Source organism: Triticum urartu, chromosome 5A (genome assembly GCF_056163025.1).
Source record: "Triticum urartu cultivar PI428250 chromosome 5A, HENAU_Tu73, whole genome shotgun sequence".
Taxonomy (NCBI): domain Eukaryota; kingdom Viridiplantae; phylum Streptophyta; class Magnoliopsida; order Poales; family Poaceae; genus Triticum; species Triticum urartu.
Genome location: NC_141877.1, coordinates 4,880,448 through 4,952,536, shown reverse-complemented (window position 1 = coordinate 4,952,536; position 72,089 = coordinate 4,880,448). Strand labels below are relative to the sequence as shown.

Genomic DNA, 72,089 nt, shown 5'->3' with positions numbered 1-72,089 from the left:
TTGGAATGGAACGAAACTTTTTGAGGATTTTTTTATATCAATAAAGAGAATTTCTGGAGCCAAGACCCACCGGAGAGGGGCCCCTAGGTGGGCACAACCCACCAGGGCACGCCCCCTCTCCCGGCGCGCCTAGGTGGGTTGTACCCACCTGGTGGCCCCGCTGACGACCCCCCTGATACTATAAATTCACATTATTCTAGAAAAAAATTAGGGCGAAAGAATTATCGCGATCCATGAGACGGAGCCGCCGCCAAGCCATGTTCTTCCTCGTGAGGGCAGATCTGGAGTCCTTTTTGGGCTCCGGAGAGGGGATCTTTGATCTTCGTCATCACCAACCTATCTCCATCGCCAATTCCGCTCCCCACTGGGAGTGAGTAATTCCTTCGTAGGCTCACTGGTCGGTGAGGAGTTGGATGACATTCATCATGTAATTGAGTTAGTTTTGTTAGGGCCTGATCCCTAGTATCCACTATGTTCTTAGATTGATGTTGCTATGACTTTGCCATGCTTAATGCTTGTCACTTTGGGCCCGGGTGCCATGATTTCAGATCTGAACCATTTATGAATTCATCATTATATCCATGTTTTAGATCCAATGTAGCAAGTTATAGTCACCTACTACGGTTATGATCCGGCAACCCCGGAGTGACAACAACCGGGCCCACTCCCGATGATTATCGTAGTTTGAGGAGTTCATTTATTCACTATGTGTTAATGCTTTGTTCCGGTTCTCTATTAAAAGGAGGCCTTAGTATCCCTTAGTTTCCAATATGGACCCCGCTGCCACGGGAGGGTAGGACAAAAGATGGCATGCAAGTTCTTTTAATAAAGCACGTATGACTATTTATGGAATACATGCCTACATTATATCGATGAACTAGAGCTAGTGCCATATCGCCCTAGGTTATAACTGTCTCATGATGAATATCATCCAACAAGTCATTGATCCAATGCCTACGAATTTATCCTTATTTTCTGCTAAGTTACTACTGCTATCATCACTGTTACACTTGCTACAAATTACTGCTATCACTGTTACTGTTACTATTGCTGCTGCTACTACTATCAAAACTATCAAACTACTTTGCTACTGATCACTTTGTTGTAGATAATTAATCTCCAGGTGTGGTTGAATTGACAACTCAGCTGCTAATACCTTCAAATATTCTTTGGCTCCCCTTGTGTCGAGTCTATAAATTTGGGTTGAATACTCTACCCTTGAAAACTGTTGCGATCCCCTATACTTGTGGGTCATCAAGTTCAAGTCTCCATACAACTTTTGGGACGAAGCCATCAACACCACTTGTCATGCATCCAATCGGCTCTATCTCCGCAAAGGCTTGAACAAGACTTCATATGAAATACTCACCGGTAACAAGCCTAACCTCAAGTACTTTTGGGTGTAAGTGTTTCATCCTCAAGAAAGGTGTTCGTTTGTCTAAATTTGAGGCTAGAGCTCACGTGGGCATATTTTTTGGTTATGCTACAAACTCTCATGCTTACCGTGTCCTCAATAAGTCCACGAGACTTATTGAGGAGACGTGTAACGTGGAGTTTGATGAGAATAACGGCTCCCAAGTGGAGCAAAGTGGTACTTGTGATGTCGGTGATGAAATTCCTCCCCAAGCCATAAGAAGAATGGGTGTTGGTCATATCCTACCCATTGAGGAACCCCTTGTGGCCGAAGGAGAATGACAATGTTCAACTCAAGTGGAATCATCACCAACCCAAGACCCACACGCTTCCAAAGAACAAAATGAAGTCCCTTAAACAAATGAACACAATCAAGGGCAAGATCAACCTCAAGATGGTGGTGTACCGCCAAGTGATGCCCAAGGTCAAGTTCTCACCACTGAGCAAGTTCAAGATCAAGAACAAGATCAAGATGACGCTCAAGATGATCAAGTTACCGCTCCTCAACTCTCTCTTGAGGAGGAATTGGCGCGTCGTGCCGCCAAGATTGCGTCCAAGCTCACTACCAAAGATCATCTCATGAAGAATGTGCTTGGAAGCTTAAGAAAGGGGGTAAGCACTCGTAGACAATCAACAAACTATTGTGAACATCACGTGTTTGTCTCTTGTGTTGAACCCCAAAAGGTCTATGAGGCGCTCGAGTATCCGGATTGGCTCAATTCCATGCATGAAGAATTCAACAACTTCGAGCACAACAAGGTGTGGAGATTGGTGCCAAGGCCAAAGGGGAACCATAAGGTCATTGGAACCAATTGGATATTCAAGAACAAGCAAGATACTCATGGAATTATTGTTCACAACAAGGCTCGTTTGGTAGCACAAGGCTACTCCCAAGTCGAGGGTATCAACTAAGGTGAAACCTTTGCTCCCGTTGATCGCCTTGAATCTATTTGTTTGTTGATTGCTTATGCTTCTCATCATAACTTCATGTTGCAACAAATGGATATGAAGTGTGCTTTTCTCAATGGTCCTATCAATGAGTTGGTATATGTCAAACAACCCCCAGGGTTTGAGGATCCGAGTTCCCCAATCATGTGTACCAACTCAATAAGGCACTCTATTGCCTTAAACAAGCCCCACGTGTGTGGTATGAGCACCTTACCGAGTTGTTGCAAGATCGTGGGTTTGAAATTGGGAAAATCGACCCCACTCTTTTTACTAAGAAGGTCAAAGGGGAGTTTTTTGTATGCCAACTATATGTTGATGATATTATCTTTGGTTCTCCTAACAAAGCTTTCAATGAGGAGTTTGCCGCTCTCATGACCTCAAAGTTGAAGATTTTCATGATGGGAGAGTTGAAGTTCTTTCTCGGGTTTGTAATCAAACAAAGAAGAGAAGGAATCTTCATCAACCAAGCCAAATACACTCAAGACAGGCTCAAGAGATTCAAGCTAAGTGATGTCAAGCCAGCTTCCACTCCAATGCCCGTCAAATGCCAACTTGACATAGATCCCAATGGTAAATCTATGGATCAAAAGGTATATCACTCCATGATTGGCTCCTTGCTACCTTTGAGCATCTAGACCGGATATCATGTTGAGTGTGGGAATTTGTGCACGGTTTCAAGCCGCACCTAAGGAAATCCATTATGTGGCGGTCAAGCGAATCTTTTGATATTTGGCTCATACCCCAAACTTTGGCTTATGGTACCCAAGAGGAGCTAACTTCAACCTTGTGGGCTTTTCGGACTCGGATTGGGCGGGAGACAAAGTGGATAGGAAGTCAACTTCCGGAGGGTGCCAATTTCTTGGTTGCTCTTTGGTGAGTTGGGTCTTCTAAGAACCAAAGTTGTGTGTCTCTCTCGTCCACCGAAGCAGAGTATGTGGCCGCCGGTAGTTGTTGTTATCAACTTCTATGGATGAGGCAAACTTTAAAGGATTACAGTGTCATTTGTGACAATGAAAGTACCATCAAGTTTTATCTTAATCCGGTGCAGCACTTCAAAACAAAGCATATTGAGATTCAGTATCACTTCATCCGGGATCACATTAGGCGAGGCGAGATCAAGCTCAACTATGTCAACACTCATGATAACCTTGCAGATATCTTCACGAATCCCTTGGATGAAGCAATATTTCGCGAATTAAGGCAAGAGCTAGATATCATTGATTTGGGCAATGTGGCTTGAAACTTTGCACACCCCACCATACTTATCTTGATGTCTTGTTTAGGTCTAGGCATGGACATAGGGGGAGTATTGTTCTCTCAATGAACTTTCCCTCCCCCATTATGCATAAATTGATCAACTCTTTCACATTTACCATTGTAGATGGTACTTGTGCTTCAAAGACGAGTTTTGGTCATGGGCCCAAGGATAATTCTTCGCAGTGCCATACCAATTGACTCAAACATAGGTGGCTCCGGCCACCGCCCTCTCTCTTTGAGAGGTTTTGTTTCATGTTTGGTCCACGTTGCCTTTTTGCCTTCTTGTGAGTCATGGTTGTGTTTGTTTTGCTTCGTTTGTGATCTTTTGCGTGTCCGGTTGCTCAAAGTGTGCATTGCAAAGGCAGTGTTTTTTAGTCTTTCCGAAACTTGCACTTTCTTGGGTGTACGGTACTACCGTGGCTAGCCACAGTACTACCGCAGGAGGTGGGTGGCATCTGTGCTCACACAACTACAACTCTGGCATGGTACTACCGCTTCCAGCACGATAGTAATTTTTTACTGCCGCTGGAAGAGCGGTACTACCGCCCAGTGTGTGGTACTTCCGCCCGGGCGGTACTACCATGACGACCCGCGGTACTACTGCGCTGCCGAGAACGCGTGGGCGTCAAGAGCGGGTAGGGGGAGTTCCGACGCCCCATACCCATTCATCTCTTCCCCTCACCTTGTCTCTCTCTCTCTCTATCTCTCTCTCTCTCTCCTTCCCAAGAACGGCATCGGAGGACCTCGCCGGATCTCCGTCTCCGGCCGCTCTCCTCGCATTCCGACCGATGGGATCGATCCCCACCTCGCCCTCTTGCCATGGAACCCGAGATCTCCCTTAGTCCCTCTCTCTTTGCCCCGTTGTTGTGCTTCTAGGTTTTGGGAGATGCATGTGTAGTTCTTGTGATTTTTGGACAAATCTTTGCAAGAGGAGATTGTTGGAGAGTGCTAGTGCAGTAGATATGCTATTTGGTGTGATGCAACAGTGTAGATTTGATCAACGGTAGTACCAATCTAAATTTAAGGATGTTTCTAGATCCATAGATGTTGTTTTTGCGAGATGTTGATCTGTGGGGTACTGATAACCCACAAGTATAGGGGATAAATTGTGGCCACTTTCGATAAGTAAGAGTGTCAAACCCAACGAGGAGCTAAAGGTAGAACAAATATTCCCTCAAGTTCTATCGACCACCGATACAACTCTACGCACGCCTAACGTTCGCTTTACCTAGAACAAGTATGAAACTAGAAGTATTTTGTAGGAGTTGTTGGATAGGTTTGCAAGGTAACAAAGAGCATGTAAATAGAAAGTAGGTGCATCTTAGATAAGGACACAACTAAGTTAGTTTTAGTAAAGAGCTTTTTGTTATGAGAAAGTTATTTGTCCCTAGGCAATCGATGACTAGACCGGTAATCATTATTGCAATTTTATATGAGGGAGAGGCATAAGCTAACATACTTTCTCTACTTGGATCATATGCACTTATGATTGGAACTCTAACAAGCATCCGCAACTACTAAAGATCATTAAGGTAAAACCCAACCATAGCATTAAAGTTTCAAGTCCTCTTTATCCCATACGCAAACAACCTACTTACTCGGGTCTGTGCTTCTGTCACTCACGCCACCCACCATAAGAAAATCATGAACATATTGCAAACCCTACAACAGGAATCCCTCATGCTTGCGCGACACGGAGAGCACCATAGGACAACACCAATAATAAAACATGCAACTCAAACCAATCACGATCATCAAATAACACATAGGACAAAACGGATCTACTCAAACATCATAGGATAGCCATACATCATTGGGAAATAATATATAGCGTTGAGAACCATGTTTAAGTAGAGATTACAGCGGGTAAAAGAGGGGTTACACCGCTGCATAGACGGGGGAAGAGTTGGTGATGATGGCGGTGAAGTTGTTGGTGAAGATTGCGGTGATGATGATGCCCCCCGGTGGCACTCCGGCGCCATCAGAAGCGAGGGAGAGAGAGCCCCCTCCTTCTTATTCTTCCTTGACCTCCTCCCTAGATGGGAGAAGGGTTTCCCCTCTGGTCCTTGGTCTCCATGGCATGGGAGGGGCGAGAGCCCCTCCGAGATTGGATCTGTCTCTCTGTCTCTCTCTGTTTCTGGATTCCCAGATTCTACCCTTTCACCGTTTCTTATATTCCCGGAGATCCCTAACTCCGATTGGGCTAGAATTTTAAAACGATCTCTATCCAGATATTAGCTTTCTTGCAGCGAAAGAAGGGCATCAACCGCCTTACGGGGTGGCCATGAGGGTCAGGGGAGCGCACCCTGCCTCATGCCTCCCTCGGGCACCGTCTCACGTGGATTTTTCTTCCCAAAAATCATATATATTCCAAAAAAATCTTCGTCAGTTTTTATCCCATTTGGACTCCGTTTGATATGGATATTCTGTGAAACAAAAAACATGCAACAAACAGGAACTGGCACTGGGCACTGGATCATATGTTAGTCCCAAAAATAGTATAAAAAGTTGCCAAAAGTATATGAAAGTTGTAGAATATTGGCATGGAACAATCAAAAATTATAGATACGACGGAGACGTATCAGCATCCCCAAGCTTAATGCCTGCTCGTCCTCGAGTAGGTAAATGATAAAAAAAGATAATTTTTGATGTGGAATGCTACCTAGCATAATCTTGATCATGTAATCTAATCATGGCATGAATATTAAGATACGAGTGATTCAAAGCAATAGTCTATCATTTGACATAAAAATAATGATACTTCAAGCCTAGTAATAAAGCAATCATGTCTTTTCAAAATAACATGGCCAAAGAAAGTTATCCCTACAAAATCATATAGTCTGGCTATGCTCCATCTTCACCACACAAAAATATCACATCATGCACAACCCCGATGACAAGCCAAGCAATTGTTTCATACTTTTGACGTTCTCAAACCTTTTCAACTTTCACGCAATACATGAGCGTGAGCCATGGATATAGCACTATAGGTGGAATAGAATGGTGGTTGTGGAGAAGACAAAAAGGAGAAGATAGTCTCACATCAACTAGGTGTATCAACGGGCTATGGAGATGCCCATCAATAGATATCAATGTGAGTGAGTAGGGATTGCCATGCAACGGATGCACTATAGCTATAAGTGTATGAAAGCTCAAACTGAAACTAAGTGGGTGTGCATCCAACTTGCTTGCTCATGAAGACCTCGGGCATTTGAGGAAGCCCATCATCGGAATATACAAGCCAAGTTCTATAATGAAAATTCCCACTAGTATATGAAAGTGATAACTCAAGAGACTCTCTATATGAAGAACATGGTGCTACTTTGAAGCACAAGTGTGGTAAAAGGATAGTAACATTGCCCCTTCTCTCTTTTTCTCTCATTATTTGGGCCTTCTCTCTTTTTTTGGCCTTTCTCTCTTTTTTTATCTTTTTTTCGTCTGGAGTCTCATCCCGACTTGTGGGGGAATCATAGTCTCCATCATCCTTTCCTCACTGGGACAATGCTCTAATAATGATGATCATCACACTTTTATTTACTTACAACTCGATATCTAGAACAAAGATATGACTCTATATGAATGCCTCTGGCGGTGTACCGGGATGTGCAATGATCTAGCGTAGCAATGACATCAAAAAACGGACAAGCCATGAAAACATCATGTTAGCTATCTTACGATCATGTAAAGCAATATGACAATGAATGCTCAAGTCATGTATATGATGATGATAAAAGTTGCATGGCAATATATCTTGGAATGGCTATGGAAATGCCATGATAGGTAGGTATGGTGGCTGTTTTGAGGAAGGTATATGGTGGGTTATGGTACCGGCGAAAGTTGCACGATACTAGAGAGCCTAGCAATGATGGAAGGGTGAGAGTGCGTATAATCCATGGACTCAACATTAGTCATAAAGAACTCACATACTTATTGCAAAAATATATTAGTCATCGAAATAAAGTACTATGTGCCTGCTCCTAGGGGGATAGATTGGTAGGAAAAGACCATCGCTTGTCCCCGACCGCCACTCATAAGGAAGACAATCAATAAATAAATTATGCTCCGACTTCGTTACATAAAGGTTCACCATACGTGCATGCTATGGGAATCACAAACCTCAACACAAGTATTTCTAATAATCCACAACTACCCACTAGCATGACTCTAATATCACCATCTTTATATCGCAAAACTATTGCAAGGAATCAAACATATCATATTCAGTGATCTATAAGTTTTATGTAGGATTTTATGACTAACCATGTGAATGACCAATTCCTGTCATCTCTCTAAATAGATATAAGTGAAGCGAGAGAGTTTAATTCTTTCTAAAAAAGATATGCCCGTGCTCTAACAAATATAAGTGAAGCAAAAGAACATTCTACAAATGGCGGTTTTCTATGTAAAGAGAAACAGGCAATCCAAACTTCAAATGATATAAGTGAAGCACATGAAGCATTCTATAAAGCCATACTCAAAGAATATAAGTGAAGTGCAATGAGCATTCTATAAATCAACCAAGGACTATCTCATACCAGCATCATGCATAAAATAAAAAAATGAAAACTAAATGCAAAAGATGCTCCAAGATTTACACATATCACATGAATGAAACGAATCCGAAAACATACCGATATTTGTTGAAGAAAGAGGGGATTCCTTCCGGGGCATCCCCAAGCTTAGACGCTTGAGTCTCCTTGAATATTTACTTGGGGTGCCTCGGACATCCCCAAGCATGAGCTCTTTCCTCTCTTCCTTCTTCTCACATCGAGACCTTCTTGATCATCGAACACTTCATCCACACAAAACTTCAACAGAAAACTCGGTAAGATCCGTTAGTATAATAAAGCAAATCACTACTCTAAGTACCGTTGAAAACCAATTCATATTTTTTTTGCATTGTGTCTACTGTAATATAACTTCTCCATGGCTTAATCCACTGATATAAATTGATAGTTTCATCAAAACAAGCAAACTATGCATCAAAAACAGAATCTGTCTAAAACAGAACAGTCTGTAATAATCTGAACATTCACCATACCTCTGGTACTCCAAAAATTTTACCAAAATTAGGACAAATAAAAAATTTATATAGAAATATAGTGAAAAAAGTTTCAGAACCATTTGACGTTCCAGTAAAAAATGTAAAATCGCGCACTACAGCCAAAGTTTCTGTCCTGCACCATACAAACCAACAAGCATCTAAAACATCCTAAAGGCAAATCTTGGCACATTATTTTTATTTTTCAAACTTTATAAAAGAACACAACAGAAATAAACGACTCTCTTAAACTTCTGGGTTGTCTCCCTGGCATCGCTTTCTTTAAAGCCATTAAGCTAGGCATATAGTGCTCAAGTAATGAATCCACCCAGATCCCAAGGTATATCAAAGCCAATTTTAATTAACAATGATTTGTAATTTAGTAGTGAGCACAAAGTAACATATATCAAGTAATGACGAAGTATAACTCTCTTCCTATGCATCGGCATGTCATAAAAGAACAATTCATGCACACACAGTAAAGGGCAATGCATAGTATAAACAGTTTCTTGCAATTTTATCGTATTGGAAACATAGAGAGGTGGAGATATAGTTCCTCTCTCATAATAATTGCAAGTAGGAGCAGCAAGCACATGCATATTATATTCATCAAAATCATCATGTGTAATAGTAAAACGCAATCCATCAATATAATCCTTAATAAGTGCAAACTTCTCCGATATAGTGTAGTTGGGAGAATTCAAAAAGATAATAGGACTATCATGCGTGGGTGCAATAGCAACAATTTCATGTTTAACTTAAGGAACTATAGCAAGTTCATCTCCATAAGCATAATTCATATTGGCATCTTGGCCACAAGCATAGCAAGCATCATCAAAAAGGGATATGTCAAGAGAATCAACGGGATCATAACAATCATCATAGCAATCATCCTTCGGTAAGCACGAAGGGAAATTAAACAATGTATGAGTTGAATAGTTAATCTCATTAGAAGGTGGGGACGGGTAGCTAATCCGCTCTTCCTCCTCTTGTTCTTCGCTCTCCTCATCATCTTTTTCATCCAATGAGCTCACAGCTTTATCAATTTCTTCTTCCATAGACTTCTGCAAGATATTAGTCTCTTCTTGGACAGCGGAGTAGTCCTCAATATATGGTTCAACATAGGCATTAGAAGCATAATTATCATAGCAATATTTAAGTACGGCAAAATTTTCAGATTTGTAAAGAGTAGCATCATACTTTTCAATGAAAGAAGCAATTTCGTAAGCACCCTTAAAAGCAACAAATTCTTCAATTGTTGAACATCATAGTAATTATAAACACCCTTAGCATACGAAGATATGATTCCATTATCACTAAACTCACATTGATAGGGAAGGTGTTTCTTAGGATTTTCAGAACAACAAGTAAAATCATATATTTCACATAAATTCCAAGCATAGCATTGCAAATGATGAATTTGACCCAGTAAAAGTTTCCCTTTTTCAGATATACGGTGTCGCACATAACAAGCATGCTCATCTAAAGATTTGCCCTCAACTAAGCTAGTTGAGGTTTCGGCACGAGCACATAGGGATCGAAGATGATCCAAGTAATAAGCTTCAGGAGTGTGATAGATTTTGAGTGGTTCTTCAACCATTGGTTCAGTAGGTACAACTAATTTTTTTGGTATTTTGCGTTTCCTACCCATAACTAAAGATAGAAAACAACTAAGAACAACAAATAAAAATTACTTAGTGATAAAGCAAACAAGCACACACGAGAATATTCACCCCACGCTATTGCTCCCCGGCAACGGCGCCAGAAAAAGATCTTGATAACCCACAAGTATAGGGGATCAATTGTAGCCTCTTTCGATAAGTAAGATTGTCGAACCCAACGAGGAGATAAAGGTAGAACAAATATTCCCTCAAGTTCTATCGACCACCGATACAACTCTACACACGCCTAACGTTCGCTTTACCTAGAACAAGTATGAAACTAGAAGTATTTTGTAGAAGTTGTTGGATAGGTTTGCAAGGTAATAAAGAGCATGCAAATAAAAAGTAGGGGCTGCTTAGATAAGGACACAACTAAGTTAGTTTTAGTAAAGAGCTTTTTGTTACGAGAAAGTTATTTGTCCCTAGGCAATCGATAACTAGACCGGTAATCATTATTGCAATTTTATATGAGGGAGAGGCATAAGCTAACATAGTTTCTCTACTTGGATCATATGCACTTATGATTGGAACTCTAGAAAGCATCCACAACTACTAAAGATCATTAAGGTAAAACCCAACCATAGCATTAAAGTATCAAGTCCTCTTTATCCCATACGCAAACAACCTACTTACTCGGGTCTGTGCTTCTGTCACTCACGCCACCCACCATAAGAAAATCATGAACATATTGCAAACCCTACAGCAGGAATCCCTCACGCTTGCGCGACAAGGAGAGCACCATAGGACAACACCAATAATAAAACATGCAACTCAAACTAATCACGATCATCAAATAACCCATAGGACAAAACGGATCTACTCAAACATCATAGGATAGCCATACATCATTGGGAAATAATATATAGCATTGAGCACCATGTTTAAGTAGAGATTACAGTGGGTAAAAGAGGGGTTACACCGCTGCATAGAAGAGGGAATAGTTGGTGATGATGGCGGTGAAGTTGTTGGTGAAGATTGTGGTGATGATGATGGCCCCCGGTGGCACTCTGGCGCCACCGGAAGCGAGGGAGAGAGCCCCCCTCCTTCTTATTCTTCCTCGACCTCCTCCCTAGATGGGAGAAGGGTTTCCCCTCTGGTCCTTGGTATCCATGGCATGGGAGGGGCGAGAGCCCCTCCGAGATTGGATCTGTCTCTCTGTCTCTCTCTGTTTTTGCGTTCCCAGATTCTACCCTTTCACCGTTTCTTATATTTCCGGAGATCCGTAACTCCGATTGGGCTGAAACTTTAACACGATATCTATCCGAGTATTAGCTTTCTTGTGGCGAAAGAAGGGCATCAACCGCCTTACGGGGTGGCCACGAGGGTCAGGGGCACGCCTAGGGGGGGTGGGGCGCGCCCCTGCGTCATGCCTCCCTCGGGCACCGTCTCGCTGGATTTTTCTTCCCAAAAATCATATATATATATATTCTAGAAAAATCTCTGTCAGTTTTTATCCCATTTGGACTCCGTTTGATATGGATATTCTGCGAAACAAAAAACATGCAACAAACAGGAACTGGCACTCGGCACTGGATCAATATGTTAGTCCCAAAAATAGTATAAAAAGTTGCCAAAAGTATATGAAAGTTGTAGAATATTGGCATGGAACAATAAAAAATTATAGATACGACGGAGACGTATCAGGTACTACCGCTCCTCCTCGAGCGGTATTACCACCCACTCGTACGAGAACAGCCCCATGCGGTAGTACCGCTCCGCTGGAGCGGTACTACCGCCTGACTCGCGGAAGTAAAATTTTACTTCTGCTCCAGGTGCGGTAGTACCGTGCTAACCTGGCGCAGTACTACCGCGACTAGAGCGGACATAAAGTTTTACGTTCGCATCCTGTCCCGGTACTATCGTTGAGTTAAAAACTACTCTGTTTTGTCCACCCAATCTCATTTCTACTTGTTTCGTTTGGTTTTGGCCTTGGTTTTTGCAATAATCCTTCTCGTTTTTCTCGTGTGTTTGTGTTTTGTGTCATAGGTGGTGGCTCCAGTTCCAATGCCAGGCGTTCGAATCCCAGCCGTGACACGAGCTCCAAGCGTCTTCGCAACCAAGAAGCTCCCGAGGGCTCCAGTGCCCCACAACGCAATGTCAAGTCCACATTTAAAAAGGTCAAGGAGCCAAATGTTGGCATGGATGAGATGCCTCAAGTGGAGTTTCTCATTCGAAGGAAGCTCAACCCCTACGTCAATGCTAGGGAGCTCACAAGGGGAAATGACCTGTTCTGGACAAAGCAACAAAATCTTATCTTCTTAGATGTGATCAAAGCCAAGCAAAACACCTATGTGCCAGTTCAATGGATTGACATGGAACATCTGAAGAAGAACCGGGCATATTTTGGCGAGACTCTGGATTTGGTGGAGCAGTTTGGCATTAAGGAGTTTCTCACATTTCACATGGACTTTGACCCAGAGATTGTGGCTCGGTTCTTTGCCTTTGTCCATTTCCACACGGATGACAAGCGGACCATGACTTGGATGACCAACGGAAAGAGGATGACTGCTGATTGGAAGGAGTTCATGGACATGTTGCACATTCGTGATGAGGGCCTAGAGGTGCCCATTGGTGTCCGCCCACATGCCAACGCCGAGTCTGCCAACAAGAACAAGCTTCAACCCTTCCTTGTTGAGAAGAAGTTACCCAATGACAAGAAGACGTATGTGCTGAACCCGTTCCTTGACATCATGCACCGGATCTTCCGCAACACTCTTTTCCCTCGCATAGGCGACAAGGACAAGGTGCATTCCTACCTCGTGGATATGATGCTCATTTGTGAAGAAGATCATCGCAAACTACCTGGACCACTTGATGTCTCTCATATCATGTGGTGCAAGCTTCAGTTTGCTGTGTTTCATCGTAAGGTGCCCATCTATGGACCTTACCCGCACCTCTTGATCTCAAAAACTTGGGAGAAGCTCTTTCCGGGTGAAGAGTTTCTTGCTCCCAACTGGATTCGCCATGAGGCTATCAAGCTACGCATCAAGAGCAAGTGGTCTAACACCACTACCCGGGCTGAGGCCGAAGCTACTCGCATGGAAGTTGATGAGGATGAGTTTGAGGAGGAGGAGGCCGAGGACAGTTCTGTAGGGTATTCACCTCCATCTACTGAGCCATCTTGGGATAAGAAGCTCAAGGCCAAGATGAAGGCTCTGTTCTACATGCAGGCCAAGGGACAGTACAAGGCCCATGTTGCTCAGAAGGAGAGTCGCCAACGCAACAAGAGGATCTTAAGTAAGCTTGGCGAGGACGTCGTGAGTGGTTCAGAGCAGAACATCACTCCTGAGTCTGCCTGGATGGCGAAACAGGGCTATCAGTGGGCTGAGTCAGATGAGGAGTCCATTCCTGCTGCTGAGACTGATGAGGAGCTTGATGGGTGATCGCGTCAGTGGGAGCTACCACCTGTGTCGTAGGTTTCCTCTCTGCCTTTTTGGTGTCTTGATACCGAAGGGGGAGAGTGTAGGATTTGCGTGTCTATTCACACACGAACACGTCACTGTGTACCCTCGATGCCGGGGGTGATGCACCGCAGCTCGCGTCGAAGGAGGTCCGACCGGCAGCGCGATACGCAGGACAGCCGGCAGATGCTTTTGTAGATCCGAAGCCCCGCTTACCCAGGAGGGACCCCGTCAGGGCTCGCGGCGGCTATGGGCTGCTCCAGGTCGATTCGCTCGCCCCTAGAGCCTCGTGATTCCGCAGCCCTCCGGCATGAAGAACTAGCGAAAAGATACAAGGGAGAGATAAAAAGTAGATGAACACGAAAAAGTAGTAGATTGATTTGTTTGATTGGTGTTGTTTCAATCGGCCGTCACCCCCAACATATATAAGAGGCGGCTGGACATCCCGTACAAGAAAAGGATTTATCTAGGCTTTCCTTACAAGAAAATTACATCAATTCACGTCCAAAACCCTAGTCAAATTCGGACTGGTTTCATCCGAACTTTCCAAAACTGTTCGGTTTAAACTGGCTGTACTTTGAGGGTCCTTTTTGTGATGACAAATGACCTCGGATGGAAACGAGCCCAAAAGCAATCTTGACCGTTTTGACGAGACGAAAATCTTTCATATTGAACGTTTTTTCATCAGAGGTCATCTCAAGGGTCAAATCGCTCGTGCAAAACAGCTAATTACTTACGCAGCTCATCAGACATACCCACATATGTGTCTGGTTCCGGGCGTCATATTTTGCTCGCTGGAGGGTCTCGCTGTACGGGCTCTAACTTTTTCATACGACCATGGATTGAGACGATCTTTATATCAAAATCAATCATTTCAATGAAATGCACAACTTTCTTGTTGAAACTTTCTCCATTTGAAGCCATATTAATTGGGTTAATGGACATTCTTTAATCTGGTGTCGACATGAGGATCTCTGAACTTGTCATAACTTTTACATCCAAGCTCCGTTTTAGACCATCTTCATATTCATCTTCATCTTCTCGAAAAGAGCCATTTCATGATGACTTTCAATAGTAAGTTTGAATTAATCTTGACATAGCTTCAAGCCACTCTTTATAAACGTGCCACTTTTGAGCGTCAACACATGCCCCCGTGTTTTTCGGCAAAACTTGTATGCCGAAAAATAACTTGCACGAAATTTGTTCTAAGCGCGATGTCAACACTCCATCGGCCATTTTGTACATGCTTAGGATGATAAGTATATATCGGCCATTTAGATTAGCAACAAAAGTGCAGCTAATCGAATGTATGGTGATGAAGTAAAACCCTTGCATGATGTAAGAAGTTATATTGTGTCCATGGATGAAAATAAGTCCACAAAGGGTAACCAGTCATACCTGAGGATGAATTCCATGGTATAGGCATTAATGACATAGTTGAAGAATATGGTTGTTGTTTGAACCGAAGATTCCGATGCGCAAACCTTCGGGTTGGTTGTTCGAAGCTTGCACTCTTCTCTTTCTTCAGCTTTGTCGCACTTATTGCAATGGAAGCTTGCACACCATTCTTCTTTTGAGTACTTCCTTTGGGAACCCATGCCATGTTTCTCTTTTCAAGCTCTTGTGCACTAATTTTTTGTAATTTCTTCTTTTGCCAATATGATAAGCCGAGTGGGCGCCCCGGCTGTGATTTTGCTTGAACTAATGACAACTCTTGTTTTACCTTGTGCACTTTCAACCTCTTTTCTTCAGATTTGGCACTTTGATTTTTAACAATTGATTTCTTTACTTCTTTGCCTTTTGTAGCCAATGTCAACACTTTAATTGGCTCTTTGTCATTTGAGATCGAATCTAAAATAGCACACTTACGACCATCCTTCTTGATCTTGTATACTTGCTTGACCACCTCTTTCTTCGTCCATGGGCTCCAGACCGATTCCTTTTTATTGAAACGGTCTTTAACATGTGATTGTTTAAATGTTGCTCTTCTCGGAGCTGCACAATATTGATGAGATGGTATAAAATAAGATGGAGAATGTGCCCTTGTATCATATCTGTCCCATGATGGATATGGATTTACGTGAGCATAGGGAGGCATCCACGACATTGGCATTGGCAGCCCAAAATAAGGATATGAACAAGTTGCATTCAAATTCTCTTGTTGCCAATATCGATCCTTGGATTTGCGCCTAGGGGGTGATCTTGATGCTTTTGCATTAGTTGGCCGGTAAGCACTGTTCTCCTCACTTATCTTCTGATATTTTTCCAATAGTTGCGCGAAAGTGACTTTCGGTTTTTTTACCTTTGTGCTTACGTCAGCCTTTGTTTCCTTTGGTTGTACTTGCACCGATCTTTGGATTTTCTTGTTGCCCCCCAGTCCTTGGCGTCTCTATTGTAGCTTTGATGGAATTCTCGCCCTCAAGATTATGTTCATTATGCTCTTCAACAACTTCTTTACTTGAAGGTTTGATCTCATCACCTGTAGTTTTTACCTTCTCTTTAAATGGATCAGTTTGAAGCAGCCGATGCATAAACCTTTTGCCATCAGCACCAATTGGAATAGACTGGTCATCTCTTGGTGTTTCAACAAATTTCAATCGTCCTTTTTCAATGGCCGATTTAACTATTTGACGAAACATGCTGCAATCCTCAAAATTATGCTTGAACGAATCATGCAACTTACAATACATTCGTCCTTGGATAGATGGCTTGACATGGTGATCAAGAATTCTAATGTAATTAATTTTCACCAACAACTCAAATATTTGATCACACATGCTTGAATTGAAGGTAACCTTTTTATTTTCTAGCCAATCTTGTTGTGAGAACGGCTTTATAGGTAAGCTAACGAATGGTTCAGATTTTGAATCTCCCCATTCGGCTATGCATTTTCTTTTGCATTCTTTTTCCGATGTTATTGGATAAGATATTATACTAGCATTGGTTTCTCAAAATAATTTACTCTTGGCTTTAAATTTCTGAAATGAAAATAGTTAGAACACATATGTCTCAATTGAGACCAAGTGTAAGCCAAGTAAGAAACAAGCAAAGCTACCCAATTATATATGAACTTTTGATAAAGCAATGGGGAAAACTTTGGCTGCAATAATAAGTCACAATCGGTCTTTATAAATGGCACAATGTGTTGACCGATATGCTTTGCAACGATTTTATTGCTAACAAATAAATTACCCTTCTTCATTGGTCTTTCAATATTGCTTATGAGAATTTTTCTAATAGAAGCATCAACAATAAAGTTGCGACCAAATCGGAAGATAGGTAAATCACTTGCTAGACATACCTCTTCGAATACGTTGGGAGAGCATGATGGTTGCGTTACTTGAACGATATCTTGTTCCCCTTTCGAATAGCTCCCCAACGCCTTGTCATCCTCTTTTTCTAGAATAGATTCGGCATACGTAATATTTGATTCAGTCTTTTCAATAACCGGATTAACTTTGTTTTTCGAATCACCACTCTTTTTGATAATTCTACCCACACTCAATGCTTTCTCTTTTTGACATAATTTATCTTGTATTGCAACAGAATTGATAGGCTTTCCCTCTTTTATTAATTCATGTAGAACAACATTGCATTCGTCCCAAAAAGATGTAAGGTTTTTCTTAATGACCCAATCTGGATAGAATTGCCTCCCGACACTTTTAGACTCTTTCGGTAACGATATGTCACCGAAATTTTGTAATTGTGTTGGGGGAACATGATATGCCACGGTAGTAGGTGAAGGCATTTGTGCTCCTGTAGAAGTTTCACTTATTCGGCCATGACCATGAAGGTGCGGAGCCGAATTCTGGACATCAACAGTTGCGTATGGTGCCAGAAAATTAGTAGCATGAGGTGTAGCATATGCTAGTTGAGGGTAATTGGCCGGATAACTAGTAGTAGCATGGCCAATTCCCCTATCCACTGGCATGTTTGGATTAACATATTGCAAGTTAGTTGCCGGTGAATAAAAAGGTGAAACACTTTGTTGCATACTATCGGAAGTTCCTATGTGAGGTGTTTCAACTTGATTAACCGAACTCATCATGTTGTTCATCAGCAGATGGATTTCTGGGGTTGCCGATGCATGGGAGTTGCAATACATATGTTGCATGTTGCTAAAATTATATGAGGTAGAAGCATGAAGATTTTGTTGCATCGGCTCTTGCACATAATTAGATGCATGATTGATAAAGCTAGGGCTAGCCAATACATTATGCTCATTAGATTATCTAGCAACAACATACGCATTGTTTGCATCTACTTATGTGAACTGGGTATTCATATTACCTTTGTAGATTGCAAACCCTAGATGACGATCTCTTCGTAGCAAGAACAGGCCGGAGACTGTTCAAAGCTTCGTCCCCAGCGGAGTCACCAAAAAGTGTGTTCGCACATGAACACGTCACCGTGTACCCTTGACGCCGGGGGTGATGCACCACAGCTCGCGTCGAAGGAGGTCCGACCGGCAGCGCGATACGCAGGACAGCCGGCAGACGCTTTTGTAGACCCGAAGCCCCGCTTACCCGGGAGGGACCCCGTCAGGGCTCGCGGCGGCTATGGGCTGCTCCAGGTAGATTCGCTGGCCCCTAGAGCCTCGTGATTCCGCAGCCCTCCGACATGAAGAACTAGCGAAAAGATACAAGGGAGAGATAAAAAGTAGATGAACACGAAAAAGTAGTAGATTGATTTGTTCGATTGGTATTGTTTCAATTGGCCGTCACCCCCAACATATATAAGAGGCGGCTGGACTTCCCGTACAAGCAAAGGATTTATCTAGGCTTTCCTTACAAGAAAATTACATCAATTCACGTCCAAAACCCTAGTCAAATTCGGACTGGTTTTATCCAAACTTTCCAAAACTATTCCGTTTAAACTGGCTGTACTTTGAGGGTCCTTTTTGTGGTGACATACGACCTCGGATGGAAACGAGCCAAAAAGTAATCTTGACCGTTTCGACGAGACGAACATCTTTCATGTTGAACGTTTTTTCATCAGAGGTCATCTCGAGGGTCAAATCGCTCGTGCAAAAGAGCTAATTACTCACGCAGCTCATCAGACATACCCACATATGTGTGTGGTTCTGGGCGTCATATTTTGCTCGCTGGCGGGTCTCGCTGTACAGGCTTTAAATTTTGCATACGACCTCGGATTGAGACGATCTTTATATCAAAATCGATCGTTTCGACGAGACGCACAACTTTCTTGTTGAAACTTTCTCCATTTGAAGCCATATTCATTGGGTTACTGGACATTCTTTAATCTGGTGTCGACATGAGGATCTCTGAACTTGTCATAACTTTTACATCCAAGCTCCATTTTAGACCATCTTCATATTCATCTTCATCTTCTCGAAAAGAGCCATTTCATGATGACTTTCAATAGTAAGTTTGAATTAATCTTGACATAGCTTCAAGCCACTCTTTATAAACGTGCCACTTTTGAGCATCAACATTGTCTTGTTCCTTGTTGCTTTCATTTCATTGAACCTTCGTTGCTTTGGTTTGTTGGTTTGGGTTGGTGTGCGTGTGAGAGAAGGATACCTATGCTATCATATGGTGTGAGACATATGCCCCCAAGCTTATCTTATTATCTAGTATGTTTAGTAGATTGTGAGCTTATGTTATCTTGTGCCCTTTACTTCATGCTCACTTACTTTACCTTGCCTAAATGCTTATTGTCACTTATATTGTTGCAAGTTTTGCCTTGACTATAAAATATAGGGGGAGTGTTGATCCTAGCATGTGTGCCGTGTAGTCCAAAGCATATCTATAGAGTGCACACATCTAGGGGAGCCTGTCTATATTTTATAGATGTTGGGTTTGCTTATGTTCAGTTTATATCCTTATGTGCAAATCCTGTATTGTCATCAATCCACCAAAACGGGGGGAGATTGTAAGGGCATATTTCTCCCTATGTGGTTTTGGTGATTGATGACAGTGCATTTGCGGACTAATCGTGTGCATTGAGCATTTCAGATATCTCATGTGTAGGCACAAGACGGTTCGGTGCCCCTCGGAGCATATCGAAGATGACGGTTTTTCTACGTTTCTTTTCGGTGGATTTTGAGTCGTAGGAAAGCCGTACTATCAATAGGGGGTCCGCTTCGGAAAGGTTAGGGTGGAATCAACACGTACACATCTATTCCTTTGCTCCACCTTTCCTTCGCTGCATTGGAGCACCATCCGTTTCTCCTTGTCGCTGCGAGATGAAGGCCTCCAAGTGCTATAGGTTTTGTGGCATGCGGTAGTACTGCTCAAGGGAGCAGTAGTACCGCAGGGGCTTGCGGTAGTATTGCCCTGGCTTGCGGTAGTACCGCTCCTCGCGAGCGGTAGTACCGCTTGATACATCTCCATCGTATCTACTTTTCCAAACACTTTTGCCCTCGTATTGGACTCTAACTTGCATGATTTGAATGGAACTAACCCGGACTGACGATGTTTTCAGCAGAATTGACATGGTGTTATTTTTGTGCAGAAATAAAAGTTCTTGGAATGACCTGAAAATCAACGGAGATTATTTTTGGAATATATAAAAAATACTGGCGAAATAATCAAGGCCAGGGGGCCCACACCCTGTCCACGAGGGTGGGGGTGCGCCTACCCCCTGGGCACGCCCCTACCTCGTGGGCCCCCTGGTGCTCCTCCGACCTCAACTCCAACTCTATATATTCGTGTTCGGGGAGAAAAAAAATAGGAGAGAAGGATTCATCGCGTTTTACGATACGGAGCCGCCGCCAAGCCATAATCTCTCCCGGGAGGGCCAATCTGGAGTCCGTTCGGGGCTCCGGAGAGGGGAATCCGTCGCCATCGTCATCATCAACCTTCCTCCATCACCAATTTCATGATGCTCATCACCGTGCGTGAGTAATTCCATCGTAGGCTTGCTGGACGATGATGGGCTGGATGAGATTTATCATGTAATCGAGTTAGTTTTGTTAGGGTTTGATCCTTAGTATCCACTATGTTCTGAGATTGATGTTGCTATGACTTTGCTATGCTTAATGCTTGTCACTAGGGCCCGAGTGCCATGATTTCAGATCTGAACCTATTATGTTTTCATGAATATATGTGAGTTCTTGATCCTATTTTGCAAGTCTATAGTCACCTATTATGTGTTATGGTCCGTTAACCCCGCAGTGACAATAATCGGGATACTTACCGGTGATGACCGTAGTTTGAGGAGTTCATGTATTCACTATGTGTTAATGCTTTGGTCCGGTACACTATTAAAAGTAGGCCTTAATATTCCTTAGTTTCCAAGAGGACCCCGCTGCCACGGGAGGGTAGGACAAAAGATGTCATGCAAGTTCTTTTCCATAAGCACGTATGACTATATTCGGAATACATGCCTACATTACATTGATGAACTGGAGCTAGTTCTGTGTCACCCTATGTTATAACTATTGCATGAGGAATCGCATCCAACATAATTATCCATCACCGATCCATTGCCTATGAGCTTTTCACATATTGTTCTTCGCTTATTTACTTTTCTGTTGCTACTGTTACGATCACTATAAAACAAAAACTATTACTTTTGCTACCGTTACCGCTATTATCATATTACTTTGCTACTAAATACTTTGCTGCAGATATTAAGTTTCCAGTTGTGGTTGAATTGACAACTCAGCTGCTAATACTTGAGAATATTCTTTGGCTCCTCTTGTGTCGAATCAATAAATTTGAGTTGAATACTCTACCCTCGAAAACTGTTGTGATCCCCTATACTTGTGGGTTATCAAGACTAATTTCTGGCGCCGTTGCCGGGGAGCATAGCTCTATTCTTTGAGTCACTTGGGATTTATATCTGTTGGTCACTATGAAGAACTTGAAAGATCAAAGAACCAAGATTTTTCCCTCAACTACGAGGGGAGGTAAGGAACTGCCATCTAGCTCTACAACTGATTCACCTTCTGTTATGAGTAAACTTGCGACACCTACACCTGCTATTCATTCTGATATGTCGCATGTTATTGATGATGCCACTTCTGCTTTGCATGATACTTATGATGAAACTACTTCTATGCTTGATAATACAGTGCCACTAGGTGAATTTCTTGATGAACAACTTGCTGGGGTTAGAGAGAATGAAATTATTGAAACTGATAATATTGATGAAAGTGATGATGAAGATTCTCCCCCTAGATATGAATTGCCGGTTGTCTCCGAGGGTTATGTTATGGATGAAGAAACTACTAGAGACTTCTTAGCTTGCAATGATAGATCTGATCTTAAGAAATTATTAGCTAAGCTTAAAGAAAAATCCTTGAATGCTAGAATGAAATATGACCCTACTTTTGCTACTTCACCTATCTTTATTACTGATAAGGATTATGATTTCTCTATCGATCCCGAGTTAATTACTTTGGTTGAATCTGATCCTTTTTATGGCTATGAATCTGAAACTGTTATGGCACATCTTACTAAATTAAATGATATAGCCACCCTGTTCACTAATGATGAGAAAGCTCGCTATTACTTTATCCTCAACTTGTTTCCGTTCTCACTAAAGGGTGATGGTAAAACATGGTTTAACTCTCTTGATCTTGGTTGTGTGTGTAGTCCATAGGATATGATTTATTACTTCTCTGCTAAATATTTCCCCGCTCATAAGAAACAAGCTGCCTTAAGGGAAATATATAATTTTGTGCAAATTCAAGAAGAGAGTCTCCCACAAGCTTGGGGGAGGCTTCTCCAATTACTTAATGCTTTGCCTGATCATCCTCTCAAGAAAAATGAAATACTTGATATATTTTATAATGGACTAACCGATGCTTCCAGAGACTACCTGGATAGTTGTGTTGGTTGTGTTTTCAGGGAAAGAACTGTTGATCAAGCTGAATTGCAATTGAATAATATGTTGAGTAATGAAAATGATTGGACACTTCCTGAACCAATTCCAAGCCAACTCCTAAGAAAAGGGGTATTCTATTTCTCAGTCCCGAAGATATGCAAGAGGCAAAGAAATCTATGAAAGAAAAATGTATTAAAGCTGAAGATGTTAGGAATTTACCACCTATTGAAGAGATACATGGTCTTGATAACCCGACACAGGTAGTAAAGATAAATTCTCTCTATAGATTTGATGAAGGTGATATTCGTTGTTATAAGTCTGCTAGCCAATGCTTGGATGAGTTTGATAATTTCATTATTAAACAAGAAAACTTCAATGCTTATGTCGGTATACAATTGAAACATAATGCCCATATGCTTGAACACTTGAGTGATTATATGTCTAGAGTTAAAGGTGAACTTAAACTTATTAGTAAACATGCTTCTATGGTTACCACTCAAGTAGAACAAGTACTTAAAGCTCAGAATGATTTGCTCAATGAATTAAATAATAAGAAAAATGATAATGTTGTTAGAGTTATGACTAGAGGGGGTAAAATGACTCAGGAACCTTTGTATCCCGAGGGCCATCCTAAGAGAATTGAGCAAGATTCTCAGAGAACTAATGTTGATGCACCCAGTTCTTCTAAAAGGAACAAGAAAAATGATAGGACTTTACATGCTTCTAGTGAACCTGTTATTGACACACCTGAGAATCCCAATGATATTTCTATTTCTGATGCTGAAACACAATCTGGTAATGAACATGAACCTAGTGACAATGTTAATAATGATGTTCATGTTGATGCTCAATCTAGCAATGATAATGATGTAGAGATTGAACCTGCTATTGATCTTGATAACCCACAATCGAAGAATCAACGTTATGATAAGAGAGACTTTGTTGCTAGGAAGCATAGTAAAGAAAGAGAACCATGGGTTCAAAAACCTGTGCCCTTTCCTCCTAAGCCATCCAAGAAAAAGGATGATGAGGATTTTGAGCGCTTTGCTGAAATGATTAGACCTATCTTTTTGCTTATGCGTTTGACTGATATGCTTAAAATGAACCCTTATGCTAAGTACATGAAGGATATTGTTACAAATAAGAGAAAGATACCGGAGGCTGAAATCTCCACCATGCTTGCTAATTATACTTTTAAGGGTGGAATACCAAAGAAACTTGGAGACCCCAGAGTACCAACTATACCATGCTCCATTAAAAGAAACTATGATAAAACTGCTTTATGTGATCTTGGAGCCGGTGTTAGTGTTATGCCTCTCTATTTATATCGTAGACTTGAATTGAATAAGTTGACACCTACTCAAATATCTTTGCAAACGGCCGATAAATCAACTGCTATACCTGTCGGTATTTGTGAGGATGTGCCTCTTGTGGTTGCAAACGTTACTATTTTAACGGAATTTGTTATTCTTGATATTCCCGAGGACGATAGTACGTCGATTATCCTTGGCAGACCCTTTTTGAATACTGCAGGGCTGTTATTGATTGCAACAAAGGCAATGTCACTTTTCATGTTAATGGTAATGAGCATATAGTGCACTTTCTGAGGAAACAACCTCAAGTCCACAATATCAATTCCTATTGGAAAAAATCCCAACAATCACTATTGGAGGTTTTGAATTTCCTCTTCCTACCGTCAAGAAGAAATATGATATTCTTATTGTTGTGGATGTGCATATCCCCGTTGAGGTAACCTAGTGTTATTCGAAATTTCTCCGGTTTCATGCGATTCAGAATGAGTTTGTTAACAAGACTTGATGAACCTTGTTAGTGGATTCCTTTTGATGAGCATGAGATGGATGAAGTTAGAAAGCACAACCTTCTGTACCCTCCTTTCACTTTATGTTATTTATATTAAATAAAGTGAAATAGTATTTTCTGTCTGTTTTTCTGAATTATCCTTGCATTAAAAAATAGCCCAAAAATAAAAGTTCTCCAAATGCCCTGAAAATGAAATATGATTTTTTCCAGAATATTTAAGAATTATTGGCACTGAGAACACATCAGGGGACCCACCGTGTGCCCACGAGGGTGCAGGGCGCGCCCCTGCCTCATGGACCCCATGTGGGTCCCGTCCACTTATTCTTACACCCACACACTTTCTCTTCCTCCAGAAAAAATCACCCACCAGCTCAAACCCGAGTTCTTGCTCATCTTGCTGCCATTTTCGATCTCCTTGCTCAAAGCTCCATTCACAAAAATGCTTTGGGGGATTGTTCTTCGGTATGTGACTCCTCCAATGGTCCAATTAGTTTTTGTTCTAGTGCTTTATTTATTGCAAATTTTTGCTACTTAGGTGACCCTGTTCTTGAGCTTGCATGTCAAATTTATGCGGTCAAAAGTAGTTCTAATGCATGATATAGCCTCTAGGCACTTGTAGGAGTAGTTGCTATCAATTTTGTTGAGTTTGGTTCACTTTTATTTTGAGTTACTAAATTTTTTAGAAATTTTTAGAAAAAAGATGAAGAGATTCTTGAGGGGCTCATCGAGCCGAAGCTCTAAGGATAAGCAAAGTGAAGAAATTAAGAAGCCCAAGTATAATCTCCCTCGTACTACGGAGGTTCGGCCGTGTGAATGGCCTTGTGATGAGTACTTGAAAGAGACCGGGATTTATGAAGATTTTTATTATTTGGCTGAGAATGCAGGCCTTACCGACTTTCTCCACGACCAGCGCGAACAGTATCTCTTACTCAACAATATTTTTGTGCAAAATTTTCATTTCCATGCTAGGAGATCACCACCGTCGGTGGAATTTTATTTATATGATGAGCATAAGGAGATGTTGCTTTATGATTTTTGCCGGGTTTGTAGGATACCCTTTGAGGGCAGCATAGAGGAACCACATCGTAATGATGTGGAGGGATTTATTGATACAATTGCTGTAGGGGAAACGAGGAAAGTTTTTGATGCAATAATCACTAGCATACATTTTTCTATTCTACGTTACTTTGCAATATTTGCTAGTAGATGCTTAATTGGTCGCGGGAACTGTGGAAATCTTAGTGCCCCTAATATTGTCATTTTGCGCCATGCTTTGTTTTGTGATACCACTTTCAGTCTAGGTGCTATTGTTGCTAAACGGTTAAATTTGAACCGTACAAAGGGTCCCGTCTTGGGAGGCATCTTTGCCTCGCGCCTTGCTGCACACTTTAACATACCTATTAGGCATTATGAGAAAGAGGAAAAGTTGCTGCCTCATATTTTTCTAGATTATAAGAGCATGGTAGCACATGATTTTATTGTTAAGCATAAGAAGAAGATGCTTAACTATAGACTGATATTTGATAAGAAACACTTTGAGACTATTACCTTGCCTGCTCCCTCTTTGTTCAACATATTTTCACGCACGTACCTTGTTTTACCGGAGGCCGTTCAGGCATACCAGAGCCTGACATCAGCTCCAGAGCCGGAGCCACAATCTGATCCTCACCGTCAGTCTGTTTATAAGTGGGATCCGGAGGAGATCGCCAACCAGTGGCACCCTGAAGACCCTCCTCAGTACACCGGAGAGGGCAGCTTTGATCCATGGGCATAGACCAACTTAGGCCAAAAGCCTAAGCTTGGGGGAGTACATATTTCTCACTGACATTACATTCATGTTCACACACTCATTCCAATTGTCGGTGCTCATACTTTTTCATTATATCATCCATGCTAGTTTATTTTCTTTTTAAGCTTTCTTCTTGTGTGTTTGAAAAACCTTAAGAAAAAACTAAAAAAATTAGTTGTAGCTTTTAGCTAGTTTACTTTCCATGCTTGTAGTAGTAGTAAATAAAAGAAAACCCAAAAAGATTTCTCGTTCTTCTTTTGCTTGTTGGGAGCTTTCCAGTGTAAATAGTTTTGTTTCTTTTCTTTTCTTTGGGGGTCGAGAGGAGAAGACCATAATGAAAATGTTGAAGTGGCTCTCATATGCATTATTGTTGATCTAACAAAGAGCCCATATTACCTTGTATTCTCCTATGTATTGAATGCTTGCAGATTCCAGCTTAGTCCAATGCACGTGCACTATTATTATTATCCACACTATTCGGCTGTGCAAGTGAAAGGCAATAATGACGATATATGATGGACTGATTGAGATGAGAGAAGCTGGTATGAACTCAACCTCTCTTGTTTTTGTAAATATGATTAGTTCATCGTTCCTGATTCAGCCTATTATGAATGAAACATGTTTGCAATGACAATTAGAGATTATAGTTGCTCATGCCATGCTTAATTTGCTAGGAGTTTATAATGGTTTACCTTGTGTGCCAACATGCTATTAAAATGGTTGTGATGTGGTACGATAGGGTGGTATCCTCCTTTGAACGATTCGAGTGGCTTGACTTGGCACATGTTCATGCATGTAGTTGAAACAAAATCAACATAGCCTCCACGATATTTATGTTCATGGTGATTTATATCCTACTCATGCTTGCATTCAATGTTGATTAGTTTTAATGCATGTTTATGACCGTTGTTGCTCTCTAGCTGGTCGCTTCCCTGTCTCTTTCTAGCCTTCACTTGTACTAAGCGGGAATACTGCTTGTGCATCCAACTCCATAAACCCCAAAGTTGTTCCATATGAGTCCACCATACCTTCCTATATACGGTATCTACCTGCCGTTCCAAGTAAATTTGTATGTGCCAAACTCTAAACCTTTAAATAAACATTCTGTTTTGTATGCTCGAATAGCTCATGTATCAACTAGGGTTGTCTGTATCTTCCATGCTAGGCGGGTTATTCTCAAGAGGAGTGGACTCCGCTCCTCACTCACGAGAAAATGGCTGGTCACCGGGATGCCCAGTCCCATGCTCAAATCAAATCAAAATAATTGCAAACAAAACTCCCCCAGGATTGTTGTTAGTTGGAGGCACCCGTTGTTTCGGGCAAGCCATGAATTGATGCTTGTTGGTGGTGGGGGAGTATAAACTTTACCATTCTGCTTGGGAACCGCCTATAATGTGTGTAGCATGGAAGATATCAAGATCTCTTGGTTGTTATGTTCACAATGAAAGTATACCTCTCAAAATATTATTCATCTCTATTTCAAAATCGATCTCTGGCACCTCTACAAATCCTTGCTTCCCTCTGCGAAGGGCTTATCCATTTACTTTTATGCTGAGTCATCATCCTCTTACTAAAAAGCACCAGTTGGAGAGCAACGCTGTCATTTGCATGTATTATTGTTAGTTTACATTGAGTATGACTTGACTGGATCTCTTTTACCATGAATTACAATTTCCAGTCAGCCCTTGATCTTCAGGGGTGCTCTGCATTTATGTTTTGCGGTCTTGGAAAGGGCTAGCGAGATACCATCTTGTTATATCATATTATGATTGTTTTGAGGAAGTGCTGTCATCCGAGATTTATATTATTGCTCGCTAGTTGATTATGCCATTGATATGAGTAAAAATGAGACCTAAATGTTATTGTGAATATGGTTAGTTCATAATCTTTGCTGAAAACTTGAATGCTGGCATTACATATTTACAACAACAAGAGCAAACATAGTTTGTAAAAGTTTTTCTTTATAACTTTCAGTTTATCAACTGAATTGCTTGAGGACAAGCAAAGGTTTATGCTTGGGGGAGTTGATACGTCTCCATCGTATCTACTTTTCCAAACAGTTTTGCCCTTGTTTTGGACTCTAACTTGCATGATTTGAATGGAACTAACCCGGATTGATGCTGTTTTCAGCAGAATTGCCATGGTGTTATTTTTGTGCAGAAATAAAAGTTCTTGGAATGACCTGAAAATCAACGGAGATTATTTTTGGAATATATAAAAAATACTGGCAAAAGAATCAAGGCCAGGGAGCCCACACCCTGTCCACGAGGGTGGGGCGCGCCTACCCCCCTAGGCGCGCCCCCTGCCTCGTGGGCCCCCTAGTGCTCCTCCGACCTCAACTCCAACTCTATATATTCGTGTTCGGGGAGAAAAAAATAGGAGAGAAGGATTCATCGTGTTTTACGATACGGAGCCGCCGCCAAGCCCTAATCTCTCTCGGGAGGACTGATTTGGAGTCCGTTCGAAGCTCTGGAGAGGGGAATCCGTCGCCATCATCATCATCAACCTTCCTCCATCCCCAATTTCATGATGCTCACCGCCATGCGTGAGTAATTCTATCGTAGGCTTGCTGGACGGTGATGGGCTGAGTGGTAGTACCGCAATGTCAAGCGATAGTACCGCAACCCCTTGCGGTAGTACCGCGAGCGTGTGCGGTAGTACTGCGTGTCGCGGGCTGAGTGAGTGGGTAACGGTTGGATCTTTCCCCCCACTATATAAAGGGGGTCTTCTTCCCCAAGAAGATCACCTCTTCCCTCCCTAAGCTCCATTGTTGCTCAAAGCTCCATTTTTGCCCGATCTCTCTCCCTAGCCAATCAAACTTGTTGATTTTCTAGGCATTGGTTGAGAAGGCCCCGATCTACACTTCCACCAACAGAAATTTGATTCCCCCCTCCCCACTAATCCCTTGCGGATCTTGTTACTCTTGGGTGTTTGAGCACCCTAGACGGTTGAGGTCACCGTAGAGCCATATTCCATTATGGTGAAGCTTCGTGGTGTCGTTGGGAGCCTCCGATTAAGTTGTGGAGATTGCCCCAACCTTGTTTGTAAAGGTTCGGTCGTCGCCTCCAAGGGCACCAATTGTGGAATCACGGCATCTCGCATTGTGTGAGGGTGTGAGGAGAATACGGTGGCCCTAGTGGCTTCTTGGGGAGCATTGTGCCTCCACACCGATCCAACGGAAACGTACTTCCTCTCAAAGGGAAGGAACTTCGGTAACATATTCTCGTCTCCACCGTCTCCACTCTTGGTTATCTCTTACCTTTACTTGCGCAAGCTTATGTTGTGTTGTATCCCTTGCTTGCTTGTGTGCTAGTTGTTGTTGCATCATATAGGTTGCTCACCTAGTTGCATATCTAGACAACCAATTTTGATGCTAAGTTTAATTTGGTAAAGAAAAGCTAAAAATTGTTAGTTGCCTATTCACCCCCCTCTAGTCAACCATTTCGATCCGTTCAGTTGGCATGCAGCAGATGCAGGGAATTCCATTCCAGTCTCAGGTTATCTGGATTCTTCTTTCCAATCAAAGAGGTGAAGTGATCAAGCAATATTTGCTCCTTTTCACTATGTTCTATAGGACCTCTCCCAATTGACCTTTCAACATTGGGATGTGGTTCTTTCTCCCGCGACCATTTACCTGGAGATGGAATAACTTAGTGTTGGCATCCCCCTCATGAATCCAAATCATCCTCGATCTCTGTCGCCATCTTATTCGTTCAACAACAGTGATACCCAAGAGTCTAGGCTTGAGAACTATCCAAGTTTAAACTCATTTTCTAAGAGGGTTCTCTCCTCCATCACGAGTTTTAGATTAAAGATCACCTCATTGCGAATGTTGAAAGCTAGGTTTTGCTTAGCTCGGATATGCTTATCGCTTTTCTTGGGCGTCGTGGCCATTCTGGAGATCTTGATGCGTAAGGTTCTAATCGCGTCATTACAGAACATGCTTAGTCCAGGCCGTCTCAATCACATTCTAAATCCCCTCCATCTTAAGCCAATATGCCTCGAACCTGAACCCCTTTGAACATGTGCAACTGTATCTTCTTTAAAATTAGGGGATTGTGGTTGGATATAGTTGTTGATGCCATAGAGAGATGAAACTGTGACCGTCATCGAGGCCACGAGCAATGTGACCACCACGATAAAATTGTCACGTAGCTCAGATTTGTACAAATCCTTATACCTCTTGATCTCATCTAGAGTGGGCCAGCTGTTCCTAGAGCAGAACCTCTGATTCCGCAGCACAACCAGACACACTTTGTCCATGCAGAGGAGGTTGTTGCCTGCTGGTTTGGGCGCAAGTCGGCCGCTGAATCTGGTAGGGCCGTCTGTCGTGGCCTTTTTCTTCCCTCGCAATGACCTCATTAGGCCAGGAGCAGGAGGTGGCTCTTGTGGTTAGAGCAGAGGAACATGGGCAATCGTCAGCTCGGAGAGGAAATCCTTGAGAGGATTCAAGTCTTCACCATCATCTCGGTGGTGGGCAATTCCTATTTGATGCATATAGCGTTAAGTAGTCGCCTATTCGCACAGGGTGTGAACGAGCAGACCAAACTGGGCCAGCCCATTTAACACTAGGAAGGCTCTAGTATGGGTTTTTGATGGTTTTGGGAACCTTCTAGAAAGTTCGTCGCCATTTTATATTCATTTTTTGGTTTTTCTATTTTTACTCAGAATTCTCAAAAAATATTTGTCTTTTCAAAAAATGCTCACTATTTAAAATGTTCATGTTTTTTGAAAAATGTTCAGAAAATTTAAAACTTGTATGCAGTTTCCAAAAATGCTCGTGTTTTGTTTAAAAGTTCAGAAATATAATTTTTTGTCCGCATTTTCAAAAAATGCTTTTATAAAAAATGAGTAATTTTTTTTAAAAAAATTGGGTACTACAGTAACCAGGTCGCTAGGTTGGGCCGCTGCAGTAGCTCGTTGCAGGAAAGTACCATCTCTACACACAACTGTTATTGCGCCGGGCCAGGTAGCGGCGCTCTGTGCTTCAAAACCATTACAGCCCTGATAGGAGCTCCCTCGGCAGTGTGTTCATGGCACTGTATGGTTGTTTAAGAGTTTGGAATTCATGGCACATGCGTGACAGTGACTATGATGACTATCAAGAGCTGATCTTGATCTATCAGCATCAATGTGCAGTGGGCGGCGGCGCCAGTGGTTCATTCAAACCTGCACAGTTTGGGCGATGGAATCCACCGAGAGAGAGAGAGAGAGAGAGAGAGAGAGAGAGAGAGAGGTGAGGCGATCCTGTGATGGGTTCCACGGCGCGGCCGGGCAACCGTGCCACCGCTGGCTTGGCTAATGGAAGCCGGCCGGTGGGCTGTAGCTATCGTCATTGCTGCCGTGCCGTCCCTCCCTCTTCTAACCTCCCAAGTCCGAGCCAACGCCGCCTCCAATACAAGCCCACCCAGCAGGAAATCTCAGCCCCACCAGCCACAATGGGAGAAGTGGTGGTGCCGGCGCCGAGGCCGCGCAAGGGGGTGGCGTCCTGGGCGCTGGACATGCTCGAGCGGCTCGTGGTCCGCCTCGGCCACGACAAGAAGGCCGAGCCGAACCCCTGGCTCTCCGGCAACTTCGCCCCGGTGCTCCACGAGACCCCTCCCACAGCCGGCCTCCCCGTCCGCGGACACCTCCCGGTCAGCGTTCCTCTCTCTTCATTCTTTCAAAAATATTTTCTTTTCTCTAGAGGAAGTTCCCGTTTTCTCCAGCATTTTGTAAGAATGGCCTCTATGCTAATTTGCTCAAAATTTTCTTCGAGCAACTGGTAGTTCAACTTCAAGAAGAAGTTCCCTTTTTCTCATGATGCCAAGCATGCAGCTCACCAGATCCTTTCTTTCCCTCATGATGTCCTTTTTTTTATTTGTCTGCAGGAGTGCTTGAATGGAGAGTTTCTTAGGGTCGGGGCTAATCCAAAGTTTGACCCGGTTGCAGGGTACCATTGGTACTGACTCTTACTTGTTGACAATTTTACATTCGTCTTAAAAGGCATTATTCCCTTCTTTGCTTCCAACAGTTGAGGGTCACATTTATAATTCATTTGTTGTTCTGTGTTTTTTTTCCCTACAGGTTTGATGGGGATGGGTAGGTGATACAGTCTCTTCTCTCTGGAGATCTAGCTGTACTGGTTGCGTGCACATTCAGTTTTTCCTGATTTTTTTTTTTGCGAATTCAGTTTTTCCTGTTTACAATACAGTTCCATGGCTCGCGATCTTTTGATAAAGAAAAGCTTTGGTCTTTGTCTCAAACTTTTGCTTGGTGGTTACATGGACTTCCACGTTCTTTCTTATAGAATGATCCATGCATTGCACATTAAAGATGGGAAGCCTACATATGTATCAAGATACGTGAAGACTTCTCGCTTCAAGCAAGAAGAGTATTTTGGTGGAGCAAAGTTTATGAAGGTAAGCTTATTTGGTTGACTAAAAACCAGAATATTCTTAACGGTTACTCAGTTATTTATGTAACACTTGATTGTCGCCATCTCCAACCATGCGCCGGTTTTCTTATTCATGCTTGCAACCCTTTTTGTACTCTCTTAAGTAAGACTAGCACAGATATGCCTGTGAGTTACGTGAGGTGTAAAATAGAGAGGTGGGACTAATTTAATATGCGAATCAGAGGTTGCTTGTACACACATGACGAGCCAGGCCGATGGAACAACTTTTTTTTTCTTTGGCCTCCTACAGCCAGGCTGCTAGAAACCTTAAATGGGCCAGAATATGCGGGCCAATAATTTGGCCAAAAATTAGTACCACCTCGGATAGTAAAAATCTTTAAAAAAAACTCGGATAGTACAAAATCTTAAAAAAAATGGATGAATGGATGAAAAAAATCGGAGAAAAGCACCTCGCTTTATTAGTAAGTGGGTATAGCTATAGATATCGGAAACTCACTTTGGCACATGGGAGAATTTGCTCCTGCCATTGAAAAATATATTTCAAAATGTCAAAAAATCCCAAACACAAATTTGACGCGTACATCTCATCATTGTATGTCCGCACGTCAAGCTTTGTGAAAATCCGACATTTTATACGTGTTGTGTAAAAAATACAAAAAAAATGTCTGATGAAAAGCCTATCTTAACACTAAAATTTGTCTTTTTTACATAGGACACAACAGTTGTCAGTTTTCCGCGAAACGAGTTTGTATGCATGTAGAATGTCGAGATGTACACGGGAATCATTTTGTCAGAATTTTGTGACATTTCAAAATATATTCAAAACACAATTTAAAAACCAGGAGCATATGCTCCCATGTGCCGAAAGGCCTCTCTCGATAGATGTAGATATAATACATAGCATACATAATTATAACTTAATCAACCATTTTTTGCTTGGTGAAGTATTAGTCTAACACCATGACTCTCCACACCCTAGTTGGATTTAGTAATGGCTATATATGAAGTCAGTTGTGCGCATGTGTGAGTTTTCCCCTCAATATTCATAGGTTGGAGATCTAAAGGGCCTTTTTGGATTGTTTATGGTCTTAACGCAAGAACTTAGGAAGAAACTTAAAGTCTTGGATGCTACTTATGGAATTGGACCAGGTACTTCTTTACTTTAAGTAGTCACTACATGATGTATATCTACATATTTTTCATGTCCATTTTTATTTTAATGGCAATTTATCGATACACTCCCTTCTTTTCCAGCTAATACTTCATTTATATATCATCATGGCAAACTCATGGCCCTCTCAGAATCAGATAAACCTTGTAAGTTATCATTCTGTTAGCACAATTTCTGTCTATACTAGATCACGTCCCACAAGTTGATGTGGGCATAATAATCCTATACACTCGGCATGATAAAGAGCACATAGCAAATGTGGAGCATGAGTTTCTACTTTTGTTTTCAGATGTTGTTAAGATCCTTGAAGATGGAGACCTGCAAACTCTTGGGTTGTTGGATTATGACCAAAGGTTGAAACATCCTTTCACCACTCATCCAAAGGTTGATCCATTTACAGGTACATTACAGTGAAAACCTATTATTTCTTACTTCCATTCAGGAATATTGGATTAAATGATCTAGTTTTTATCCTTCTTTCAGATGAAATGTTCACCTTTGGGTACTCGCATGAACCGCCTTATTGTACATATCGAGTCATCACCAAGGATGGAGTTATGCTTGATCCAGTGCCAATAACAATACCGGAATCTGTAATGATGCATGACTTTGCCATTACAGAAAACTATTCCATATTCGACCAAAGGTACATGATGATATATGTATATAATGGTAAATAACATCAATAAGAAATAGCTTCCATAGATTTTTGCCCTGTACCATTTCTTTTCATCATGTTGAAGGATGCCACAGTCAATACTTGCTTCACATTTGCATGGGATTAACATATGTTTGCAAGAAAAAAAATGATAATTGGTTAATACTCCTCTTCATATTCTGGTCTTATTGTACCCTCTTGTGTTCTTGTATAAAGGAAATGGTGAAGAATGATGAATTTATCTACAAGTTTGATCCTGCAAAGAAAGCTCGTTTTGGTATACTACAACGCTATGAGAAGGACGAGAAAAACATCAAATGGTTTGAACTCCCCAATTGCTTCATATTCCACAATGGTATGTTATCTCCAACATTTTTCTTGAACTCCGAATATGCAATCTTTCTATACAATTTTTCATTAATTAAACATAGCTAGGGAAAGGATGAATATAAAAATGTAAATGCAATTTCTTTAATGTCCCAACAATGTGGTTTGGTATCTTAGCATAAGTATGAACAAAATATGAAATGAGCATGTTCAAGAGGCTGAATTAAGTGCAACATCAGTTCCTTGAGCGATTTTTAGCACTGTGCATACAAAACCAAAAATATAAATACGATAATTTTGCGGATATCTAATTATGAAAAATCCACTTGACAACAATTATATGACAATATGAATAAGAGAGCCAAACCATCTTGCTTTTTTGCCAGAGTACATATTTCCAATTAATGCATTGCACTAATTATCACTAATTTCAATTCCATGTTAATCTTATTGTACTGAACACAAGAAGCATCTCTTCTTGCAGCCAATGCGTGGGAAGAAGGCAACGAAGTTATTCTGATTACCTGCCGTCACAACAACGTAGATTTGGACCAGGTCAATGGTAACCAAAGCGAAAAGCTTGAGGACCGCGGGAATAAGTTGTATGCATACTCACAATATCGACCTTTTATTTTAATCACATGCAACCGAATGCTTGCCCTAATTATATATCTTGCAGGTACGAGATGAGATTCAACATGAAAACTGGTGCTGCTTCGCAAAAGCAACTGTCTGTCTCTGCCATTGACTTTCCTCGAATCAATGAGAGTTATACTGGCAGGTACTTATACTGGAGGTATCACTTCAGAGTTTGTTTTCTTCTATGATGCATATACCTTTAAAAACTATTAACACGTGACAAAACTTAAATTTCAAAGTAACATTCCTTATGGGAACTACCAAACATGCTCTCATACGTTACTTTGTTGAACGCAGAAAGCAGCGGTACATCTACTGCATGATACTTGAGAGCACAGTCAAGGTGACTGGCATCTTAAAAATGACCGGCATCATAAAATTTGATCTACATGCCAAGCCAGAGAGAAGCAAGGAGCATCTAGAAGTTGGGGGAAATGTGACGGGCATATATGACCTAGCACCCGGTACATTTTGTTCAGAGGCAGTCTTTGTGCCCAAGGAGCACGGTGTTTCCGGTGAAGAAGACGATGGGTACTTGATATTCTTTGTTCACAATGAAAACACAGGGTACTCCTTTCATTTCCTACATCACTAACGGGAGATGATGTTGCTACATGGATGTAGGAAATCTAAAGTTAATTTGATTAATTTTTGTTGTTCTTTTGTGATTACTGTGGATGTAGGAAATCTGAAGTAAATGTTATTGAGGCCAAGACGATGTCTGCTGATCCAGTGGCAGTTGTTGAGCTGTCAAGCCGGGTACCTTACGGATTCCACGCCTTCTTTGTCAATGAGGTACTTTACATCATTAAATATGTTTCCTTATTTTATTTCATGATTATGTCATCATCAGGAGATATAAGGTATTTGCAATTGGCAGCTCCTTTTGGTTGATGAAAAAATAAATAATGTTTGTATTATTTTGACAGGAACAACTAGGACATCAAGTAGAGTGGTGAAGAGTGATAAAAAGGAAGCATTACACGAATATATATATATTTTTAATGGGGTGTGTGATGTAGTATCCTTTTGTGTGCCATACTGGTAGGTTGTGAAGGGTTTCTGTTAGTTTTTCGCAAGTTAAATTGGCAAATATCTTCTTCTTAATTATTGAGAATGGCAAGTATTTTGCCTTGTTTAAAAATATACAAAGGAAAGTAGCATGTTGAATAAGCTGTATAAATAAACGAAAGTAGCATTACTATACATATATGCATAGGAGTAATTAGTAGTCAAATCTTTGTATAGTGATTGAATAAACTGACACAAAAAACGAGCTAGTAAATTTGACATTAAATTCTGATAAACCTGGATGGATCATCCAGATGACTCTGCCCAACACTACATACTGTAGATGGGCCTTGCATGGGGACTCCCTTTGTCTTGGGGTCCCTTTCATATTTGAAAAAAAGAACCCAGTAGCCATGGCTGGAGATTTCATTAGTAGAGAGTAATATATGTACACACTCTTCAACTACACAGTACGCTGCATGGGTATAAGGTTTATTTAGATGTTTTCTTGTGTGGAATCATTCAGATTGCTCCGGTCCCAATCTACTCGCAAGGGTATTGCAAAAGATCTTGGCAACACTGTGCATTAGGCTAGTTGGCTTATAACTAGAGGTCGTCCGTGCAACTTCTTTGTTTGGAATTAAAATTGAGCCCCACTTCAATACAACCCCCCTCACTAAACGTATAAAGAGCAATATGGAGATTTAGCAAATCGTAGCCACTTTCGTATGTATGGCAGGTCACCTTTCGCAACGTATAAGCCGTACATTAGACCCACTTCCGTACTGGGCTCGTGTAGTAGATATGCCCTAGAGGCAATAATAAATGTTGTTGATTATCTCCTTGTTCATAATTATGTTTATGTTCCATGCTATAACTGCTATGGTTCTCGAGTCTACAATAACACGAGGCTCGAAGGAAGACTCATATGCACGTGTGGAATAATAAACGGTAAGAAGTATTCCTAGTCTGGCTTCTAAGACTAGCTCAAGTGTTGCATAATGGTTCTATTTTCCTGATCATGGGCATGACTATGCTGGCAACTTTGAGGGCACTATGTTAGGAGAGCACTTGTGTTGAATCGACCCGATTGATGTTATGCTATGCGATACATTCGTCACAAGTTAATGGTTTATAACACAGAAAAAGTTTACATTTGCATAATTCCTTAGACCATGAGAGTATCAAGTTTCTTCATGCTTGCTTCATGAACTTTGGGGTTTGTTAAACGTCATCCGTAATTGGGTGGCTGTTACGGAGGCTTACAGCTTCATGGAAAAGTATGTCAAGTAACTTGATAGCCATTTTCTCCTTCGACGATGGAGAGATATCTCTGGGCCCTCTCGGTGTTATGTTATCCATCATCGTCTGGCCAGGCATAGTGTGATTTGATCACAGAGATGCCAGAGCACAAAAATGAGAAAAGAGAACAAAACCGGTAACGAGGTAACTAGCATAGTGGACAAGTTGTTGATCCACGGGGATGCAAGTAAATCTCACCTCGGGTATTTGTAACATATCATGAAGCAACAGGAATAACACACAACGACTTGTGATTCACTCGAATATTCATTCGTGTGGGTATAGGGGTTAATATGGGTGTCCATGACTCCGATGTTGATCATTGATCGGAAAGAGTTCCGGCCATGTCTATACATCGCCGAACCTATAGGGTCACACGCTTAAGGGTCATCTATTTGCTGAATACTAGACACGAAGTCTGAGAGAAATTCACCGAAAAAGTTTCGGACACACCAGAAAGGTTTCGGAGAGAGAACACCGGAATAGTTTCAGTAAAACTGAAAACTTGTTTCGGGGTATTCCATTAAGTCAAATTGGTTTCGGGACATGCCTGATAATTCTTGGAGGGTGCCAGAATTATTCTGGAAACTTTTGGGAATTTTCCGGGATAAAAATAGGAAATGTTCCGAAGCTGCCGAAACCACTTCAGATGCTTTTCGCAGATAAAAATCACTAATCCGGAATTGTTCTGGAATGCGTTGAAAATTATTTTAGTGGGTACTGGAAATGGTCTAAGCCCACCTAATTATTTTTAGCTTGAACGGACGCTGAAAATTGTCGTCATGAATAGTGAAAGTGATTTTTGGAAATTTTTATGGAAAGCCACCTTTTAGGGATTTTCCCGAAAGGCTTATAGAAGGACTTGCGGATTAAGGAACCCCCTTTGGGGGCCCCCATGAAGGTGGGACATATAAAGGTGCAGCTCCTCCATGGAGCTCCACTTGTCATCCCTTTATGCCCTTTATGTGTGACATAAAGTGTGGGCATTTAGGGGTTTTCATGTTTCCCCTTACCCCATGGTTTTTCCTATAAATAGAGGTGGAGAGGCACTCTCCACACACACTCTTTTTCACATACAAGTGCCATACAATGATCTAGCTTCTCTCTTCCTCCCCGTGAAATAGTTTCGTAGAGCCGAAAGGCTGTCTGGGTTCCTGTGCGAACTAGTTCTGGACGGCGAAGCCCTGCCAGATGGATGACACCTTATGTGTGCAAATCTATAGAGAGATCGTAGTTTCGGTCTTAGTTTGAGAGTGTCTCCCGAAGGGCTGTTCAACTGATCATCCGAGTTTCGAAGGTCCTCCTAAAGGGTTGTCCGCGACACCGTCTGAGGGATTGTCCGACCGCTTCCCGGAGGGCTATCCGATGGGAAAAATAAGGGTATACATCACTACTAGGGAAAACCCTAGCAGTAGCGCGGGTATTTTGCCTATCAGTAGCGCGGGACGACGCGCTACTGATAAGGCGCTACAGCTAACGTGTAGTAGTAGCGCCTGTCGTCCCACGCTACTGCTATACATGGCTAGCAGTAGCGCGCTTTAGTGAAGAGCGCCGCTGCTAATATCTGCAGCGCTTTTTAGCAGGAAGCGCTACTGGTAAGGCAGCGCTACTGCTAACTTTGTTCCCCTCGGTACTACTAGTTTTATTAGTTTTTTTCTGCATATTTATTTTGTATTTGAATAGGCTTTATACAATAATCTTTAGCATATCATACACATACAAATGTAATCATAGCATATACATACAAATAGTCTCATCAAATCATGTCATCATCATAATCATCATCCAACACAAAGTGGTCTCTCTTCATCATCTCGAAAATAGCGATACAAGTCTCGATTACTTGCAACTACATCGTCATCCATCTAAACAATGATATATGCGAGAAGAGCTATCACTTTGAGTGAGAGCGAAACTATGCAGTACAGGAGTTCATATCCCTCTCTCGCATTAGCATGAACCTAAACTAACTACTGGCTGTCGCTCGAAAACTGGAAACTGGTACACCTGGGCATGACACTCCAGCCACTCGTCGTATACTCCTGGCATAGCACTTCTTCATTGCCAGGTCCTTATCTGGATCTTTATAATCCTTTTCATTCCGACTCGGGAACAAGAATATCTGGTGCAGCTTCTTTAGGAGGGAGGGCCTCATATTATCTATCTTCTGTAGTTTCTCATCGTTGATGGTGGAGGTTATCCGTACGATGCAACCTATTTGATTTCCGTAGCACGCGCGCGCTTCCTCGAGCGCGTTTGGCTCAACATTGCCGTCGTCCACCTCCGTGACCACTAGTCTAGTAGTCCTGAGTTTGTTAGGAAGCCGTTGCCTCTTTGCTTTCAGTTCTACACCGGCTCCGCTCCCCGAGGTAGCGCCGGTCTTAGTCTCAGCGCCGGTCTCGACGCCAGTCTGAGTTTCAGCGTCGGTCTCAGTCTTAGCACCGGTCTGCATGTCGGTCTCAGTCCCCGATGCGACCGGTGGGCCCGGCAACAACATCGGTTGATCGTCAGCAAGGCTCAAAAATTTGTCTGCCGTCAGGTAGACGTCGTCGCAATCACCAGAACCCTGTCCTTCATCGTTGGTAGCCCTGTTTCCTACTATTAAATCTAGTCAATTAATTCTAGACCTAATAAAATGAATAATGACATAAAAAGGCCTATGTTTTGCAGAAACATTGACTCCTTCCCGGTGCGGCAAATCATGGGCCCTCGATATGTCCTAGTTTGTAGCACAAGTCATGCCGAAATTTACGGAAAATTTCGGCATGACCTTTGCTAAAAAGTGGACAAATCGAGAACCTGAAATTTTCCGGAACAGAAATGAATCAACATTCCGGCAAAACATAGGCCACTCAGCTTCATTCCCTGGAAACAGTGTTCAAATATCCATCTTCGACACCGCAACACATGTCCAAATATACACGAGCAACCACATGTCCAAATATACATGTCCAAATTTCACAAGCTAATTCAAAAACAAAGTGTAGAAGAAAATTCATTTAACTACTAAATGAACAAAATTCAGTTAACTTTAGTGCTCTATAATGATGAAAGGAAAAAAATCAGTTAACTACTAATTTCATTCATTTAGGTTATTCATTTAACTTCACCTAATTAACCTACTGTACCACTACTACTAGCAACACTACTAACCTAATTAACCTAGCAAAACTCTACTGCCCTAACTAAAAAACATCTACTTAAGATCTACTAGTACCACTACTGCCCTAACCTAATTAACATCTACTAGTATCACTATATACTACAAGCAGCATCTACCCTAATTAAACCCTACTGCCCTAACTAACTTTTGCTGTAAACCAATTTTTTTGCTATAAACTAATTTTTGCTCTAACATCTACTACTTAACATATTTTGCCCTAAACAATTTTTTTTGCTATAAACTAACTTTTGCTCTACTAATTTTTGCTCTAAAAAGAAAAGAGAGAGGAGTGGGGGGAGGGGTGGGGGACTTACACAGAGGGGAGAGATGGTGGCGGGGAGGTGCTTGACGACGGAGGAAGGGGCGGAGAGGGCGGGCTCGGGCACGGGCAGCGGCGGTCCTGGGCGGGCTCGGGCGGTGGTGAGGTCGAGGGCGGCGATGCTGAGGTCGAGGGCAGCGAAGGTGAGGTCGAGGGCGGCCTCGAGCGGCGGCGGTGAGGCTGAGGGCGGCCTCGGGCGGCGTGGTGAGGATGATGGCGGCCTCGGGGGGAGACGGTGAGGTTGTGGGCGTCCACACCGGCAGGAGACGGCGGCGAAGTGGGGCGACGGTGAATTGGGGAGACGGTGGTGAGGGCAAGGGATTTGGGGGATAAGTGGTGGCCGGGGGGAGGGAAACCGCTGTTTAAGTGAAACGTAACGGTAGTGCGTTCCTGGAAATGCGCTATAGTTAAGTTAGCTACATCGCGTTTCCTGAAACTGCTACTACTATTCCTTTCTCATTTTTCCGTTTTTTCATTTATTTTTCTTTACATTTTAATTTTTTTACTTTCTCCTTTTTCTATTTCTTTCATTTTTATTTACTTTTCTACTTGTTTTTCATTTTATTTTATTTTTGTTAGCAAAAATTAGCGGCAGCGCTGTTTCTAAAAGAGCGCTACTACTATGTCTAGCCGATCAGCTTACTGGTGGGAATTTTTGTAGTAGCGCTTTTACAATGGGACGCGCTACTGCTATATATGTATCTGCAGCGCGGTTATTTAGTGCGCGCTACTGCTGTCTAGCAGTAGCGCCCTTTTTTAACATGCGCTACTACTAAAGTTCTGTGTATAGACTTTTCCCTAGTAGTGCATCCTCGCGGTTGGGAGGTTGTAAATCCTAGCTGGGGGGATCTGCATCGACGATCGTCATCAAATCTACTTCCACTGCGCTACGAGTTGGTAACGAAAAGATCAAACCTTGTATGCAGTCTCCATAGTGGTCCTGGGCTGGTGCGTAGGTCGGAAATTTTTTGTTTTCTGCTGCGTTACCCAACAGCTCGGCCCATTTACTTTTTCTTCCTTTTTTTGTTGGAAATATGCCCTAGAGGCAATAATAAATTGGTTATTATTATATTTCCTTGTTCATGATAATCGTTTATTATCCATGCTAGAATTGTATTGATAGGGAACTCAGATACATGTGTGGATACATAGACAACACCATGTCCCTAGTAAGCCTCTAGTTGACTAGCTCGTTGATCAATAGATGGTTACGGTTTCCTGACCATGGACATTGGATGTCGTTGATAACGGGATCGCATCATTAGGAGAATGATGTGATGGACAAGACCCAATCCTAAGCCTAGCACAAAGATCGTGTAGTTCGTTTGCTAAAGCTTTTCTAATGTCAAGTATCATTTCCTTAGACCATGAGATTGTGCAACTCCCGGATACCGTAGGAGTGCTTTGGGTGTGCCAAATGTCACAACGTAACTGGGTGGCTATAAAGGTACACTACATGTATCTCCGAAAGTGTCTGTTGGGTTGGCACGAATCGAGACTGGGATTTGTCACTGTGTAAACGGAGAGGTATCTCTAGGCCCACTCGGTAGGACATCATCATAATGTGCACAATGTGATCAAGGAGTTGATCACGGGATGATGTGTTACGGAACGAGTAAAGAGACTTGCCGGTAACGAGATTGAACAAGGTATCGGGATACCGACGATCGAATCTCGGGCAAGTATCATACCGATGGACAAAGGGAATTGTATACGGGATTGATTGAATCCTTGACATCGTGGTTCATCCGATGAGATCATCGTGGAACATGTGGGAGCCAACATGGGTATCCAGATCCCGCTGTTGGTTATTGGCCGGAGAGTTGTCTCGGTCATGTCTGCATGGTTCCCGAACCCGTAGGGTCTACACACTTAAGGTTCGATGACGCTAGGGTTATATGGAATAGATATACGTGGTTACCGAATGTTGTTCGGAGTCCCGGATGAGATCCCGGACGTCACGAGGAGTTCCGGAATGGTCCGGAGGTAAAGATTTATATATGGGAAGTCCTGTTTTGGTCGCCGGAAAAGTTTCGGGTTTTATCGGTAATGTACCGGGACCACCGGGAGGGTCCCGATGGTCGACCAAGTGGGGCCACCAGCCCCGGAGGGCTGCATGGGCCAAGTGTGGGAGGGGACCAGCCCCAGGTGGGCTGGTGCGCCCCCCCCCACCAGGGCCCAAGGCGAAGAGAGAAGGGAAAAGGGGGAAACCCTAGGCTCAGATGGGCCTAAGGCCCACCTAGTGGTGCGCCGCCCCTCTCTCCCCCCTTGGCCGCCCCCTAGATGGGATCTAGGGCTGGCCGCCACCCCTAGGGGTGGAAACCTAGGTGGGGGCGCAGCCCCTCCCTTTCCCCTATATATAGTGGGGTTTTTGGGCTGCCAGAAACACGAGAACATCTCCTTCTTGGCACAGCCCTACCCCTCTCCCTCCTCGTCTCTTGCGGTTCTTGGCGAAGCCCTGCTGGAGTACCACGCTCCTCCACCACCACCACGCCGTCGTGCTGCTGCTGGCTGGAGTCTTCCCCAACCTCTCCTTCTCCCCTTGCTAGATCAAGGCGTAGGAGACGTCACCGGGCTGTACGTGTGTTGAACACGGAGGTGTCGTCCGTTCGGCACTAGGATCATCGGTGATTTGGATCACGACGAGTACGACTCCATCAACCCCGTTCACTTGAACGCTTCCGCTTAGCGATCTACAAGGGTATGTAGATGCACTCTCCTTCCCTCGTTGCTAGATTACTCCATAGATTGATCTTGGTGATGCATATAAAATTTTGAATTTCTGCTACGTTCCCCAACAGTGGCATCATGAGCTAGGTCTATGCGTAGTTTCTATGCACGAGTAGAACACAAAGCAGTTGTGGGCGTCGATTTTGCCAATTTACTTGCCGTTACTAGTCTTATCTTGATTCGGCGGCATCATGGGATGAAGCGGCCCGGACCGACCTTACACGTACTCTTACGTGAGACTGGTTCCATCGACTGACATGCACTAGTTGCATAAGGTGGCTAGCGGGTGTCTGTCTCTCCCACTTTAGTCGGATCGGATTCGATGAAAAGGGTCCTTATGAAGGGTAAATAGAAATTGGCATATCACGTTGTGGTTTTGGCGTAGGTAAGAAACGTTCTTGCTAGAAACCTATAGCAGCCACGTAAAAACTTGCAACAACAATTAGAGGACGTCTAACTTGTTTTTGCAGCATATGCCTTGTGATGTGATATGGCCAAAAGGATGTGATGAATGATATATGTGATGTATGAGATTGATCATGTTCTTGTAATAGGAATCACGACTTGCATGTCGATGAGTATGACAACCGGCAGGAGCCATAGGAGTTGTCTTAATTTATTTATGACCTGCGTGTCAACATAAACGTCATGTAATTACTTTACTTTATTGCTAAAGCGTTAGCCATAGTAGTAGAAGTAATAGATGACGAGACAACTTCAAGAAGACACGATGATGGAGATCATGATGATGGAGATCATGATGATGGAGATCATGATGATGGAGATCATGGTGTCATGCCGGTGACAACGATGATCATGGAGCCCCGAAGATGGAGATCAAAAGGAGCAAAATGATATTGGCCATATCATGTCACTATTTGATTGCATGTGATGTTTATCATGTTTTACATCTTATTTGCTTAGAACGATGGTAGCTTAAATAAATGATCCCTCACTAAAATTTCAAGAAAGGTGTTCCCCCTAACTGTGCACCGTTGCGAAGGTTCGTTGTTTCGAAGCACCACGTGATGATCGGGTGTGATAGATTCTAACGTTCGAATACAACGGGTGTAAGCCAGATTTACACAGCAAAAACACTTAGGTTGACTTGACGAGCATACCATGTACAGACATGGCCTCGGAACATGGAAGACCGAAAGGTCGAGCATGAGTCGTATAGAAGATACGATCAACATGAAGATGTTCACCGATGTTGACTAGTCCGTCTCACGTGATGATCGGACACGGCCTAGTTGACTCGGATCATGTTTCACTTAGATGACTAGAGGGATGTCTATCTGAGTGGGAGTTCATTAAATGAACTCAATTATCATGAACATAGTCTAAATTGTCTTTGCAAATATGTTGTAGATAAATAGCTCACGTTGTAGCTCCCTATTTCAATACGTTCCTAGAGAAACACCAAGTTGAAAGATATTGTAAGCACTGATGCGGACTAGGTCCGTAGTCCGAGGAGTGTCCTCACTGCTACACAGAAGGCTTACGTCTTTGATGCACCGCTCGATGTGCTAACCCCTACAACGTCGTCTGTGGATGTTGTGAACACCTGACAGACACATCCTGATGACTACTTGATAGTTTAGTGCACCATACTTTACGGCTTAGAATAGGGATTCCAATGACGTTTTGAACGCCATAGAACATATGAGATGTTCCAAGAGCTGAAATTGGGATTTCAGGCTCATGCCCGTGTTGAGAGGTGTGAGACCTCTGACAAGTTCTTTTGCCAACAGGATGGAGGAGAATAGCTCAGCTAGTGAGCATGTGCTCAGAATGTCTGGGCGCTACAATCACTTAAATCAAGTGGGAGTTAAACTTCTAGATAAGATAGTGATTAACAGAGTTCTCTAGCACTAGATCTTCGTGATGAACTATGACATGCGAGGGATGGAGTTGATCCCGGAGCTGTTCGTGGTGCTTAAGACCGCAAAAGGTAGAAATCAAAGAAGGAGCATCAAGTGTTGATGGTTTAACAAGACCACTGGTTTCAAGAAGGGCAAGGGCTAGAAGGGAAACTTCATGGATGGCAAACTAGTTGCCGCTCCAGTGAAGGAACCCAAGGTTGAACCCAAATCCGAGACTAAGTGCTTCTATTGTAAGGGGAACGGTCACTGGTAGCGGAATTACCCCAAATGCATGGTAGATAAGAAGGCTGGCAACTTCAACAAAGTATATACGTGTTATTAATGTGTATCTCGCTAGTACTCCTGGTAGCACCTGGGTATTGGATACCAGTTCAGTTGCTATTACTGGTGACTTGAAGCAAAAGCTACGGACTAAACGGAGACTGGCTAAGGGCGAGGTGACGATGTGTGTTGGAAGTGTTTCCAAAGTTGATGAGATCACCATCGCACACTCCATCTGCCTTCGGGATTAGTATTGAACCTAGATAGATGTTATCAGGTGTCTACGTTGAGCATGAATATGATTAGATCATGTTCGTTGCAATACGGTCATTCATTTAAGTTAGAGAATAATGGTTATTCTGTTTACATGAATGATACCTTTCATGGTCATGCACCCTATGTGAATGGTTCATTGAATCTTGGTCGTGGTAATACACATGTTCATGCCAAAAGATGTAGAGTTAATAATGATAGTACCACTTTCTCGTGGCACTGCCGCTTAGGTCATATTGGCGTAAGATGCATGAAGAAACTCCATGTCGATGGATGTTTGGAGTCACTTGATTTTGAATCGCTTGACACATGCGAGCCATGCCTCATGGGCAGGATGACTAAGACCCCGCTTTCAGGTACAATGAAATGGGCAAGTGACTTGTTGGAAATCATACATGCTGATGCGTGTGATCCAATGAGAATTGAAGCGTGCGGTGGATATCGCTATTTTCTCATCTTCACTGACGATTTGAGTAGATATAGGTATATTTACTTAATGAAGCACAAGTCTGAAACATTTGAAAAGTTCAAGCGACTTCAGAGTGAAGTTAAGAATCATCATAACAAGAAGATCAAATTCCTACGATCTGATCAATGAGAATATCTGAGTTATGAGTTTGGCAAACACTTAAGACATTGTGGAATTGTTTCACAGTTGAAGCCACCTGGAACACCACTGGGTTATGGTGTGTCCGGACGTCGTAATCAAACCTTATGAGATATGGTGCGATCTATGATGTCTCTTATCAATCTACCGTTTTCATTTTGAGGTTATGCGTTAGAGACAGCTGCATTCACTTTAGATAGGACACCATCTAAGTCCGTTGAGACGGCATCGTATGAACATTGGTTTGGCAAGAAACCAAAGTTGTCGTTTCTTAATGTTTGGGGCTGCGATGCTTAAGGCTTCAGCCGGAGAAGCTCGAACCCAAAGCGGAAAAACACATCTTCATAGGATACCCAAAGGTGACAGTTGGGTATACCTTCTATCTCAGATCCGAGGGAAAATTGTTTGTCGCGAAGAACGGGTCCTTTCTCGAGAAGGAGTTTCTCTCGAAAGAATTGAGTGGGAGGAAGATAGAACTTGATGAGTTTGTCGAACCTTTATTTCAACCAGAGAATGATGCAACACAGAAAGATGTTTTCTGTGGCACCTACGTCTGTTGAATAGGAAGTTAATGATAGTGATCATGAAGCTTCGGATCAAGTTGATATCGAACCTCGTAGGTCGACAAGGATATGTACTACTCCTAAGTGGTACGGTAATCCTGTCTTAGACATCATGTTGTTAGACAACAATGAACCTACGATCTATGGAGAAGCGATGGTGGGCCCGTATTCCGACAAATGGTTAGAAGCCATGAAATCCGAGATAGGATTCATATATCAGAACAAAGTATGGACTTTGGTGGACTTGCCCGATGATCGGCAAGCCATTGAGATAAATGGATCTTTAAGAAGAAGACGGACGTGGGCGGTAATGTTACCGTCTATGAAGCTCCACTTGTGGGAAAGAGTCTTTTCATAAGTTCAAGGAGTTGACTACGATGAGAATTTCTCACCCGTAGCGATGCTTAAGTCCGTCGGAATCATGATAGCATTAGCTGTATTTTTCGATTATGAAATCTTACAGATGGATGTCAAAACAAGTTTTCTTACCAGTTTTCGTAAGAAAAGTTGTATGTGATACAATAAAAGGTTTTGTCGATCCTAAGGATGCTAAAAGGTATGCTGGCTCCAGCAATCCTTCTATGGGCTAGAGCAAGCATCTCGGAATCGGAATATATGTTTTGATGGAGTGATCAAAGCTTTTAGGTTTATACAATGTTTGCTAGAAACTTGTATTTACAAGAAAGTGAGTGGGAGCACTACAATATTTCTGATAAGTATATGTGGATGACATATTGTTGATCTGAAATAATGTAGAATTTCTGGAAAGCATAAACGGTTGTTTGAAGAGTGATTTTCAAAGGAAGACCTGGATAAAGCTGCTTACATATTGGGCATCAAGATCTATAGAAATAGATCAAGACGCCTGATGATACTTTCAAAGAACGCACACCTTGACATGTTTTTGAAGGAGTTCAAAATAGATCAGTCAAGGAAGGGGTTCTTAACTGAGTTGTAAGGTGTGAAGTAGAGTAAGACTCAAAGCTTGAGCACGGCATAAGAAAGAGAAAGGACGAAGGTCGTCCCCTATGCTTTTGTCATAGGCTCTATACGGTATGCCATGCTGAAGTACCGCACCTGTTGTGTGCCTTGCCACATGTCTGGCAGGAGGGTACAAAGGTGATCTAGGAGTAGATCACCAGATAGCGGTCAAAATTATCCTTAGAGGAATAAGGAAATGTTTCTCGGTTATGGAGGTGATAAAGAGTTCGACGTAAAGAGTTACGTCGATGCAAGCTTAACAACTATCCGGATAGCTCTGAGTAGAGATACCGGATACGTATAATGGAGCAACAATTTGGAATAGCTCCAAGTGGAACGTGGTAGCAGCATCTACGATATAAAGTTTTGCGAAATACATAGGGATCTGAATATGGCAAGACCCGTTGACTACAACCTCTCTCACAAGCATAACATGATCAAACCCAGAACTCTTTGAGTGTTTATCACATAGTGATGTGAACTAGATCATTGAGTCTAGTAGACTCTTGGATGTTGGTCACATGGCAATGTGACCTGTGAGTGTTAATCACATGGCGATGTGAACTAGATTATTGACTCTAGTGCAAGTGGGAGACTGTTGGAAATATGCCCTAGAGGCAATTATAAATTGGTTATTATTATATTTCCTTGTTCATGATAATCGTTTATTATCCATTCTAGAATTGTATTGATAGGAAACTCAGATACATGTGTGGATACATAGACAACACCATGTCCCTACTAAGCCTCTAGTTGACTAGCTCGTTGATCAATAGATGGTTACGGTTTCCTGGCCATGGACATTGGATGTCGTTGATAATGGGATCACATCATTAGGAGAATGATGTGATGGACAAGACCCAATCCTAAGCCTAGCACAAAGATCGTGTAGTTCGTTTGCTAAAGATTTTCTAATGTCAAGTATCATTTCCTTAGACCATGAGATTGTGCAACTCCCGGATACCGTAGGAGTGCTTTGGGTGTGCCAAACGTCACAACATAACTGGGTAGCTATAAAGGTACACTACAGGTATCTCCGAAAGTGTCTATTGGGTTGGCACGAATCGAGACTGGGATTTGTCACTCCGTGTAAACGGAGAGGTATCTCTGGGCCCACTCGGTAGGACATCATCATAATGTGCACAATGTGATCAAGGAGTTGATCACGGGATGATGTGTTACGGAACGAGTAAAGAGACTTGCCGGTAACGAGATTGAACAAGGTATCGGGATACCGACGATCGAATCTCGGGCAAGTATCATACCGATGAACAAAGGGAATTGTATACGGGATTGATTGAATCCTTGACATTGTGGTTCATCCGATGAGATCATCGTGGAACATGTGGGATCCAACATGGGTATCCATATCCCGCTGTTGGTTATTGGCCGGAGAGTTGTCTCGGTCATGTATGCATGGTTCCCGAACCCGTAGGGTCTACACACTTAAGGTTCGATGACGCTAGGGTTATAGGGAATAGATATACGTGGTTACTGAATGTTGTTCGGAGTCCCGGATGAGATCCCGGACGTCACGAGGAGTTCCGGAATGGTCCGGAGGTAAAGATTTATATATGGGAAGTCATGTTTTGGTCGCCGGAAAAGTTTCGGGTTTTATCGGTAATGTACCGGGACCACCGGGAGGGTCCCGGTGGTCCAACAAGTGGGGCCACCAGCCCCGGAGGGCTGCATGGGCCAAGTGTGGGAGGGGACTAGCCCCAGGTGGGCTGGTGCGCCCCCCCCCCCACCAGGGCCCAAGGCGAAGAGAGAAGGGAAAAGGAGGAAACCCTAGGCTTAGATGGGCCTAAGGCCCACCTAGTGGTGCGCCCCCCCTCTCTCCACCTTGGCCGCCCCCTAGATGGGATCTAGGGCTGGCCGCCACCCCTAGGGGTGGAAACCTAGGTGGGGGCGCAGCCCCTCCCTTTCCCCTATATATAGTGGGGTTTTTGGGCTGTCAGAAACACGAGAACATCTCCTTCTTGGCACAGCCCTACCCCTCTCCCTCCTCGTCTCTTGCGGTGCTTGGCGAAGCCCTGCTGGAGTACCACGCTCCTCCACCACCACCACGCCGTCGTGCTGCTGCTGGATGGAGTCTTCCCCAACCTCTCCTTCTCCCCTTGCTGGATCAAGGCGTAGTTGACGTCACCGGGCTGTACGTGTGTTGAACACGGAGGTGCTGTCCGTTCGGCACTAGGATCATCGGTGATTTGGATCACGACGAGTACGCCTCCATCAACCCCGTTCACTTGAACGCTTCCGCTTAGCAATCTACAAGGGTATGTAGATGCACTCTCCTTCCCTCGTTGCTAGATTACTCCATAGATTGATCTTGGTGATGCGTATAAAATTTTGAATTTCTGCTACGTTCCCCAACATTTTTAACCTTCACAAAATGGTGAGGGAAGTGGTATTCGAACCCCAAACCTCGCTACTTCATTCGAACGCACTAACCAACTGGGAAATTACATATTTTTCATGACCATTTTATTTTAGTGGCAATTTGTTGATTCAGTCCCTTCTTTCGAAGCTAATATTGCACTTATATACCATCATGGAAAACTCATGGCACTATGAAATAAAGCATGTAGGCAATCAGTGTCTAGGCACATGTTCTTTCTATAGAAGATCATTCCCCGTGCATTGTTGCAGGCATAATAATCCCAAATACTTTGCATGAACAATATGGCATCTCATGTTAAAGGGTGGGCATATATTGTGTTTATAATTTTGATTGTAACATGAGTATTGTTTCTGCGACACAAACAATTGTGACAATATGCAATGGAATAAAAAATTCTTATCTGCAGTATTATGACATGTAGGTAGCGATGAAGCTATTAATTAACCTGAATCTAGTAAAACCATGGAGAAAAACTATAGTAAAGATATAATTCAATTGTAAAAATGCTTTTGAAATACAAGTTTCACAAATAAAATTTGTACTCTTGGTTAGACAATTAAATAACTATGGAACTATGGAACCTGAGTTTTTATTTTTGTTTTCAGACGTTGTTAAGGTCCTTGAAGATGGAGAGTTGCAAACTCTTGGGTTGTTGGATTATGGAAAACAGATGAAACATCCATGCACTGCTCATCCAAAGGTTGATCGATTTACAGGTACACTACTACTAGTACAAAATAGGGCATCAATCCTGGTCCCAGAGGGCGTTTAGTCCCGGTTCTGCAACCGGGACTAAACGATCAGGACTAATGCCCACAACTTTTAGTCCCGGTTGTGTCACGAATCGGGACTAAAGGAGCTCCACATGGCCGCTGTGGAGCGCCCAGGCAGGAGGACCTTTAGTCCCGTTTTGCAACACCGACTGGGACTAAAAAGGTTGCCATGCTTCAGCAGCTGCAGGCCCTGGGTTTTTTGTTTTTTTAAGGAGGGCTTTTGGGGTTTTCATATTGTGTTTCCCCCTTATATTTTTCTATTTACCCTTCAATTCTTTTACATTTAGGGTTTCATTTTTATTTAATGCTTGCCATTCAACTCGACGCTAGCGAATACATATAGCAATGAGGGAACCCTTACACAAGATCGTCATGAACATATATAGAGAGAAGTGATCTCTCTTTCTCCGTGCTTGGTCGAACAACAAGTTTTTGTATATCTATCTGACGCTACTACATATATACAATATAACATCTCTTACGATCCCTAACATCATCTACCAAAATCGCATTGCAATTCCCAATGGTATTCTCCGTCTTTAGGTATGACGTGCTCAACAAAGAATCCCGCCAATTCCTCTTGAATTGCTCATATGCGATCAGTTGGTAGGAGTTGATCCCGCTTCCCCAGATCTAATTTAAAGAAGGGTGTCTATATAAACACTATTCTGATCACAGGATCGGAATAATATTTTGATCACAACCTGAACTGCCTGAGTAACGCGTCCGAACTTCCCTTTGTACGAACCAGACCTTCGGGCTATCTTCGCAACTGTGCCTCCCCGCGCGAATTATTCTTGTTAGTCGTATTCTATATGATGTTATTGTAATCTAGAAATGTTTTTAGCAACTAAATACTTGTTTTAAATAGGAATCTCGCTCGTTGGCGGATTTTGCTCTCGGGTCGTGATGAAATTGTGTTATTTTTTGCAATTTTACTGCTTGAGTTGTTCGACCTGAACTTCTCCCAGTGCTAGGTTGAACTTCCGCCAACATTGCCCAAATGGGGCTTGCGATATACCGTTGGAAAGCTGTCGACGCCAGTATCATGACCCAAGTTAAAATTTTGGCAAAATGTAGGCGGTTTAAGAGCAGTATTGAAAACCGTTTTTTTCTTCATACAAAAAATGCGAATTGTATTTTCGATCGCATTTCTAAACCATTTATCGGAATGAGGCAAATAATATGGCGTTGGAAAGCTGCTGTAAAACCACTTCTTCCACATGTTGAAAGTTTTCTCTAATTCCCTATTATTAAAGAGTAATTTGGAAAATCGTAAAATTTCGCAAACCGAACAGCCAAGTTCGTATTTTTGATGTAATTTCTAAACGGCTAATCCAATTGAGGAAAATGATATGGCGTTGGAAAGCTTATGAAAATGCGCTACTTTCTCTTGTTGAAAGTTTTTTCTAATTTTGAACGGTTTAAAAGTAATTTAGAAAATGGTAAAAGTTCCACCGAGTTCGTATTTTCGAGCTAATTTTTTAACCTTACGTTCGAATGCAGCAAATAATATGGCGTTGGAAAGCTTGAGGAAATGAGAAACTTTTTGGTATATATTATTTGTCCCAATTCATTACAGTTTTATGTCAATTTTGAAAATGGCTAAAATCGTATTTTTGCTGTAATTGTTACAACTTTTATCGGAATGGGGCAAATAATATACAGTTGAAAAGCTACGGAAAATGCGAAAACTTTTTCATGTTGATGGTTTTCTCTGATTCGTTCTGCCTTTATCACGAAACAGGTTCTTAAAAAATGCACCACATGGAGAACTTGAACTTCTCGGCATGTTTACTTGAACTTAACTTTGTTTTTCACGTGTTTTTTTTTGCTCGTAGCTCTCCATCCACTCACCGGAATTGACCAAGTGATATACCAGTGGAAAGCTGATGTAACACACAACTTTCCCGTGTTGATCATTTTTTCATACTCGCGACTATTTTAAAAAAATTTCATCTGAAATTCATTCAGTGTAGTTGGTGAACTTCCTGCTGTTTTCACGTTGAACTTCTGTGACGTATTTTCGTTTATAATTTTCTCATCCATTCGTTAGTGTTACACAAATGATATTCCTTTTGTACAAACCTCTCTCACAATATTTTTTTAACTTTATCCGACCGAGGACTTGAACTTATAACAACAAAACTTTTAGTCTTTGTTTTTATTCTTTTTAATAGAAAATGCACACCGTGTAGTACGTGAACTTCTCGCAGTTATCAATCTAAACTTCTCTCGGTTACATGAAAATATCTGAGTTTTTATGAATATTAGTTTAAATTTTTTAACATTTTTTACGAAATTTTGAAGCACTCTATTATTAAAAGTAGAACTTCTTGTTATTTAATTTTTGAACTTTGTGCTTCCATTCTTTAATAACGAGGAAAATCTGAGTTTTCTATAATCATCGAACTTCTCCATATTTTTAATATGGACTTCCTGGTTTTATTTCTTAATCTTTTTTATGAAATATTGAAGTGCTCTATTATTAAAACTTGAACTTCTTGTTATTTAATTTTTGAACTTCTAGTTATTTAATTTTTGAACTTCTTGTTTTCATTCTTTAATAACGAGGAAAATCTGGGTTTTCTATAATCATCGAACTTCTCCATCTTTTTAATATGGACTTCCTGGTTTTATTTCTTAATCTTTTTTATAAAATTTTGAAGCGCTCTATTATTAAAAGTTGAACTTCTTGTTATTTAATTTTTGAACTTCTTATTTCCATTCTTTAATAACGAGGAAAATCTGAGTTTTCTATAATCATCGAACTTCTTATCTTTTTAATATGGACTTCCTCGTTTTATTTCATAATATTTTTTATGAAATTTTGAAGCGCTCTATTATTAAAAGTTGAATTCTTGTTTCCATTCTTTAATAATGATGAAAATCCGAGTTTTGTATAATCATCGAACTTCTCCATCTTTTTAATATGGACTTCCTGGTTTTATTTCTTAATCTTTTAATGAAATTTTGAAGCGCTATATTATTAAAAGTTGAACTTCTTTGTTATTTAAGTTTTGAACATCTTGTTTCCATTCTTTAATAAAGAGGAAACCCTTGCCTTTTAATCATTTTTCTCATATTAAACACACACCATGTAGTACATGAACTTTTTCCGTTTTTATAATTTGAATTTTTTATTTTATTTATGAAATCAAATTGCTCCTAAATAATAACTGAACTTCTTTGTGGATTGAGAGAATTGTTTCAAAACGCAAAAAATAATATTTCTTTATTGTGTTTTTGAACATGGAAATAGAAGGTGAACCTCTCTCGCAAGAATTTTGAACTTCCCCGGACAAAGCACTTGAACTTCTTTCAACAAACCTTTGAAGCGTTTATTTTTCTATACTTTTACTCTCACATGAAATGCATTCCTTGCAGTACTTGAACATCTCGTTGTTTTCACTATGAACTTCTGTCACATTTTTGTGTATGCGTCGAATTACACGCAATTGAAGGTCGGATGACATGTTTTGCCATTTTTAAAACATGTAATTGGAGGTTGGACGTCCCGCAATATAAATTATGAACCGTGCACGGAGATGCACGTGAACTTCTTGCAACAAATCTTGGTCTTTATATACTTTGAACTTCTCTGTTATTTTAATTTCAACTTCTTAGTCATATTCTTAGAAAGGAAATATATTTTTAAATAAGCATCAAACATTTTTTTGTAAATTGAACTTCATTGTTTTATTTATTTTTCTTAGGAACGGTAATAATTTGCGTTTCTTGTATACATCAAACTACGCCTCTATTTTAATTTGAACTTCACCATTTTTATTCTTTAGTAAGAAGGAAAAATCTGAGTTTTTTATAAATATTGAACTTTTCGATTTTCGTAATTTGGACTTCTTGGTTTATTTCCTTATAGTAATGAAAAAATCCTAGGTTTCTAAACAAATATTGAACCGGCCCGTTATTTAAAATAAACTTCTAGAGTTTTTTTTGTAAGAAATGGTGAAAATCTTTTTTTATGAATTTTAAACTACTCTATTTTTAATAAAAATGAACCTTTTGTTTTCATTCTTTAATAAAGAGGAGAATCTGAATTTCGTATAACCATCGAACTACTCCGGTTTTTAGATTTGAACTTCTAGGGTTTTTTTATGGATAAAATCCTTTTTATATAAATTTGTGTTGATATGCTTTGTTTCTTTGTGTTTGACCTTCTTGGGGTTTGTAATAAACATTGGACTTCTTTGTCTTTTAAATTTAGAAATCTAAGTTTTTTCTAGAAACGGGGAAATCCATGTTTTTTTATAATTTTCAAAATGATCAAAATTTTAAGTTTGAACTTCTAGGTTTTTTTAGAAATGAGGAAAATCCATTTTCCAATAGACGAGAAAATCCATGAGCTTTTTTTGTACAAACATATGTGTCTCTTTTTTGTTTTCTCACTTTTGTCGAACTCTCCAATTTATTAAATATGAACTTCGAGAGTTAACATTATTCTAGGTGAGCCTTATTTCATTTTTCGTATAGAAATATCGTGGTGCTTTGTTTTTAAAATTTGAACTTCCTGGTTATATATATGTAGAAACAAAAAAAATCCAATTTTTTTATTAAGATTGAAATTCTTTGTTAGTTTAACTAGATGATACCCCGCGCGTTGCTGCGGAAATTTTTAGCTCGCAAAGGTGAAAGTTAAATTCAACAAAATTTTGTGGCTCAAATATTCAATTGTAGTAATAGCTCAAAAATAAATATGTGACATAAAGTAAGTCTTTTTTGTGAGTAAGAAAGAAAGTTTAGTAGAAGCAAATGAAAATAAACAGGTTAAGGAGAGATCCTACAAAAAAATCAAACATGTCTCAGTTAGAGGAGGCCAGAATTTCACATATTATTCTTATGTATAACAATTATGTTTGTAGCTAATGTGGTCTGATATTAACCACTCATGGCAACGTAAGGAACTAATAATGCTTTCTTGCATGCATGCATGCATACGTGCGCATGCTAGTAGAAGTGACAAACTACCACACGCGAAGCAGTAGTGACATGCACGCACGTGCAAGGCTAGCTCTCGCTGGTGAGACTGCCGGAGGACGTCGTGCTGGAGATCCTGCCAAGGAAGGTCCGCCGGTTCGAGCTTCGTCCAAGCGCCACAGTAGCCACTGCCGTCCCCTGCTCGGTTCCTTCGTCCCTAGCACGACCGGCCTCTTCGAGGACAACGTCATGTTGCTTGCGTTGCATCCCAGAGTCGTCCTCGAGCGCTTCGGCGGCGACGACCGGCTCACCATCTGCAACTTGCTCTGGCGCGTGCCAGATACTCCGGGAGTACGGAGGCATATTCTCTATTTTTCCTCTCCGCTGAACTACGACCAGTTCTTCCATTACTTGGACACGAGCGTGAGGCCTTGAGGACGCCTGTGCCCGGTGTCGGCCGGACCTCAGCAGGGAGTGCAGACTACAAAAACAAAATAGTGCGAGGATCAGCGACTCACCATATAAACAGTGGCGGTGCTTGGCTGCAACTGGGAAGAACGGAGGCAACCAATGAGCTCGACGACGGTCTACAATGGGAAGGATGATGACAGGGAATGGAGCTCTGCATGCATGGGACCAAGATTCGGTCGCCAGGTAGGTGAAGGGCCCCAAGAGCTTCGCAAGATCATGAAAACAAAGAGCTCGACCCTCATGGTGGCGGCAGGACGCTCGGCTTGATCTATAGAATCCACTATATATTGTGTAAAGAGATAACTGGAAGAGGAGAAGACATGCTTGCAACGGAAAGAGAAAATGAACTACATACTTTTTTTCCTACTAGCAAAAATGCCCGTGCGTTGCAACGGAAAAAGAAAAAATATCACACACCCCCCTTTCCACCCTACTGATGGTGGTCGTGGTGTCCACTTGATCACAAACACATCCGAACGTGGTCCATCCAAAGACGATAAACCCATCCATAAAAATGTAAAGCCAATTTGTAATTCCATAGAAATGGCCCTTGTAGAATCCATACAAAACTCAATCCAACCGACCATTTTATAATGATATGTTCATAAACTTTAGTTGTGCTATTACTGACCATGTTTAAATTGGTAATAAGAAACTTAATGACGCTGCATGTTGTTTGCGAGTAACGTTTATATTCTCTCACATAGAAGAATTGCTTCTATTCTTTCAGGACAGAACGATACAACAAAACGTTTTAGAACGCAAGGGGTCAAAATACTCTGAATCAGATTATACACTCTGAAATATAAATTTAGGCCATATACATTCCGCTTTTGCAGCTAACCTACCAAGTATTACACTTCTAGGACCAAAAAGTTGAAAGTGGAATATCACAACTTAAGTATTGAACTAACCTCTACTTGAAAGTATTGCACGCATTTGTGAATCCAAGCATAGTTATCTGGAGGAAATAATTCAGCAAATACAATATGCGTAGACTATTCAGAGATCTCATGAGAGGTGAATTGATGCCCAATATATTGAGAAACAATACACATGTTTCAGCAGGTAGTTCGATTAACTGAAGCAAATTATCTACAAAGAATAGAAAAGGAAATTAGTACATAATCCGGGGACCAAATTGGTAAACAATACCACAATCTTGAAAAGAAACATCAACATCAGTAAATTTTAGAACACCACAACTACAGTCTTGTGCCACTTGCGGTTGCACCCCATGAAATGGCAAGAGAACCGCACATAGTGGCGAGCAGTTGGCTTTGCCTGACTGAGCAGTGGCAAACAAAACCTTCAGAATATTTTGTAAGAATTTTGGTAATTTTACTACATAACAATTCTCCTAATTCCTAACAAAAAAACATTACCCAAACAACTGCAGGATTTTTTTGTCTAAAACCTAGACTTGTAAGAGAAACATCCACAGTTCTACACAAACCAATGCTGATATCGTTTGCAGAATTTCCTGAGTTCGTTCTTGCTACTTCTTCACAAGGCAGTCAGTCAATTTGACAATTTTTTCAGTGCTCAAATATTGAAATATTTGTTCTTATAGCGAGTATGTTCAGAGGACCGTAGAGAAAAACAGGTTTGTATTAATTGACTTGTTAATTGACTCTCTACAGCCCCTCACAAGTTATACACAAACACAATCGTCAAAATCCGGAGCCGACCCTCAAGTAAGCTAGCTAGGTTCTGGGCTTAGTGCTGAAGTGCATAGTACAGTGCTACATCACATTACAGGGAGACGATCATACGACAATCTCAAGAAGAAAGGGAAGGGGGAATAGCAAGGCTGTTTCTGAGGATGGTCGAGGCATCACATACCTCTGGTGTAGGCACCGTTGGCAATATTGGATGGCTCGACAAACGTTCTGCTACCTCCAGCGAACTCGGTGCTTCCCTAACTAATTTTCTTTGTTGGCTTGCATTGCTTGTCTATACTGTTAGATCAGCAAGTGACGAAGCTCTAACTGCCAGGAAGGCTATCTTCCCCTCTGCAATTCACAACCAAGATATAAATTGTGTGACTGCATATTATGTTATGAATAAAATAGAAAACACATGATATACAATGTTACAAAAACTGTTTTGGACAATTCTAACTTGTAGATAGCTCAATATGATTTTGCTTTGAAATAAAACTTAAGCATAAATGCCCAGAAAAATTAATGAACAAAGTAGCAGACTAAAATATTTACAATAAAAAGGATATATTTGATCACTAATCCTGCTAAAAAACATAGATTTTTTTGTCGCATCAGGCAAAGATTCTTAATATGAGAAATTTAATCTACAGTAACGACCAGCCACTCAGTTCACACAATTGTACAATCATTTTATTTAGGGAAACATATGTGTCGCAATGGATACAAAATTGATAAATAAATGTGTTTAGAAACCTGGAAAATAATTATCCAAACAAACCTATTGTATTATTCTAATGATTCAAAATGAATGGCGTCAAAGATACAACATATGCTCATGTACATCCAGCCACATCGTCGACCACTATTTATTCACCTTGCAACTAATGTTCATATCAACAAAATGGTTCATATTTTCAGTTTCAGATGAAGGATATTTAAGAGAAAATGATGCATGTAACAAGCCTTTAGACGTTAACGAAAACACAAAACTATATGGTACAATACTTCTTTGTATATAGCTATGACTGAAAAATTAAATGGTCAATGAGAGGGCAAACAAATCACAGGATTTTCTTTTGCATATCAATGTCAGTTAGAAATAAACAAAGAATTATAATCAGAAGAAATAAAGAAAGCGCAAAATTTCTCAAGAGCATATGACTACAAACAATCTAATCCACTTCCACTAAACTTTTTTTGGTGCATTTCCTCATCAAAAATTGGCTTTACTAAACGTCGGTGCCACCTAACTACCAGGTCCATTGAAGGCCCAACTTCAACCAGCTCCATTCTAGGAATATATGGATTTTGCAGTTCTCAACTCCTGCTTTATAAGATCATATATGTGGTAATCATAAGTCCATCCAAAAGATTGTTGAGCCTCTTCTTTGAATGAGAGGCGTACACTCCTACTGCAAACACCATTATAACAAAGGAATATGACATCTTTCAGCAGTTATAGCAGACAATAATATTCTCTGGTTAATATACAAAGGAAAATGAAAAGATCATTGTAACAGGCACGCAAAAGGCTTCAGATAGGACCTATATTGTGCTACTCAAAGTCAATATCTAGCTCAAAAAGTCAATGTCGAGCTCAGAAAGTCATTTCATTTTTGAGAGCCTCACCGATTTAATCTTTATTTTCTCAAGTGAATAATAATTCCTCATTGTCACTAAGAATGCAATAAGATTTAGGGAGAACTCCAGGGACACCCCTTCTCTCAAATGGCCTGATGTTGTTGCTATTCATGGTGTAATTCACAGAATGCTTCAAGGCGAAAAAGTTCTGCCAGCACGAAGTTCAAACTGTACATTATTGCCATGCTCAATCTGGAACAAACATTAGAGCACTGGTCTAATGTGGGAGCCAGGGAAAAACACATACGTACTATTTCTAGTTGCTCCACATATATGGTTCGAAAGAAACAATCTTTTCCAATACCAACTAAATTAAGATTTACATGTGGATATTTGTACAAACCATGGACTACCTGCAAGAAGCAGCGCAGACAAAAATTCCAGTTCAGTCTCTATTAGAAAGGCAAGGTAAGCGTGCAGACCTCATGCCGAGACGAGCTGATGTTGCTGGCAGCGAGGAAGGCTCGGCATCCTCTGACTATGGATGCACGCCGGCCAGAATCACGTAGCCACGGCTCCGACCAGAATCACCGTGTCTGTCCCGGATTAGAGAGAGGGAACAAAAAATTACAAGCATGGTTTTGGTACGGATTCACAGAAGATCGTAATCAAACATCACGACAGCATACTGTTTGGAATTCAGAAATCCATTCAAGTCATGCACCCCAAAGGATGATCCATCAGTATATAGGACAAATCACCCAAGAATGATTACCAATTCAAGCATCATGTTCTAGAAAAAATATTCAGGCACGCCATGGTTGCCAATTCAGAAGATGAAGCACAACAAACAGGCTGTTAAGCCCAATTCTAAAAATCAAACATACCTCTATTGAATCTAAGGCTAGCGTAATCCATAGCCTTGCCTGGCAAGCCTGCCGGCCGGTCGCCGGAGCTGCCACCGGTAACGACCGCCTCCCTGACTCTACGCCCCCTGCTCCTTCTCCTTTCTTCCTTTCTCCCTCATGCCCCGTCTCTCTTTCTATGGATGAGCAGGACGCCGCCGCCACCGGAGCAAGCCGCCGCACCAGCAGCCAGATCGGTCGTTGCCGCCCCCGGATCCGCCCGTATTGCTCGCACCGGCGCCGCGGCCTCGGGTCACCCACCGGCCGCCTGCCCGTTCCGATGAACTCCAGCGCCGCCAACCTTTTCCCCTACGTCGAGGAGATGCTCGAACCGCTGCCGACCGCTGCGTGGCCCGGCAGCCCAGCCACATCGGCAGCTCGCCCGCGTGGGCTGCGCGGATGGCCGGACAGGAAGACCATCCGCAGGTGGCGGCGGCGCCGGCCGTACCCCGGCTCTCCTTCGATGCATACGTGCCCGTGTGTCTTTTTGTTTCCAACCCTTGTGTTAGGCCGAATAAAAGTAAGGCCCAAGCCCAGAAACGAACGAAATGTTTTCTCACTTTAAAAGGACCGCGCGTTTAATACATGAAACTACAGGGGTTTTTGTCGAAACCTTACTGGACGAAACGTTTTCTGACTTAAAAAGGGACCGCGGGTTGAATAACTAAAACATCAGGGACTTTTCAGCAAAAATAGCAATATCTGGTTTATTATTATTAGGGAAAGATAAACGGTAAGAATTTTGAGTTATTTGTATACATCAAAGTACTCCATTTTTCAAATTTGAACTTTTTTGTTATATTCTTTAGTAACTAGGTCTCATTTGTTTACAAACGCCGAATTGCTCAAAATTTTAAATTTGGACTTCTTGATTTTATTTTCTCTTAGTAACGCAAATAATCCTTGTTTTGTAATAAACCAATGCTCTGTTATTTTAATTTGAACTTCTAGGTTTTTTATAAACCGAGAAAATCCATGTTATATAAACTTCTTTTTTGATCTGATCATTTTTTAAAAATTTGACTGCCTTGTTTTGTAATAAATATCGAACTTCTCTGTTATTTAAATTAGAATCTCTAGGTTATTTAGAAACGGGGAAAATCGACATGTTTTATATTTATTGGACTGCTCCATTTTCTTAATTTGGACTTCTTGGTTTATTCTTTAGTAACGGGAAATAACCTAGTTTTTGTAATAAACATTGGAGCGCTTCTTTATTTAGTGTTTTTTTGTATAGACAAGGAAAATCCAGTTTTTAAAAAATACTTTTGAAGTGCTATATTTTTTAATTTGATGTTCTTGCAGGTTTTATAGAAAACGTTATTTTTTGGATTTTAGTTGAACTCCTGTTTGTTTTTTAGAATCTTGGTCTAGTGGTCAAACAAAGACTTCTTGTGAATTCTAAAGAATTGAACAAACTACTTCTTCCCTCGACCATTATTGATGGAAGTGGAAAAAATTCTCTAGACATGCACATAGACACCATGATACTAACCCCAGCTGTAAGAGCATCAATATCGGACATTTGTTGTTACACGAATATGTGCTCCTCTTGTAAGTGAGTAGACTCCTTTTAACATTCGATGGTGCAGTAGATGTTCCAATTAGTACGTGCCCCCGACATGTGCAACTAGTACTATTCTGCACCCTGGGTGATGAATAAGTTACTCTTCACCCAAGGTAATCTTACGATTATTTCATAATTAAATTACGTTTCGAATTCAAATAGTTACATTCCTATTGATTCACTACGTAAAATTTGACATAAAAAAATAAAAATATACTAGGTCATAAGACAAGAAAATTTGCAGTTTATGTATATTTTAGACTATGTTTTTACATTTGTAACTTTACATAACATAAAATATTTTTTTTGACGATTATATTTTTTTTACGATCTCTTTTTACTTCGGAAATATGACAAAATTTACGGAACGTAAAATTACGATGTATTGATGGTAAAATAAAGGGGATGAAAAATAACTATTCCTCACTCAGGGTGACGAGTAGCGCGACCATATATATATATATATGGTGGCGCTATTGTGCGCGAGCGCACATAATGCTTAGCGTACGCTCCGGCCGGTCCTAATTAGGCGGGCGGCTCGTGGAGCTCTCCACCGCACATTTTTTTAGGGTAACGGTGTTTGCAGGAAAAGGTAACCCATTTAATTTTTTTACCATGTATGGTCCACTCCGTTCCGACTCGGTGGTCACTATGCATTGGTAGTAATAGGGGTAATATAGATGGTAATAGACAAAGATTATTTATCAGGCAATGCTTTATCGATGGTTTGATCCCTGAACATAGTAAAACCTTGCCAACATGTAGTAACCAATTACTAGCAGCAGTAAAAAGATGGAGTGAAAGGTAATGGAATAAAAAAATATGAATGAAAAAAAATTAGAGATGCTTTGATCCTGCGCATGGTAAACCTAGTAAATCCCGGCTCACATGTAGTAAAGCATTACTACTACTATATAATAGTGACTTAGTAAATCTAGGCTCACATGTAGTAATGCATTACTACTGCTTTATAATAGTGACCTAGTAAATCTAGACTCACATGTAGTAATGCATTACTACTGCTATATAACAGTGACGGCCACATCAATACTACTTCATGCAGAACCAGTTTAATTAGCGGTTGGTGATCGTAACTCATTACTGTTAGATATTTTGCAAAGAAATACATGCCAGGCAAAGCGCGTTGAGTCTGGTCGTAAGCGGTTACGGTAGATCACTAGCGAGCGCGTGGTTCGTCTAATTAGCGCGTACGGCCGGTTGGGTTAATCGATGGCCGGAGCGTAGGTTAAGATATAATGCGCGTAGGCTTAGTTTAGCAGGTCTATATATATAGGGTAACGCTATTCTAAGCCTGAGTGTAGAATAGCTTATTCTACACCCCAGTAACGCTATGAACAAAATCCAGTAAAGCACTATACAAAATCTAGTAATTCTGAAATATTCTTTTTACTATCCAAGATTTTAATTCCCTACATTATCAAGAAAATTACTATATTTTGTATGCTGCATTACTATATTTTGTATAGAGCATTACTAAGGGTGTAGAATAAGCTATTCTACACTCACGCTTAATTTAGCGTTATCTGGATCACAGCTCCCTATATATAGGGGCGATCGGCTGTTCCCGAAACTCCCGAACGGGTGGGAAAAAAAGAAAAAAAACACCCCCACCACCAGGAACAGCTCCACCCATCACCTTCCCCGATCCCCAACCCCCCGCGAACCCATCGCCGGAAACCACCGGACCTCCGCCGTCGTGCGCCTAGCCTCTCAGCCTTCCTTCTCCTTGCCCTCTCACCGGCGCGGTAGATCTCCTGCATCCCCGCGTGCTGTCAGGCCCTGGATCCACGCACCTCGCCGCAAGGCCCTCGATCTCGTGCGCCGCCGTTGTGCCATAGATCCCACGTGCCGCCACCGCGCCAAGGGTCCCCTCACGCTGCCACCTCCTAAGGCCACAACGCACTACCTGGTGTCCCCCGGACCTTACCTCCTTCCTCCCCTCGCCGGCGACCAACCTGCCTCCTTGTTTGCCACGTCGGACGAGTGGTGCAGCGTCGGAGCGCTGCCACGTTGGGCTTGGTCGTTGCCATCCTCCAGATGCATGTCAGCCACCGCTCCTCAACTCCACATCGACCCAACTCGATGCTCCAACAGTCCTCGAACTTCCATGAGATCTGGTGTTGGGGCTCCTCTCCTCTGCTTGCATTGCCTCGGCTCTACACGTCACATGCAGAACACACACCCCGACCTCCCCGTAAGCCAGCCAAGCACTGCCATGAGGCCACTTGCTGCACCCCCACCATGTTTCCCCTGCTACCCCCAATCACCCGAGGGTCACCTCCCACTGCAGCGTCGCTATCCTGCAGCCTGATCGTCGCGGCCTCTCCTGCAATAGCTGTAGTGGCCTTCGTTCTTGTTCTTCAAGAAGCAGCAGCTGGCCCTGTTTTTGTTCATCTTTAAAGCATCAACATTGTTTATCTGAACTGACTGAAAATTTTGATCCAGATTGAGTGCTGATGACTAGGATCCAATGCAACTCCTCCAAGATCCAATCTGTTGTATGCTCGTCATCCCTCGCGTGTGACCTTCTTGGGTATCTCTTGCAGACCTTCCATGGCTCCTGTCATTGACCTTCGCCCGACGTCTCTCATTGCTGCTACACACGGTGTCTGTTGCGTCCCAAGTCACCTTCCCATGCATGTCACCGAGTTGCTGCTGGCTTTGGCTGTTGTTAATTTAGGTGAACAGGGAAGCAGATAAAGATGAGTGTCTCTAAGACGGAGTGGATAAGGAACGTGTGGTGTGTGAGAGGATAGGATACAACATGTCTTACTATTCAGTGATAAAAAGAACGTATTCTTCAAATAAGTAATGTTTTTTACCTAGTGGTCACGGTCAACTATAAAGACTATATTTTCGAACTCTGACTCCACTAGAACTTCATAAAAAAATCACACTAGGAAAACTACAGAAGTATAATGTATAAATATAGAAAAGATATTAAAAAGGTCCACTTTACTAATTATGTGGCCAACTGAGCTGCAATACTTCATAGATAAAAATAAATAATATAACACCATAATTGTTTCGTACATTCCAGAAGTTCAACAACTACTGTTGAGTCATTCATACACATAGTTAGGGGGATGGGGTGCACATCCCATCCAAAATTTAATTAAGGGCGTGGTTCGGTGGAGTTAACAAAACAATGAAAAGAGAGAGAAAAGTTTTGTACCAGAAAAAGTGAAAAAAAATCTAGAAAGTTCCAAAAATATAGGTTGTGTCATTGATAGTGTATCTTCATATGTCTACCAAAATTGAACTTTTATAGTAGTTCAAATTTAAAATTATGAGTAGTTATATATATATATATATTAAATAAAAGACAAGAAGGAACAATGAAGATGGTGTGTGAGTGGGTGTGTGCGTGCGTGTGCGCATGCACATGCGTGTGTGTGTGTCTTCGTGCAAATGGATAGTTCTTTAAAAAGAGAATTTAAGTCTAGAAAATTCACTTCAAAACATTAATAAAAAGAATATTCTCCTTGTTCTCCGACGCAAAAATAAAATTCAATAAAAAGGGGATTGATCTATACACATTTTCTAACAGAACAAAGAAGTTCGAATTATACAAATAGAGTAGTTTGATCTTAATAAAAAATTCTGTTTTCTCGTTTCTATAAGTAAAATCAAGAAGTTTAAACTAAAAATAACGGAGTAGTTCAATCTTAATAAAAACAATAGATTTTTCTATTTCTAATAATAAAACAAGGAAGCTCACTTTGACAAAACATACCCTTTTGGTGTTATTTGTTTTTCAAATTTTCCATGTTTGACAAAACCGAGCAGTTCAAAAAATATAAAAACAAATCCCCCCTTTAAAAAAGATATAGAATTCAAATTCAAATAACCGAGTTATTCTATGTTTATTGTATAACTAGGATTCTTCCCTTTACTAATGAATAACACCAATAAGTCCAAAAATAAAAATGAAGCTACTCGATTTTTATAAAAAACTAAAAAATTCCTTTATTCTTGAAAATAAAATATAGAAGTTCAAATTTAAAAAATGGAGGAGTTCAATTTTCAGACAAAAAACAAGAAGTTCAAATTTAAAAATTGGAGTAGTTCATTGTATAAAAAAATCAAAACCTTTTTGTTTCTAAGCATAAAAAATTATGAAGTTCAATTTAAAATGAAGTAGTTTGATGTTTACTTAAAAATCATTTTTATCTCCTAATAATAAAGTAAGAAGCTCAAATTTTAAAAACAAAGATGTTCGGAGTTTATAAAAAATTTCTAGGATTTACATGCTCAATTATGATGAGTGGTTAAAGAGTACGAGCAAAAAATAGAAAGCAGTTCAATGTGATAATAGCAAGAAATTCATCTACAACATGATGTTTGTTTCATATGAGAGAAAAAGAATAAAAAATAGGTTCACCGTGTATTTACATGTTTAAAAACACAAAAGAAGTTAAAATTTTAAAAATTGAGATGTTCGATATTTATTACATAACTAGGACTTTTCCATTACTAATGAATAACATCAAGAAGTCCTAATTAAAAAAATGAAGTTGTCTGACGTTTATAATAGATTTTCCCCAATACTAAAGATTAAAATCAAGAAGTCCAATTTAAAAAAACGGAGTAGTTCAATGTATATAATAAACTCAGGTTCTCTCGTTAATAGAGAATAAAACCAAGAAGTTTAATTTGGAAAAGCGGAGTAATTTGATATTTATTTGAAAAATCAGATTTCTTTTCGGTTACTAAAGAATAAAACCAATAAGTTCAATTCGAAATAATGAAGAAGTTCGATGTTTCTATCAAAACTCCAATTTTTACATTTCTAAAAATACATAAAGAAGTTCTACTAAAATAGTAAGAGAGGTTCAATGTCTATAAAAAACTCGAATTTTTTCCATTCCTAAAGCGAAACAGATTGAAGTTCAAATTGATAACTGTCGGAAGTTCACGTACTGCATGGTCTACATTTTCGTATGAGAAAATAAGAATAAAAAGGCAAAGTCTAAATATTCTATTGCTCGAAGTTCAAGTGACCTGCCCAAAGAAGTTCAAAAGTTCTTGTGAGAGAGATTCACCGTGTATTTACATGTTTAGAAACACACACAAAAATGTCGTTTTGGTGTCTTAAAAATAATCTTGTCAATCCATTACAAATTTGAAACAAAAATGCTTTACATGAAAGATGTTCTTTCTATTCAACAAATTTCCAAGCGGTATATCATATTCTTGTTCCAAAATAAATTATTAAATACAAATTGGTGTATGTTGTTTGAAAAGTTTAACCATATTAAAAAAAGTTGCATCTTTTCAACAAATTTCTAATGGTATATCATTCGGGCAACCCCGAAGAAATGGATGAGGAGTCACAAACAAAAATACGCGATAGAAGTTCAAAGTGAAAAGAGCGAGCACTTCAACTACTACACGGGATTCATTTCAGATGAGAACAAAATAATAAAAAAACTAAAAGCCTAAAAGGTTTGTTGCAAGAAGTTCACGTCCTCCTCCCTGCACGGATAAAAATTTATATTGCGAGACATTCGACCTTCAATTACATGCAAAAAAAGAGGCAAAACAACATTATGTTTGCCATTTTTAAAACTTCTCTCAAATGGCAACGAATTTGTAACACTTGTCTACATGAAATTTTTCTCCTATTCATAAGCTTTCCAATCGTATATTATATGCTACATTCCGATGAATGGTTTACAAATTTCATGTATACCGTTTAAAACACATTTTAATGTACTAAAAAAATTCTTTTAAATCGTCATGAGTATGAAAAACATATCAACATGGGAAAATTGTGTGTTTTCAACAGCTTTCTATTGGTATATCGTTTTCTCAATTCCGGTAAGTGGTTGGGGAGTTACAGGTAAAAAACAACACATGAAAAACAAAGTGAAGTTCAAAAAGAACTGCTCCAGAAGTTCAACCTCTTCACGAAGTGCATTTTCGGAGACTATTTTTTCGATGAAGGCAGAACGCATGATCTCAGAAGTTCAGATTGATAACTGATAGAAGTTCACGTACTACATGGTGCACATTTTGTATTAATAAAAGAATGAAAATGCAAAGCCTAAAGTTTTGTTGCTAAAAGTTCAAGTGCTCGGCTCGAGAAAGTTCAAAGTTCTTGTCAGAGAGGTTGAACAAAAATACGTGATAGAAGAAGTTCAACTACTGCAAAGGAATGCATGTCAGGTGAGAATAAAAGTACAGAAAAATAATAGCTTAAAAGGTTTGTTGAAAGAAGTTCAAGTGCTTTGTCCGGGGAAGTTCAAAAATTCTTGAGAGAGAGGTTCTCCTTATATTTCCATGTTGAAAAACACAAAAAAATTACTTTTTTGCGTTTTAAAATAATTCTCTCAATCCACAAAGAAGTTCAGTTATTATTCGGGAGCAATTTGATTTCAAAAAGAAAATAAAAATTCAAATTATAAAAACGGAAAATTTTCATGTACTACATGGTATGTGTTTAATATGAGAAAAATTAATAAAAAGACAAGATCCAATTTTTTGTTGTTATAAGTTCAATTCCTTGGTCAGAGAAAGTTAAAAAAATATTGTGAGAGAGGTTTGTACAAAAGGAATATCATTTGTGTAACACTGACGAATGGATGAGAAAATTACAAAAAAAAGATATGTTACAGAAGTTCAACGTGAAAACAACAGGAAGTTCAACTACTACAGTGAATGAATTTGAGATGAAGAACTTCTAAAACTGTTGCGAGTATGAAAAAATGATCAACATGGGAAAGTTGCGTGTTTACAGCAACTTTCCATCGGTATATCACTTGCTCAATTTCTGTGAGTGGATGGAGTGCTGTGATAACCCACAAGTATAGGGGATCAATTGTAGCCTCTTTCGATAAGTAAGAGTGTCGAACCCAACAAGGAGCTAAAGGTAGAATAAAATATTCCCTCAAGTTCTATTGACCATCGATACAACTCTACGCATGCTTGACGTTCACTTTACCTAAAACAAGTATGAAACTAGAAGTACTTTATAGGTGTTTTTGGATAGGTTTGCAAAAATATAAAGTGCACATAAATAAAAAGTAGGGGCTGTTTAGATAAAGAAGCAATAAAGTTAGTATAGCGAGTGTGGAAAAGTGGCGGTAGGAGTTGCGAAATTTTATGTGGGAGAGACCACTGCTAGCATGTCATCCCTGACTTGGAATTCTATGCACTTATGATTGGAACTATTAGCAAGCATCCGCAACTACTAATGTTCATTAAGGTAAAATCCAACCATAGCATTAAGATATATTGGCCCCCCTTCAATCCCGTATGCATCAATTTCTATGCTAGACTGAAGCTTCTATCACTCTTGCCCTCCAATACATAGTCCTATCAACATACAACTAACCCTATGGTGTGATCCACGCGCGCGCTCATATGATGGGCACCAAAGGACAACAACACAACCACAAGAAAATTAAATCAATCATAGCAATTCATCAACCACCGATAGGACAACGAAAATCTATTCAGACATCATAGGATGGCAACACATCATTGGATAATAATATGAAGCATAAAGCACCATGTTCAAGTAGAGGGTACAGCGGGTTGTGGGAGAGTGGACCGCTGTAGATAGATGGGGTAGGTGATGGAGATGTTGGTGAAGATGATGGAGGTGTTGGTGTAGATCGCGGTGATGATGATGGCCCCCGGCGGCGTTCCGGCGCCACTGGAAGTGAGGGGGAGAGGGGCCCCCTCCTTCTTCTTATTCCTTGACCTTCTCCCTAGATTGGAGAAGGGTTTCCCCTCTGGTCCATGGCCTCCATGGCATGGGAGGGGCGAGAGCCCCTCCGAGATTGGATCTGTCTCTCTCTGTTTTTGCGTTCTCAGATTCTGCCCTTTCACCGTTTCTTATATTCCTGGAGATCCATAACTCCGATTGGGCTGAAATTTCAACACGATCTCTATCCGGATATTGGCTTTCTTGCGGCGAAATAAGGGCACCAACCGCCTTACGGGGTGGCCACGAGGTCCCAGGGCGAGCCCCCTGCCTCATGGCCCCCTCGGGCATCGTCTCGCGTTGATTCTTCTTTCCAAAAATCACATATATTCCAAAAAAAAGTCTCCGTAAGTTTTTATCCCGTTTGGACTCTGTTTGATACGGATTTTTTGTGACACAAAAAACATGCAACAAACAGGAACTGGCACTGGGCACTGGATCAATATGTTAGTCCCAAAATAGTATAAAAAGTTGCCAAAAGTATATGAAAGTTGTATAATATTGGCACGGAACAATAAAAAAATTATAGATACGACAGAGACGTATCAAGCCGCGAGAAAAAAATGCCCATGAAAAACAGAGTGAAGTTCAAGTAAACATGCCGAGAAGTTCAAGTTCTTCATACGGTGCATTTTTGAAGAATCTGTTTCGCGATAAAGGCAGAACACATGATCTCGTCGTTTGCAAAATTACTAGAAAACGGCTAAGAATCGGAGAAAACAATCTACATGAAAAAGTTTCGCATTTTTCGTAGCTTTTCAACGGTATATTATTTGCCCCATTCCCATAAAGTTTGTTGAAATTACGGCAAAAATACGTTTTCAGTCATTTTCAAAATTGACTTAAAACCGTAAAGAATTGGGAGAAAAATATATACCAAAAAGTTTTGCATTTGTTCAAGCTTTCCAACGCCATATCATTTGCTGCATTCGGATGTACGATTAAAAAATTAGCTCGAAAATACGAACTTGTTGGAACTTGGACCGTTTTTCAAATTACTATTAAACCATTCAAAATTAGAAAAAACTTTCAACATGAAAAAGTAGCGCATTTTCATAAGCTTTCCAATGCCGTATCATTTGCCTCAATTGGATTAACCGTTTAGAAATACCATCGAAAATACGAACTCGGCTGTTTCGTTTGTGAAATTCTATGATTTTCAAAATTACTCTTTAACTATAAGGAATTAGAGAAAACTTTCGACATGTAGAAGGAGCGGTTTTGCAGCAGCTTTCCAACTTCATATTAATTGCCTCATTCCGATAAAGGGTTTAGAAATGCGATCGAAAATACGATTCATGATTTTTGTGTGAAGAAAACACGATTTTCAAAACTGTTCTTCAACCGCTTAATTTTTGCCAAAAATTTAACTTGGGTCATGATACTCGTGTCCATAGCTTTCCAACGATATATCGCAAGCCCCATTTGGGCAATGTTGGCGGAAGTTCAACCTAGCACCGGGGAAGTTCAGGTCGAACAACTCAGGCAGTAAAATTGCAAAAAAACGCAAGTTCATCATGACCCGAGAGCAAAATCCGTCAACGAGCAAGATTCCTATCTAAAATGGGCATTTAGTTGCTAAAAACCATTCTAGATTAGTGCTACCTCTTGAGCACTGCGTTGGTTTTCCCCGAAGAGG

The 72,089-nt window shown here is 41.1% G+C and overlaps 2 protein-coding genes and 1 long non-coding RNA gene across 3 annotated transcripts; 2 read left to right on the top strand and 1 right to left on the bottom strand.

Moving 5' to 3' along the window:
• Window positions 1-12,632: 12,632 nt before the first annotated feature.
• Window positions 12,633-13,703, top strand: LOC147967343 (uncharacterized). The gene has a single exon (XM_087523103.1). The coding sequence runs from the start codon at window positions 12,633-12,635 to the stop codon at window positions 13,701-13,703; it is 1,071 nt and encodes a 356-aa protein (XP_087379229.1).
• Window positions 13,704-31,344: 17,641 nt separating this feature from the next.
• On the top strand, window positions 31,345-36,475 carry LOC125555395 (carotenoid 9,10(9',10')-cleavage dioxygenase-like). The gene is made up of 14 exons (XM_087522449.1): window positions 31,345-31,763; window positions 31,998-32,068; window positions 32,194-32,208; window positions 32,417-32,528; window positions 33,574-33,673; window positions 33,779-33,841; window positions 33,985-34,095; window positions 34,179-34,357; window positions 34,570-34,708; window positions 35,165-35,282; window positions 35,360-35,476; window positions 35,617-35,886; window positions 36,003-36,114; window positions 36,249-36,475. The coding sequence occupies exons 1-14, from the start codon at window positions 31,380-31,382 to the stop codon at window positions 36,276-36,278; spliced, it is 1,821 nt and encodes a 606-aa protein (XP_087378575.1). The 5' UTR covers window positions 31,345-31,379; the 3' UTR covers window positions 36,279-36,475.
• Window positions 36,476-57,596: 21,121 nt separating this feature from the next.
• On the bottom strand, window positions 57,597-61,653 carry LOC125506706 (uncharacterized). Its single transcript, XR_007282750.2, has 4 exons — window positions 61,131-61,653; window positions 60,726-60,839; window positions 58,841-59,010; window positions 57,597-58,090 (listed from the first exon to the last, which is right to left on the bottom strand). It is a non-coding gene; the product is annotated as an uncharacterized LOC125506706 (long non-coding RNA).
• Between the last annotated feature and the right edge of the window lie 10,436 nt (window positions 61,654-72,089).

Bases quoted from the DNA above. Each gene is read 5' to 3' on its own strand.
- LOC125555395 (XM_087522449.1), top strand. From the start codon at position 31,380: ATGGGTTCCACGGCGCGGCCGGGCAACCGTGCCACCGCTGGCTTGGCT. The intron at 33,842-33,984 runs GTAAGTTATCAT...TTTTGTTTTCAG, and splicing joins CTCAGAATCAGATAAACCTT to ATGTTGTTAAGATCCTTGAA. The intron at 34,358-34,569 runs GTATATAATGGT...TCTTGTATAAAG, and splicing joins AAAGGTACATGATGATATAT to GAAATGGTGAAGAATGATGA.
- LOC147967343 (XM_087523103.1), top strand. From the start codon at position 12,633: ATGGAACATCTGAAGAAGAACCGGGCATATTTTGGCGAGACTCTGGAT.